This window comes from Jaculus jaculus, chromosome 5 (genome assembly GCF_020740685.1).
Source record: "Jaculus jaculus isolate mJacJac1 chromosome 5, mJacJac1.mat.Y.cur, whole genome shotgun sequence".
Classification (NCBI taxonomy): Eukaryota; Metazoa; Chordata; class Mammalia; order Rodentia; family Dipodidae; genus Jaculus; species Jaculus jaculus.
The window spans coordinates 113,774,692-113,846,780 of NC_059106.1; the positions used below are offsets into that span (position 1 = coordinate 113,774,692).

The following is a 72,089-nucleotide window of genomic DNA, read 5'->3' on the forward strand; positions in this document are numbered from 1 at the left end:
CTTTATTCCCCCCCACCCCAAATTAACAAATTTGGTGGCCCACATGGTGCTGTGGGAGTATAACAAATGCAGGAAAGGGAGAGTCATGAATTAGCAACACTGTTTTTTTGGAAATGGCCACTGGGTGACATGAGGCAGGGTTGCTGGAGTCCCTGTGCAAAGAACTGATGGAGCTATGAGGATGAACCAAGAGTTGCAATGGAGATTTACTATTACTGCGATGCCAGGACTGTGGGAAGGCTGCTACGGAGAGCTGCTGGCTTGAGATGAATTGTTCCCTAGGCTACAAGAACCCCATCTGGAGGAGTGGAACTAGAATACCAGACACTTTGTCACTGGTTACAGATGTTAGACTTGGAGCTACAAGATTTGGTGTTTACCCTATTTGTTGTAGATCTGTCATTGTTTCAGTATTTCCTTGCTATACCCAATGCTACCTTTTGTGGTGTTAATGTTTACTCTGTGCCATTATGTGTTTTTAGTTTTACAGCCTTACAGTTAAGAGACCTTAGACTTTGAAAATGTTTGAACAGTGTTGATTTGATAAAAACTATGGGGACTTATTTATTTGCAAGCAGACAGAGAGAAAGGATGGGTACACTAGGACTTCTTGCAACTACAAACACACTCCAGATACATATGCCACTTTGTGCATTTGGCTTTATGTAGACACTGGGGATTGAACATTGGTCAACCCAGGCCAGCATGCTTTGCAAGCAAGCACCTTTAACCACTGAGCCACCTGGTGTTTAGAGGTGCCTTGGGGAGGTGACTCAGACCCAATAAGGTCATCAGAATAGAGCTACCATGATTTAATTACTGGTAGCTTCATAACAGGTGGGCAAAAGACCAAAAGATATATATACACATGTGCATATACATATACATACACATGCATGTGGGCTCCCACCTCTTTTTATTATCTTTTATTTTTTGATAATTGCATACATGTATATAATGTATTTTGATCATGCTCACTTCCTTCCCACTCCTGATGAACTCCTTCTCCTTCCCAACTGGCTCCCATTCTACTTTGATGTCTTTTATTTTTCTTGTGAATCACTGAGTTTAATACAAGTTCTCATATAAATATGGGTAGGGGGTAATTTACCAGAGCATGGGTGACTTACCAGTGGCTACACCATTAAAGAGAATGTCTCCGCCTCTCCCAGAAATTGTTGACTGCCAAAAGTTCCTAAGGAGTTCACAAGCCCCTCCCCTGTCTCTTGCCACATGATACTCTGTACCCCATTGGGGCTCTGCCATCTAGATAGCCATCACCAGATACAGCTCTTGACTTTGGACCTTCAGAACAAAGTGCCCTTTTTTCTTTGTAATTTGCCTATGGTATTATGTTATCAGCAACAGAAAATATATTAAGATAACTACTCATCTCAGTTTTAAAAGGTCGAGGGAAGGGAAGGCTGGTCCTGGGAATGACATTTATCCAAGTCCTGCTTGAAGTATCATCACCAACTCCTAAAGTCCCAAGGGCCCAGAGAAGCAGCCACCACCTATGACAAATGAAGAGACTTTTTCCCTCTAAATGTCATGTTTCTTTTCAAGAAAAAAATAACAGAGGGCTGGAGAGGTGGCTGAACAGTTAAGGTGCTTGCCTATGAAGCCTAAAGACTCATGTTCGACTCTCCAGGTCCCATGTAAGCCAAACACACAGTGACACAAGCATGCAAGGTCACACATGAGCACAAGCAGGCACATGTGTCTGGAATTTGATTGCAGTGGCTGGAGGCCCTGACGTGCCAGTTCTCTCTCCCTTAGGAGGGAACCATGAGCATTGTTTCATTAGGGTCTGAATCTATTCTTGATGGCCCCTAAACTGGCTTTTAGCTCCCCAGTTCCTAGACCACCAAAATCTGATGGGCTCATCCACCACCTCCAGGAAGCAAGCTCATATCTCCTCAGCTCAGTCCCTACCTCCTTAAACTCATATGGCCTTTTGACTCCTGGCTAGTGAATGAGGGGTCTGATAAATCATAGAGGATTTGAAAAGGGTGAACCAGAGCTCAACTCAGAGAGCCTTCCCAGACATCTGTTTCCACCTCAAGCTCTAAAATCAGGTCCCCTGCTCCAAATACAGGAAGTGATTGACTGACTTCTCATTTGACCACTGACCACCAGAGTGCAACCTCCCCACCTCATCATGTCACAAACCCCACAGTTTGTCCCAGATTCCTCAGAACTTGGAGTCTGGCACAGCTGAGTTGGTTCAGAAGTCAATCTCAAAGTCACTTGGGTAAAAAATAGAAAAAAACTATTAAAGTGTATTAGGAACAACCAAGCATCCCATCAGTAACTGGCCCTCTCTAAAACACTGCCCAGATCCTATTAAGGTCAAGAATTACCAAAAAGTCAAGTTTAAGGACAGTTTTCTGAAAAACTTGAAATTGTGGCAGCGGTAAGTAAAAGTAATTGGCCTAAGAATGTACTAGAAGTGATGGATAGAGCAGGGCCTCTGTCTGTGAGCCTTGATTTTCATTCTACCCATGCTACAGCAGATGGACCAATGCAATAAGGTGCCTGTGATGACAGAGGAAGAGATATCCACCTCCTGCCCCACTGTTCCAGCTTTCACTCGCAGCTCCTCACAGAGTCTATGAACTTGGATTGCTTTCATTGCCAGCTATGGATGACAGGATAAACCATGGGCAAGAGGATCTGTGGTCTAGCCACTGCTGTTTTGTGTCTCCTCTGTCCCCCTCCACCACCACCCACCAAGATCATGCCAGCCATTTGAGATGCTCTTGGTTTTCTGCTGAGGATGTCACCAGTTTGCCACTATGCCATGGAATGGGGTCAGATCTTATCAGCCTGTGAGGAAGTTCTTAGCTTGATGAGTCTGGTTTGCACTTTTCCCCTTGAGCTGTTTATACATTCATGGCATCTTGACTTTACTTCTGCTTTCAGATTTGGCAAGTAACCAACTATATACTCTAAATTCTACCATTACCCATAACATTGAAACTTTAAACAATTTTTCCTTGGCACAGCTAAACTCACCTCAGAGAACCCAGGCCAACTAACTTAAGTTCATATTATCTTGTGCATTTAGTCTGAGTCTCCATTTGGCCCATAATTCAAGGTTTTTTGGAGGAAATTTGTAGTCACAAGATTACACAATCTAAAGGAAGGTCTTCCTATTTAGAATCTGCCTGGGTGTGTGACCAAATATCTGAGTATTCCATATTTGGCCATTACTGAAGAGTGTATATTTTACAAGTGATTTTTTTTTTTTAGCGCTTATATAAATAATACTTTCGTACTGTCAGAGGCTCATTTAAAATGTCTACCATTAAAATGATAGATGCATTCTTGCAAACCCCCTTTGAGGTGCCTCTGGAAGGTTTTAATTATTTATCTAAATGTCCAACAAGCTCTGAAATAAAATGGACTCAATCATTAACAAGAACTTGCTTCTTGTAACATTTTTTCTTACCTTTTCAGGATTGAAGATGAGAGAAAACTCAAATGAATGTTGGAGAACAGAGATAACACCAGTCATAAAAACTTAGGACCTACTTCTGTGGCCTTCAGAGCTACATTTTCAGATGGGTGATTTCTCAAATGAAAAAGATGGGTTAGGTGTATCAAGCTTCCAACTAAGAATCTAAACATTCACCTGTCTTCCCCTAACACAGTGTCACCAGCTGAGCACACTCAGCCATCCAGGTGACCCTGTGGATGTGGCCTCATGCCTGGCAAAGCATATTTGCTGCCTGTACATCACTGACTTCCCCAGGAACCTTGTTGGGCTGAGCACATTGTGCACTTTTTCTAGAGGTGAAGCACAGAGAAGGCCTACTCTCCATTGGCATTGTCAATGCCCAAAATTTGGCCTTAATAGAGAACTTTTTTAGGATGAGGGCATAGCTCAGTGATACAGAATGTATCACTTAGCATGAGCTCTGGATTCAGTTATCAGCACTACAGAATAATAATAGAACAATGACAACAAGAATAATTTATCAAAAGAGAACTTTGCTAATTTCTCTGGACTTAAGAATCCTCCACATAGACCATACATTCTTTAATTCATCTTCCCATCATTTTCCACAGTAGCTATGCCAAACCTTAGTCATTACCTCTTAGAAGTTGGTGCTTCCTAAATTTCTACCCTTTCCTTAATTAATGTATTCATTCAACTACTAGGTACTGAGGTCTTAGTACATGCCAAGCTCTGTACTGAGTATCGGGCACACTTGGTAAAAAAGTAGATAAGGCCCCTGACCTTGTCATGGAGCTCATGACCTAGCTCACAGTCAGTCTCCTTTCATATACTCGTCTAGACCATCTATCCCCTCTCCAAGGCTTCAGTTACTGTTGGCATCTCCCTCAGTCCTCAGCTGCTGTGAGAATATATACAATTGGACCCATGTCCTGTAGAAATCCTAATCTGTGTGGCAACAAGGGAACCAATCTCCATGTGAAGAGGGTGGCTGGAAAACGCATTCATGACTCTCGCCCCAAGGTATGTTCCTACTGGGGGCACTCACTCTGTTGCCAGGCAAAATCATGTGGTAGAAACCCTCAGGAATGCTGCTTCACACCCTCCTAGACATGGCTAATATTCTTCCCTTAAACCTCTACATCGTACTAAAGCCAGGCTAGGCTACTTCACAGAATTTTCTGATGGTTCAAGAGGATAAAAGAGAAATAATTATCCACCACTTATAATTTATAGTTCATTATTGAATATAGATTCTTCTGGAGTTCACTGGCTTGGATGGGCCTGGCCACTCGAGAAAAACAGAAATTGTCACCCCACCTGTATTAGTTACTTTTCTTGTCACTGTGACCAAGTACTTGACAAGAAGCAACTTAAAAGAGGAAAGATTTGTTTTGGCTCATGAATTGAGGGTGCTGTCCATCATGGTAGGGGAGGTTCAGTGGCAGAAATGCTCCCAGCTGTGGCAGAGGGGGCTTTCTTAAACATGGGCTGATCAGAAAGTATACAGACATGAACACTGGTGAATGCTGGTGCTCAGCTGACTTTTCCCCTTGTTTCCTTTTTATTCACTCTGGTAGACTAGTCCATGGTATGCTGTTGCTTACATTCAAGGGCACATCCTCCCCTTTCAGTTAATCATCTCAGGAAAAGCCATCACAAACATAACAAAAGGTATGCCTCACTAATGCCCTAGGTACTTCTTCGTCCAATCTCACTGACAGTCAAAATTATCCATCACCACTGACACTCACGTACCATTCAGCAGTTCCTTCCACATATCTAGAATGTGTTATTAGAAAGTAAAGGGAGGGCTGGAGAGATGGCTTAGCGGTTAAGCGCTTGCCTGTGAAGCCTAAGGACCCCAGTTCGAGGCTCGGTTCCCCAGGTCCCACGTTAGCCAGATGCACAAGGGGGTGCACGCGTCTGGAGTTCGTTTGCAGAGGCTGGAAGCCCTGGCGCGCCCATTCTCTCTCTCTCCCTCTATCTGTCTTTCTCTCTCTGTCTGTCGCCCTCAAATAAATAAATAAATAATTTTAAAAAATATTTTAAAAAAAAAGAAAGTAAAGGGAGTCCCCCTTACCTTTTTCCTTAAGGTCTGCTTTCCAAGACACAAATCCTACCCTAACTATGGTTTCTTCTTAGGATGGTTAATCTATTAAAGCACCCTCCCTTCAGCACACCTCCTGGCATGTATGTACCACATGTATCCCTTCTACTACATGTGGGCTGGATTCAGGTACTTGCTGCTAATAAACAGAATACAGCAAAAACAATGGAACATTATTTCTAAGATCAGGATATAAATGATTGTGCCTTCTATGTTGCCTGCACACCGTCTCTCTCTATCCTTTCTCTCCTGCATGCACTGATGAAACTAGCTACCTGTTTTGAGTTGCCCTCTGCAAGATTCACATAGCAAGGAATGGCTGGTGGCTTTAGCCAGTGAAACCTTGGATCTTACCAGCAGCCACATCAGTGGGCTTAAGAGCAGAGCTTCTCAGGGGAGACCTTGAGGTAAATCCAGCCCAGCCAACACTTGATTTCAAATTATGAGAAATCCTGAGCCATAACACCCAACTAAGTTTTGCCTGAATTCCTGAATTATAGAAACTGAGGCAATAAGTGGTCTTCAAGCCACCATGCTTTGGCATAATTTGCTGTTCAGTCATAGATATTAATATAAGAATTTAAAATAACAAAGACAGAGGGCTTAGAATAACACCCAGTGCACAGCCAGTCAATCCTGGCTAGTTCTGCCATCACCGTTACTGCGTGTTTAGTCATACCACGAGACTGAAAACTGCTGGGGGATGGAGGAATTTTCTACTGCACCCCAAGTTCCTGGCATAGTTCTTATCCCAAAGTCTTTCAGCTAACAAATATCTGTTGACTAAAAGAATAATCAGGGAAAGAATGAACTTGGCCCTCTAGTCTCTTACATCCTACATTCTAGGCTAGAAAGGGGGTAGCTTAAAATTGGGGGAGCAGACTGAATGCCTAACGTTTCCCTCCCTCTATCCAGAAGGTGGACCAATAAATGTGATAAGGACCCCAGAAGCTGGGGCACAAGGTGTCCTTGTGGTCTCACAGCTTCTGTGAGCCCAAGGCGCGATTCCCAATGGCACAGTTAGTTGTCTTGCCCTTGTATCTGTACCACATTTCTGGAAGGCACCAAGAAAACAATAAAGCTGCCATTAGCCACCTTCTCTCCTGGGGCTGCCAGACTGATGCACCCTGTTGTGTCGGTGTGAAAGAAGGGTATAGGCTGTTTTGCTTGGCTGGGTAACATCATTTTTCTCTGTTGAAGAAATATATGCCAGAGGGATTAAGCATAGAAAGTAATTCTCACCCAAGAGGCCATGCTCTACAGTAACAAAAAGAAACTGCACACATCATCAGTGTGTTTAATGGCCCAGTTGCCCATCCTCCTGCCCTCACCCCCAAGATTTCTTCCATCTACACATCACCTACTTTTACTTAATGCTCAGCTCAAATGCTTCCTCCTCCATGACACCTTCCCTAATGTGCTAGGCAAATGATGATGCCTCTACCCTGGACTCCTGTCCACTCCTTAAGTGGTGCCTGCATCAGAGCATGCTAGGTCCTGGCACAGTGAGTGAATTTCTTCCATTGCCTGAGCATGAAGCTGTAACCTAGCTCCTGAAGGGCATGGATAGGGTCTTATTGCTTCTATATCCCCCATAGTACCACAGGTAACAACTAGGTGTGATGAGGAATGGATTGTGAGAACTATTTATTCCATACTCTCTGGAGTAAGAAAGTTCCACAGGGCACAACATCTGCTTTAATATGGAAGCCATCTTCCCACTCCCTACATTGACAAGGTCATTCTTATGTTCTAAGTCACTCATTCTCAAACTGTGGTCTCCATATCAGTTGTATAGTATCATTAAGGACCTGTGGTAGTTTCAATCAGATGCCTGTCTCCCAGAAATTCATGTGTTCTGAATGCTTGGTCCCCAGCTGATGACAACTTGGGTGGTAGCCCTTACTGGGGGAGGTGTGTTGTTGGGGTGGGCTTAGGAGTGTTCCATAGCCAGCTCCACCTCGCTAGTGTTTGTCTCACTCTCCCGGTGCTGTTTTCACCTGCTGTGGCAGAGGTGGTGTCCAGCCTCTGTCCATACCATGCTTTCCCTGCCATCACGAAGCTTCCCCTTGAGGCTGTATGCCAAAACAAATACTTTCCTCTCATCTGCTACTTTGGGTTGGGTACTTTGTCACAATAAGGAAGTAAATACAAAAGGACCTTATGAGAACTTACAGTTGTCAAACCCCAACTCAGACCTACTAGATCAGAAATTCTGGAACTCTCACTACAGTCCATGTTTAAGATAGCACTCTGGAAGATTCCCATCACATTTAAGTTTTTTAAAAAGAATTGAAGTCTACTAAAACACGTGACAAAGGCCTCAGCGACTCAATCCAGATTAATCTAAGATTAAGGTTTAAAGAGAAACCAAAACCATGTCCCTTGCTGTAAAATGCCAAGGATCAATGAAACTCCCTACTATTTTCCACAAAACAATTCAACAGGCCGTTAAATGAACTCAGCACATTTATTTTAAATGTGCAAAATGAATTTTCATATCTTAAGAGTAACACCAGATGTTTTACCTCTTCTTCCTAATTGATTTTCCAGCCTACAGCAATTCGTCTTTATATTTTCCAGTTGGATCGTAATGCAGCAAAAAGAGTGTGTTCTGGTAGGACTATTAATGGCATGTATTTTAAAAGAAGCATAACTTGGGCCGCCATGCATCATTTGGGTGTTGGTTGCCTCAAAATATGAAAAATAGCTTTAGGTATCGTCAGATTTGGATTGGCAGGAAACCCAGAGCAAGACTTTGCAGGAGGTCTGGTCTCCTGGTTCTGGGCAGGCTGGCTATAGAGCTGAGTCCTGGGCATTTAGCCCAAGCCCAAGCTCTTCCCTAGCAGAGTCCTGCAGTTCCCTGGTACCAAATGAATGATTGGCTAGACCTGGAAGCTGCAAGTAAACACTCGTTTTCAATGGGCAGATTTCTTTCTCAAATGGAAAAGAAATAGGCTGCAGGATGAAGGTGAGTGGAGCTAAGGGGTGAGGAGGTGCCTGCTCCAAGTAGCCATGAGCCTGGATGGACCCAGCCTCTGAGCTCTTGAGGGAACTCAAACAATCCCAGCTCTGTTAACTAATGGGCCCTGACCAGCCCAGCAGAGCTGGAGGCCCTGTTCTTGCATGCTTAAGTGGGTGAAAGGTCACCACAGACCAGGTTTTCCTCCCTCACAAAAGCTCCTCAGAGCAGGGGAAGACAAGGGAAACAATCCTCAGCTTTGAAGCACACTTCAAAGGAGACCTTCCCAGCCTAGGCCCTGGGCAGAGGAGCAGGGCAGAGGGTGGCAAAAAGTCCTGGAAACCCAGAACTCACTCTTGATCACAAAACACAAAACGCACTTCTTAGGTGAGAGAAGCTGGCACCCTTCCCTAGCAGCCTCTGAGAGCTGGCAGGTTTGAGCCCTCCTGTCTGGAGCAGGATTTTCATGTGGGCTCCAACTATAAATCAGTCTGTCTAGCTTTGGTACCACTGCAGAAGGCAGCATGTCTGAAATTAGAACCTCACCACTGAATCTCAAAACTGGTGCTCCAGCTTTAAATAACTACCAAACACCCAGAGTTCTGTGGGCATGGCCCATCCCCATCATTAGAATAAAGCATTCTGAGCTCCTTCTGGAAACACATCTGTGTGGATGGAATCTGTTATGAAAGAATCAGTTCCTTAATTCAACTCCCTCCCCACTCACTCAAGAGCTTCCACCACAGCCCCTACCCCCACCCAAAAGATACCAGCCTACCTTATCTTGGAGCCTTGTCTAACCTCTAAATCTGAAGCGACCAGCCTGGCTCACAAAAGTTATTAACCAAAAAAACTCATCTATATTTACCGTGTACAAATGACAACTTCTCTCATTCTCAAAGAATGAGACAAAGCCCCAGAATTCAAGATGACATTTTAATGCATGTAGATGAAGTAAAACCAAGACCCTTGTCCTCAACTAATAGGTCTGACTACATACTAATTAGGTCCAAGTTCTTGACTCTGAGTGTCTAAACACTCGTCTTCCTCTGGGAATGACAGAAACAACCTGGTCTCCCTAGGTCACCCAACCCTTGCCCCCCAAAGGAATGCCATTCTCCTCCATAGGGAACATGGAGTTACTGTCAGAAAGGTTATCTACAAGAATTCCTCCCTTGTCCAAAATTCAGACTTATAAAAAATACATTAAACCACAGGAGCCATTTATAAATGTCATCATAGTCTTTTAATATTTTACATAAAAAACTGTATACACAGCTTATAGAACTTTTATGTAAACATCATAAGCTCACCACTTTGTCATTTGTCAGTTTATTTAAAAAATAAAATAAAATTAAAAACAAAACAATTTAGTAGAAGTACCACCAGCCTGGGAAGGGGGAAAAGGAAATAGTCGGGGAGGCTTATTCTCTGTGCAAAGATGCAGAGAAAAGTTCACAGAGCTGTAGAGGATGCCATGTGGGGGAAAAGTTTTAAACAGACCCCAATATTTGTTGCCTTCCTTTATCAAAACAGTGTGCAAAGCAAAAAAATAATAATAGTAGTAAGAAAGAAAGAAATCACCCAAGAATGCTGCCACTTTCTTTCAAGAAAACAAAGCGAAATTAGTGGGTGGTTTTTCCCAATCTGATTTTAAGAGTCATCGCTGTTTTAAAAAAACATGAGTAGATGAGGTTACAGCATACGGTGTGGTCAGAATGCTGCCCTAGGCAAATGACAAGTGCATATTGAGTATCAAACAATGAAACAACTGTGCAAAGAATTCTTCCAACAAAAGTTTTAGCCTTTAAATAAATCCAATGACAACAGTTTCTTGGACCGAACAATTTTCACGTGTAGGACAGGCACAAAGTTCGCTTATGGCAAAAAGACCCCACAGCACACCCTCCCTTCCTCTGGCCGGTAGCTGGTGAAGGATTCGTTGGAGGCTGGCCACAGGAGACGCTGTAGTCTGGAAGCTGCTTCCTCTCAGTCAGTTGCAAATGTCTTCCCCCGGGTTTAGAAAGATGGCCAAGTCCAGTTCATGCTTGGGTGGGTGGGCACCTGATCCAGCCTTGGAAGAGGCTGTTCTAGAGCCCTGATCACTCACCACCACTATTAAATAACACCATCTTAACCTCGGAAAATAAAATTATATCTATATTTATATAACACCTCCCATCCTCCCCAGCCCTCCCCTCCCTTAGTTCCAGGGGGTCTATGTTACAGACAAGGGACAGCACAGGCTTGCTGGTTAAGGGCGAACATCTGATGGGGCGCGACCACACTCCGGAGCTCTGCGTGCCCGTGGAGGAAAACTAGAGGCGGAGGTGGGGCAAGAATGGGTCGGAGGGGAGTCGTACATACACACAGCCACACTCTTGAGGCCTGGCTCCTTAGCAAAGGATGCTCAGGGACCCCTTGGCACTCAGCAGGGCACCCAGGCCTATGTCACACAGCTTGACGCACATAGACACTGGGAAGGGGGGCGTGCCCGGTGCCCACCCACGCCAATTCCAGGCGTGACCGCCAGCAGACATCAAGCAGTCCAGTGGGGCCCTTGGGGGCGTGGGTCTCCCCTTCTCCCAGCTCGTGGGGGACCGTCAGGGAGGGGGGAGCCACGCTGGCAGGGGCGAAAAGGGCGGGCACGGTCCTCATAGCACCTTGCAGCAGTTGATGCAGCCGTTCTGGGAGCCGTAGCGCTTCTGCAGCGCGGCGCGCGTGGCCGTCTCGAAGACCTCGCGCACGCCCTCCTTGGTCTTGGCCGAGCACTCGAGGTAGTCGTAGGCTTGGATGCGCACGGCCATGGCGCGGCCGTCATCCGTGCGCACCGGCTCCTGCTTCATGCGGGCCAGCTCTGTGCGGACGTGCTCGTCGCTGCGCAGGTCTTTCTTGTTGGCTACCAGGATGATGGGCACGTTGGGACAGAAGTGCTTCACCTCGGGCACCCACTTCTCGGGGATGTTCTCCAGCGAGTCCGGGCTGTCCACCGAGAAACACATGAGGATGACGTCGGTGTCCGGGTAGGAGAGAGGCCGCAAGCGGTCGTAGTCCTCCTGGCCCGCCGTGTCCCACAGCGCCAGCTCCACCTGCTTGCCGTCCACCTCGATGTCGGCCACATAGTTCTCGAAGACGGTGGGCACGTACACCTCGGGGAACTCGTCCTTACTGAACACGATCAGCAGGCACGTCTTGCCGCACGCGCCGTCGCCCACCACCACCAGCTTCTTGCGGATGGCCGCCATGAGCGGGCCGGGCCCGGGCAGCAGGAGTGGGCCCGCGGACGCCTCGCCGCCGTCCCGCTCGCCGCTCACAGCTCACCGCGGGCTGCGCGCCGGGATGAGGGGCGCTCGCTGCACCGCGGCCCCGCGTTCTCTCTGGGCGCTCCGGCGGCCGCGGCGGGGGCACGGGGGCATAGGGCGCCCCAAGCAGACGTCTCTCGCCGCGCTGGCTGTATGGAGGCGGGGCGCCGGCAGCTCTGCTCGGCCCGCCCCGGCCCGGGCGGCTTTGTGTAGCAGTGGCTAGAGCTGCGGGCTCGGCCTAGCTTCCTCCTCGGCTCTCCCCAGGCCTAGGGTACTAAAGTCTCCGACGGACAAGGCCAGACTGCGGTGGCAGATGCGGGCTGCGGCCCTAGCGCCAGCTATTTAAAGAGTCCGGCCACTTTCTTAATATAGCCGTCCAATGGGAAGCGAGCCGGCTGAGCTCATCTCTGCGCAGCTTGGCTCTCATTGGCCGCCCGCTGCAGCCGGAAGGCGGAGCAGGACGGGCTTGATTGACGGCCCCGGCCGCGGGGCTGGGAGAGGCGGTGACTGAGGAGTCTGCGCGGCGGTCGGCCCTGCGGGGCTTTCTGTGGCCGCTGGGTCCCCGCCTTCGCCGGGCTTCTTCCAGATCCCTGGAGCTGGCCGCCTGCATGGAGCCAGTGAGGTCTGGACGAGCAGTTCGGAGACTTTGTAAGGCGTTGGTGACTCTCTCAGATTCAGATTGCCCGGCTTCCAGGCAAACTCCCCGCGAGTGAGCAAACCTGGCGGGGGGAGGGGCGGCTCCTTTAACGAGGTTTTGTTTTGAAATAAACAACCACATTTTTGTTTCCCCGCCAGAGGGTTTTTGTTTTGTTTCCCCCTTTCCTTTGGAAACAGCCCGTTCTGTGCTGTCTGTTCCTACCGTGACACTCGCCCTGTGGCAGCATTGGTTTAGTGAAAGGTTGATTGTAAATTGAGCCTGGGTGGAGCCTCCTTCAAGTCCGAGCTCGATTCTAGAGTCTCCAGGTGAAAATCAAAAGACCATGGAAAGGGCAGGTACAGGCCCCTCACAGAAAGTCATCCCCTGCTGAGGCAACCTCCGACCAGCTCTGCGAAACTACTTCTGACTGTGGTCCTTAGGCCAGAAAACTGAGTACAGAGTAACAGGAAATCCTCCCATTTCATACACCATTGAACAGTGGGCCGGTGTAGAGGCCCCTTGCAGGTGGGGACACAGCAGGTTAGGGTGTGGTGGGTGCTAGAACTTGTCTCCCGATGTATACCCAGGATTTAATTCATCCACCATCACCACCCTACCCCGCAGGAGGTGACACCCACCTCCTGTCTTGAAGGACCTATGTCAGCCCATTGTAAAGGACAGAAGGGGTGGGAAGCAGTCAGGGGGAATTAGGCAGGGCATCCCAAAGAGAAGAAACTGAACAAAGCAAAAAGGAGAAGTCAATGACTTATGCCCTTACAAAGACTGTTGAAACTCAAGAGCCCATCATGGAGTGTTAGAGGAGATGGGCTACTTTCTGGTTTTCCAGCGGAGATAAGACCCACCATGTCATGATTGGTTGTTGCCTCCATTTCTGTGTCTCCCTCCCTGGACTGGGAGTAGTCTTTGGGCCAGACTTTTTGTCTCATCTCAGCATCCGCCCGGCGGTGGGTGCCTAGTCCCCACCACGCAGAAGGCTAAGGCAACCATCCCTCAAGCCCAGGATTTTGAGGTCAGCTTGGGCAACATGGTGAAACCTCATTTGAACAGGCCAGGGGAAGGGAGGGAGGGAGAGAGGGGAAGAGAGATCGAGGACTTACTTGGAACTGAGGTTTTTAACATCAATTTAACAATCTGGCCAAACCCATATAGCCAGCCAGTGTTTTCACATATAAATAGACTTCTGTGTGGCTCTACAGATATAATCAGATCAAATACATTAGTGCCACAAATCCATGGAGTTCATTCTGGAGGGGACATCTTATTCAAAGACCAGGAGAGTTCTGCATGGTAGCATATGACTTGTCATCCCAAGGATCAAGAATTCATGATCAGCCGGGCGTGGTGGCGCACGCCTTTAATCCCAGCACTTGGGAGGCAGAGGTAGGAGGATCGCTGTGAGTTCAAGGCCACCCTGAGACTACATAGTGAATTCCAGGTCAGCCTGGGCTAGAGTGAGACCCTACCTCAAAAAAACCAAAAAAAAAAAAGAATTCATAATCATCCCCAGCCCGGCTAATTCAAGACCAATCTGGGATACTTAAAATGCAATTGCAAAAAAGCAAAACAAAGTGCTAGGTGTGGTGGTGCATGACTTTAATCCCAGCACTTGGGAGGAAGAAGTAGGAGGATCACTGTAAGTAGGAGGCCAGCCTGGACCTGGGGGTCAAGGGGAGAACACTCACTCTGGTTTAAAAGGTCCAGCCTTTTGTTTTGCTTTTGTTTTTCAAACCTCAAGAACTGTCTGTAGTCAAATGGTCTTGTTGGTCATTGGTTTAGGGCTTCAACCTGGGTATTTTTTCCTCTATTAGAAAAAAAATTCTACACATACTTTTCTTTTAGTCAAAACATTTTATGGCTGTATTGTTAACACTGTTTTCCTTTGTCTTAATATAGCTTGGGAATCTTGACTATGTTCTTAAGTTTCAGATATTAAGAAAATGTGAAACAAAGCTTTGTACTATGTGGGTATTTTTTTTAAGTTAAATACAAAGAATCAGGAAAGGGATTAGGTTCACTCATTTCCTGATCTCCAGACATATTATATGAGGTATTCCAAGCTCAAATCTTTGTATTGAAAGGGTTGCTAAAAATACAAAAGGCAAATATGCCAAAGTAAACAAGCAGAAAGATCTTTTCCTTCAGCAGAAACTTCTTTTCATGGTATTCATGTTTGCACCCAGGATACTCTAGCCCTGCAGGGACTGGGCAATTCAAAGTCCACATGTCTCACATGATAAGCTTTTCAAACTAGATAATACCTTACGCAGTCTCCTCCCTGCCCCTGAAGCTTCATATTGCACCCCTGCTTCAAGGCAATGACAAAATTTAATTCCTTCCTCTATAAGACATCATTTTTATAATTTGATTAGCATATAGATTTATTGTATTGCAGATAACACATCCAGATATCTAGTGAGAGAAGGAAATTATCTTTCAGACAAAAGATGATTAATCGATTTCTAATCTTCAGCCTAATTTATTTGGCCTTTGTTTTTCTGTGTGTGTTTTGCCCAATGTCTTCTGTAAATCACACCCAATTCCTCAGGCCACACCAGAGACTGGAATTTTCACTAGATTTTAGTGCCACCTAGCGGCAATCTGTTATTTTTTTCTTAAAATTTTAAAAATAATTTTTAAAAACTTTTAAAAGCTGATATTTTGTGAATATTTTTATCTTAAAATCTTTCACTAGAAATAAAATTCTAAAGACTGTCTCATAAGTATATTCTTCATGTTTGCATTTATACAAATATAAACTTGCTATGTTACAAACCTATGATTTACACATTCCCCTAATTATAAATACATAAATGTACACCAATTTTAACCACAAAATAATTGATTTTCTTTACTTAAGAAAGGCAGGTATGGGTTGGAGAGATGGCTTAGTGGTTAAGGTGCTTGCCTGCAAAGCCAGAAGACCCAAGTTCGATTACCCAGTACCCCCATGTAAGCCAGATGCACAATATGGTGCATACATCTGAAGTTCATTTGCAGTGGCTGGAGGCCCTGGCATGCCTGTCTTCTCTGGCCCCCTGCCCATCTGCCTCTGTTTTTTGTCAAATAAATAAAAATAAACAAATAAATAAAATTTTAAGGCAGTTATGGTAGTATATACCTGTACTCCAACACTCAGTGAGGGCTGAAGCAGAATGATAGAGAGTTCAAGGTTAGCCTGAGCTACATAGCAAAATTCTGTTTCCAAAAAATGATAAGAAGGAGGAAGGAAGACAGGAAAGGAGGGAGGGAGGAAGGAAGGTGGGAGGCTGTTAATACTGTCCTATAGTTAGAAATAATTTAGCCAGCATGCACTTACTGGGAACCAGAAGTGCCTTAGGCATTTGTTCTTGACAGTCACTGAATTTATATTTATGTGTGTGTATGTATGTATGTATATATATGTGTGTATATATATTATATATATATATATATTATATTATATGTTATATAATATATAATATAATAGTACATATTATATATATAATTATATCTATATTTTATATATATATATGGAGAGAGAGAGAGAGCAGTAGCTAAAGTCTCTGAGAAAAAATTCAACATTCTGCCTCTCCTCAGTGGGCTTTCTCAGTGGCAAGTACTTCTAGAATTAACTAAGTATTTTACTATAGAGGAACCTAGGCAGTCCTGAGTAGTCCATCTGGAACCCATGCATCCATGAGCTACATAGCTGAGGAGTCCTTGCTGGACTATTTTCTGGGAGCTTCAGTTAGAGCAATAGCAGCTAAAATATCCTTAGCTCAAGACCTAGTGTGACTCAGGGCTGAGAAGGAGAATGCTGGGTTCACAGGAAAACCACAATAGCTAGACTTCCAAGCTTAGGAATTCAACTCTGTCCCACCCAGAGCCAGGCCAAGTGACTAGACAGAGAAGCAGCTACTGCTCTAAAACTGCACTGTGACCAGCAAACATGAGCCTCAGATGGCTGTGGAGTACTTGAACTGCCACTAATGCCACCAAGGAATTGAACTTCTAATATTTCACTTTAATTAAATTTAAGAGAGCCAGGTGTGGCAGAGCACATCTTCAATCCCAGCACTCGGGCAGAGAGGCAGATGTAGGAGGATTGCTGTGAGTTCGAGGCCACCTTAAGACTACAGAGTGAATTTCAGGTCAGCTTGAGCTAGAGACCCTACTTTAGGAAAAAAAAAAAAAACTAAGACTGATACTTGACTCAGTTATTGAGAAGCCCCGGTATGTTTGCAACAACTTTGGATAGGTATGACTGCTTTTCTTATCTACGTTTTATTTGAATATGTGCACGCGTTCAGGTGCACATGTGTGGTCAGGTGTACATGCACTTGTGTGGGTGTAGCCCTGAGGCCAACCTCAAGTCACATACTCAGACTCACCATCTACCTCCTTTGAAACAGCGTCTCTCATTGGTCTGGAACTCACTAACTAGGTGGCCAGTGAACCCCAGGAATCCTCCCCAGTACTAGGATTACAGGCAACACTACCACATCTGGAGATAAAACTCAGGTTCTCATGCGTATAATGTGACTTTACCCGCTGAGACATCTTTACTGCCTGAATCTGCTTCTCTTGTTAAAAAAATATTTGTGGGCTGGAGAGATGGCTCAGTGTTTAAGCGCTTGCCTGTGAAACCTAAGGACTCCAGTTCGAGGCTTGATTCCCCAGTACCCACGTAAACCAGATGCACAAGGTGGCACACGCATCTGGAGTTCACTTGCAGCGGCTGGAAGCCCTGATGCACCCATTCTCTCTCTCTGCCTCTTTCTGTCTGTCTGTTGCTCTCAAAAAATAAATAAAAATAAATAAAAAATTATTTATTTATTTGCAAGAGAAGAGAGAAAGAAAAGAGAGAGAATAGGTACCTCAGGGCCTCTTACCACTGCAAATGAACTCCAGATGCATGAGCCACTTTGTGCATCTGACTTTATGTGGGTACTGGAGAACTGAACCGTGGGGCTAGCAGGCTTTGTAAACAAGTCTTTAAACTTGGAGCCATCTCTCAAGTTCTTCTACTTTTCAATTAGAATGTGTGTGTGTGTGTGTGTGTGTGTGTGTGTGTGTGTGTGTGTGTGTGTGTAGAGTAGGTGTGTGATGTAATGTGTCTGATGAGAAGTGTATGCACATGTGTGTGCAAATGTGCATGCCCCATGTATGTGCATATGAGGGCCAGAGGAGAATAACAGGTGTCCTCCATCTATGTATTTCCTTGAGGTGGGGTCTCTCCCTCTACCCAGAGCTGCTGTCTGTCAGCAAGCCTCAGGAATTCCTTGGTCTTTGCTCCTGCAGACTGGGGTTATGGATGTGCATGGTCATAACCTAGCTTTTTATTTGGGTTCTGGGGAGTCAAATTTGGTGCCCTGCAGTGCAAGAGACCCTCATGCATAAGCACTAGGTGCTCTTAACCACTGAACCATATCCTCAGCCCTCATTTGGAAATTTTTATGAAATATTAATGTAGGTGATTTTTGATAAAATTTAGCAAGTAAATAGAGATGTGCTATAACTATAAACACTAGCTTCTGAACACTTAAGTGGAAAACAGGTAAAAATTGCACATTAGCAATTTTATATTAATTACATGTTAGAATAGTAATACTTTGGATAGAGTAGGTATAGTCTGAAATACAGGAGACTCTTAAAATCAGGTTCACATTGCTGGCAAAAATCACCCGAACAAGAGCAGCTTGTGGGGGGAAAAGGTTTATTTTGGCTTACAGACTAGAGGGGAAGCTCCACGATGGCCAGGGAAAACGATGGAACAAGCAGAGAGTGCACATCAACCTCTGGCCAACATAAGGTGGCTATAATACCCATAAGCCTGCCCCTAACAATACACTGCCTGCAAGAGGTGTTAATTCCCAAATCTCCATTAGCTGCAAACCTAGCATTCAGAACACTTAAGTTTATGAGGGACACCTGAATCAAACTACCACAAAGACTTAATGTAAAATATATTTGAAATATGATGCAAATTATTTTCTTCACATTTTTTTTTGTTTGTTTTTGGTGTTTGGTGTTTGGTGTTTGGTTTTTCAAGCTAGGATCTCCCTCTAGCCCAGGCTGACCTGGAATTCACTCTGTAGTCCCAGGCTGCCCTCAAACTCACAGGGATCCTCCTACCTCTGCCTCCCAAGTGCTGGGATCAAAGGCATGTGCCACCACACCTGGTCCTTCTCACATTTAAAAATTTTTTTGTTTATTTTTATTTATTTATTTGAGAGTGACAGACAAAGAGAGAGAAAGAGGCAGAGAGAGAGAGAAGGGCCACGCCAGGGCTTCCAAACACTGCAAACGAACTCCAGACAAGTGTGACCCTTGTGCATCTGGCTAACGTGGGTTCTGGAGAATCAAGCCTCAAACCGGGGTTCTTAGGTTTCACAGGCAAGCGCTTAACCACTAAGCCATCTCTCCAGTACCCTTTTCACATTTTTTTTTTTTTTTTTTTTTTTTTTTTTTGGTTTTTCGAGGTAGGGTCTCACTCTGGTCCAGGCTGACCTGGAATTAACTCTGTCATCTCAGGGTGGCCTTGAACTCATGGCAATCCTCCTACCTCTGCCTCCTGAGTGCTGGGCTTAAAGGCATGCACCACCACGCCCGACTCCTTTTCACTTTTTTTGGTTTTTCGAGGTAGGGTCTCACTCTGGCCCAGGCTGACCTGGAATTCACTATGGACTCTCAGGGTGGCCTTGAACTCACAGCAATCCTCCTACCTCTGCCTCCCAAGTGCTGGGATTAAAGGCATGCGCCACCACGCCTGGCTCCTTTTCACATTTTTAATGTAAGGACTAGATATGTAAATATGAACATGAAGTTTGCATTCTATTCCTATTTGGCACATTGCTCCACAATGTCTGAAAGTTCATATGGCACCCTGGATTTTTCAGAGACCAGTATTTTGTGTGTTCCCTCTGCAATCAATTTGTTTTCCTGCCCTTACCTGTAGGATTTGCCATCATTGTCCCAAACTCACTGCTGAATTTCAGAGGGCTCAGACACCTACAGAAACACTGAGATCTGGGGCAATTTGGTGCCTCCGTCCCATGTTTAGCCACTGCTTTCTCAGCCTCCTGTATCTCCCTAGTCCTTGTTTGCTTTTGTTTTGTTTTGTCTTTGTAATTTTACTTATTTAAGAGAGAGAGAGAAAGAGAATGGGTACCAGGTACTAGAAACAAACTCCAGACATGTGCTACCATGTGCATCTGGCTTATATGGGTACTAGAGAATTGAACCTGAGTCCTTTGGCTTTGAAGACAAGTGCCTTAACCACTAAGCAATCTCTCCAGCCACCACCACCCCTTTTTTTTGAGGTAGGCTCTGCGCTAGCCATGGCTGACCTGAATTTACTATGTAGTCTCAGGGTGACCTTAAACTTATGGTGATCTTATCTCTGCCCTCTGTGTGCTGGGATTAAAGGTGAGCACGACCATGCCTGGCTCCCTAGTCCTTTTAATGTGTATTTTTATATGTAATATATATTTATATTGAGACAGAGATGTTTGTTTTGAGACAGGGTCTCATGTAGCCCAGGCTGACCTTGAACTCCTGTGATTATAGGCATGCACCACCACACCCAGTTTATGCAGTGCTAGAGATAGAATTCAGGGCTTCATTCATGATAGGCAAGCACTGTACCAACTGAGCTACATTCCCAGCCCATGACAGGCTGGCCTCAAACTCAACATCCTCCTGCCTCAGCTCCCAAGTAGCTGGGATAACAGGCATACCAACTTTCTCGCAGTCCTTTTAGTTTCTCTTCCAAACACCCTCCTCACAATGTCTGACTCTCATGTCCAACACTACACAGTGTTCTCCTGGACAGTAGAGGCTGTTTGGATATTTTGATCTATATTCCTCTCAACAAAAAAGAGGATGAAAAGACCATGTCTTTGTCATCTTCATCTAAATTTCCTGTATCCCCACCTCCCTCTGTCCCTTGGGAAAAGTTTATAGGCATCTTCTCTGGGTTGCTCAGGCATCAACTGTTGTTTACTCTATGCTCAGAAAATAAATTTGTGTGATTTTTTTTTCCTACTGAGCTGTGTGTTGTCCATGCATTTTTGGCGAAAGTTCAGAGGATGAGGGAAGCTTTCCTTTCATCCTTCACACAGTAACGTAGTTTCTTTTCATAGACTAGAATCAAAGTCTAGTTCTTATCAGCTTGGGTAGAAAAACAGTGGATGTAGGTTGTTCTCAGGAAATCTCAAGGAACCTCAGGCCTTGCAATTCAATCCAGCAAACACAGACTGAAAGGAAAGAGAGCACAAGGGGAGATAGAAACATAAATGATAACTTAGGCATCAGTAAATGGAAACACACACCATGATAAGTGACTTTACAAATATGTAAATGAAGGACAGACACAGCTTTGTATCAGATACAACGTTTGATCCTGGCCTTGAGTGGGATCTTTTCCTACTAGAAAGAAAAGCCCAACTGGATCATCTGAAACATTTACTGTATGGATTCTGAGAGAAAGGTTGCAATCAGGACCATTTATTAGGAAGGGAGAGACAGCCCTATGCTGAAGGAGAAAAATGCAGATTCTCCTTGCCCTCGGGAGGTTCTGACGGTGGGAGTGGGAGTTTTTTATTGCCTGGAGGAATGGGAGGGCAGAGGGGAGAAGGGAAGGTCAAGGACTTGTGAAGGTGCTATCATGACTGCATGCACCCCAGCTAACACCTGGTTGGTCCAGTGGCATATGCTGAAATTGCACATAGGTTTATTAATTCAGCAAAAACACAGGAAAATGACATGAACAGAAGGGAAAGAGCCTTGTGCCAGAGGCCAAGAGCCACTTCTTAAACCTTCTACTTCCTAGGTCTACAGCTCTGAGCAACACATTCTTTTTAGGTCTTCCTTACTTTCACCAGTTGTAAACTGAGAAGTAGAACTCAGGAGTCCTGCAGGCATGTAACTGTGCTGTGTGTAAGATAGTAGGTACTAGTAGCAATGAGCAACTAACTGTCAGGGACTATGCTATGGAACTACTAGGCTATGGAACTCAGAATTTAAAAATAAACCCTCAGCCTGAGGCCTATGGTAGAGATTTCCCCACTTTGCTATAACCCACCTATGTGATGGTCAGCCAATATATTTGAAAAGTGCCTTGATTTATGACTTTATTTTGTCCTTTAACTATTAAAACCTTCACAAAATTGTTAACACATTGGAACATGGAATTTGAGGTAACCTAAATTTGTGTTCCCAGGCCACGGTCACTCATATTGGCTCCAGAATAAACTATCTCTTGTCCCCTTTAAAAAAAAAAAAAAAAAGGCAGAGTAGGCTAATTTCAGCCAACAGAACTAGTGTGTGGCCCCTAAGTTGGCAAAATTCACTTAAAAGGATCAAGAGTGAGTTCATCTGTTAAAAATAATACTTCCAGTCTTTTCATAAAGTGGAAAAGAAACCATTTTAGGAAACAAACAAACAAAACACTTTTTTAGTCTTATCATCCAACACTTTCTTTTAACTGAGTTGCTTAAACTGAGATCAAAGGATGGATATTTGAAGGACAGTGTTCTAAGGAGAAGATGGAACATAATTCAGTAGTACAGCACTTACCTAGTGTATGTGAGGCCCTCGGTTCCTTTCCCAGTACCACAAAAAAAAAAAAGTTCGGCAACCTTACCCACAGAGGGGAACAGAAGAGAACATCAAGTTTTTCTCTTCCCTTTTTAAGGTCCTAAAAAGTAAATGATCTAATCAAAGCATCTACACAAGAATGATTCACTGTGTTCTCTAATGTCAGAGTTTTGCAATAGGGAGGAGCCGAAAGTTCACAATGAATTTCCACACTCCATTGTGCTACCACTGAAGATGTGTGTGAGGCTATTTATAAAATGAGACAGAGACTATATTAGGAACATCTCCTCACAAACCCAGGAATCTGGGGATCAAAAAATGCATTTGTGGGGCACACCCCTTGCTTCTCTGCTCTAGCTAGCAAGACCACAGAACATGGCTTAGCAAGGGAAACTTTCCAAGAAACCAGTCAGTCAAATAAATAAATAAAAATATTTATTTGCAAGGAGAGAGAGGGAAAGAGAGATAATGGCCACCCCAGGGCCTCCAGCCACTGCAAATGGACTCTAGGTGCATGCACCACCTTGTGCATTTGGCTTATGTGGGTAAGAGGGAATTGAACCTGGTCCTTAGGCTTTTCAGGCAAGTGTCTTCACCAGTAAGGAATCTCTCCAGTCCAGTAAAATATTTTCTTAAAAAGTAAGAAAGAAGCCAGGTATGGTGGTGCATGCCTTTAATCCCAGCACTCAGGAGGCAGAGGTAGGAGGATCGCCATGAGTTGGAGGCCACCCTAAGACTACATAGTGAATTGCAGAATTCCAGGTCAAACCTGGTAAGACCCTACCTCAAAAAAAAAAAAAAAAGAAAGAAAGAAAGAAAGAAAGAAGTTGAAGTATTTATAGCCTGGAGATCTGTTATCATCATGAACATTCACCATTCATTCACTTATTCATTTATTCATTTCACTAATAATTATTCTTTGCTTCTTGTCTGCTGAAGATCTGTATATGGGACTTCACTGCCTTGAAGAATATGCCATATAGGGCTGGAGAGATGGCTTAGAGGTTAAGGCGCTTGCCTGCAAAGCCAAAGGATCCAGGTTTGACTCTCCAGGACCTACGTAAGCCAGATGCACAGGGGGAGCATGCACCTAGAGTTCGTTTGCAGTGGCTGGAGATACTGGCAAGCCCATTCTCTCCCTCTCTCTGTTTTTTTTTCTCTCTCTCTCAAACAAATAAATAAAATATATTTAAAAAATTAAAAGAACAACAACAACAAAAAAAAAGAATATGGCATGTAATATAACTTGTATCTCAGAGCTACTGAACTTCCAAATTCTAAATGAAGTAGGAAGGAGGCTCAAACCCGACAAACAGGAAAGAATTGTGATGGTGTCTGCTCTCATTCCATCATTTGTCCTTCAAAGCATATGCTGGATGTGAATGGGATACAAGGAGGAAGGAGAGACCATCTTTACCCACAGAGGAATTCCACCCAGCAAAGTGCTTAGAGTTGAGATGACGCTTCTGCCCTAATGTGGTAAATTCTATGATGGGAAGACTCAGGGGAAAGGTCCTAGGGATGTCTGAAAATTTCTTGAACTAACAAACTAATGCACTTTGGTGGTTCCCAGTGAACTACACTACACCCTTGTGTGCTTCCTTCCCATGATGATTCTGAGCTTGGCCGTGGCACTGGCTTGCTTCAGTGGGATATCAGCATGAATGTTGCAAGCTGCAGCTTGATAACTTCTTGCACATTGGGACATGTCCTTTTAAAATAGTTTTTTCCTGGAAACTAGCAGTCACACATAGGAAAATCAGCCAGCCACATAGAGATGATCATACGGAAGATAACTATGCCTTTAGCCAATAGCCTCACTAAGCTAACAGCTGGTGCTGGCACCTGTATAGGTGGGGCCACTAGAACCTTCCGCCCTAAACTCCTAGACAACCTCATGGGAAATAGAAGAACTGTCTGACTCAACAACCCACAAAATCATGAGAAATAATGAGCTGTTGCTTTCTTAAACCAGTGTTTAGGGATGGCTTGTTCCACAGCACAGGGTAACAAAACAGCTAAGACTTAATAATTTCCTGGCAGTTAGCCAGGCTAAGTGAAGAAGAGAAAGGCATTTGAAACAAGGAGGCTTAAGATGGCGTAGCAGATTCAGTACTGGATAGCTGAATAATGGGGAGTGTGGGGTATAAGGTAAGAGAAAGGCAGTTACTGGAACTGGAAACTAGCTAGGATTAGATCAGAACATCTGAAGGTAAGTAGGAGTCCTCAAGGCCGCCCCTAGTTTTGATATCCACTGATAAGACTGGTAAGGCTCTATAGCTGTGATTTATTGCCACAAACAAATACAAAACAGTGTCCGCAAAGGGGAGAGGAGCAAAGTCTGGGCAGGAAGGAGACAGTTCATGAGACTCCTGGATGAGAACCTTCTCCCACTAGAGGGCAGGGACATGATTCCACAGCAGTGAGCAGCAGCACCTGCAAATGCTGCTCACAACCAAGAAGCTCATCACAGACTTGGTACTCAGGGTTCTAACTGCAGACAGCGATAGATCAGTTTATATGTCCATTTTGCTAGGCTATGGTACCCAGATGTTTAGTCAAACATCAGTCTAAATTTTGCTGTGAGAGCATACTTCTTTTTTTAAGTTTCTTTTTTAATCGACAACTTCCATGATTATAGACAATAACCTATGGTAATTTCCTATCTCCCCCCCACACCACATTTCCCTTTGTAACTCCACTCCCCATCACAGTGTGTAGCCTAGGCTGGCCTTGAACTCTTGATCGTCCTGTCTCTACCTCTTCAGCAATTTCCTACCAGTGTGCACCACCACAACCAGCTCTTTTTTCTTAAAGATAAGGTTCACTTGTGAATCAATAGTCTCTCAGAATTAAGTAGGTTGGCCTCAGTATTGTGGGTATGCCTCAACTAACTAGCTAAAGGTCTTAACTGTCATGACTGAGGTTCTCCTGGAAAGAAAAAGAGATTCCCATAGAACATAGTTTAGACTGAAACTGCAAAATCAACAGAATTTCCAACCTTCTGTCATACAGATTCTGACCTTGCTAGCCACTTAAATATTTCTAATATCTCTCTTCATCTATCACCTATCTATTTTGTTCATTCTGTTTCTGTGGAAAACATTGACTATCTCAAGGCTGATCACATAGTTACTCTCTACCAGGCATGTACTCAGATTCCAAACTTCAGAAGGAACTCTGAAGTTCAATGTGTGTGTGAGTGTGTGGGTGTCTGTGATATATCTATGTGTGTTGGCATTACATGTGAGACAAGTAGAGGATGGCAGTACAGAAAGGCTGGAATGGAGTCACCATCTGGAGTCATGATGCTCCCACAGGGCCAGGCCCTTCTCCTTCATCCTTCCCTCTTATCACAGTCCATATAAGGCTTAAGCTCTCCAGTGGGGTGTCCATGGGACTCAAAAGCACACAAGGATCCTTTTTTCTGGAAGGTATGCAGTAGGACCTAATCATCTGCTACTCAAATCTCTGGACAAGCTCCATTGGCATATTCTGTAAACTTGCTAGACATGCAAGGTCTCAAACCTCTTCCTAGCTCAGTTCAGACCTTACACAAATGGAATGTGCATTTAACACGATCTCTAGGTGATTCATCTGAATGTTAAAGTCAGCCTGCAATGCTCTCTGATCAGAAAAAGATTGAAAGGGGAACTTTGATTTTTTTTTTTAATCCTATGACTTATGTGTAAAAAAAAAAAAAAAAAAAGGAAAACAGTATCTGTTACCAAGTTATATAAGCTTTGGATTTTTTTTTTTTTTCTGTACTTACCGGAAGTCATTGAGGTACCTAAGGAGCTTCTATATAGTCCTTCTCAATCCCTTCCCCAGCCTCCCTCCTTTGAATATGTTGTTTGACACTGGACAAACAGCTACTAATATGAGTGCATCCTAAGTAATGCTTGCTGGTGTTTTGTGATTTTAACTTTTACATTAACAGGATCATACTTTGTGTAGCTTTTGCAACCAAACCTTTGTTTCTACATGATAAGTCAGTCATGATGGCTTATGGCCATAATCCCAATACTAAGCAGGTTGAGGCAAGTGGATTGCCGTGAGTTCAGGCCAACCCGGTCGATTCAGTGAGCAAAGGACAAGTTGCACTACAAAGTGAGACCCTGTCTCTCAAAAAAAAAAAAAAAAGAAAAAGAAAAGAAAGAATGGAAGGAAAGAAGGAGGAAAACCTCTACTCAAATAAATCATTTCAAAATTTAACTATGTAGTTCTTGGATATCATTTGACCAGGATGGTAACCCATCTTAGAAATACTTATCCATTCTCCTGCTATAGAATTTGGGCCACAGATATAGAACCTTGATGTGAGCCGTTAATTCTGTCCATCTTCTCCTTTGGATCTACAATTGGAAACAGTGATAATTTGGAAGATTCTGATTATTCATGCTCAGTGTGGCACTGAGGGAATGAGGAAGGAGGGGATGACTATTTAAAGAAGGGGAAATGGATGGGTCAAAGTCATCATTCCTTTCTGAGTAACAAACCACCCAACAGAGATTTATTCTCCCAAATTCTGCGAGCTTCTCTGATGGTCTTCCTTGGGGTCTCTTGTATGACCAGTTTTAGCTGGGGTTGACCAGGGCTGGAAGGAGCAGGAACATTTCATACCTGTGTCTCAAAGTTGGTGCTGGTTGTTGGCTAAGTCAGCTTGATCACCCTCTCTGTGGCTTTTCTTTCACAAACAGGCTGACTCAATAGACTTACTTGGTGGTCATGTTGCAGTATTCCAAGGAAGACCACATACAAACTCTTAAGTGCAGGGGACAGGTCTCCCATGGCCACTTCTACTGAATTCTGGTGGATAAAACAAGGTGACAAGAACAGTCTGGAATTTAGGAGAAAATAACTGGACACCTTTTGTTAGAATGAGAATTAAAAGTTGCAAAAGCCAGTTACAGAGGAGCATGAAATATATTTTTAAAGATTTATTGAACAAAAGGTAGAAAGGAAAAAGCCCCAAAGTGTCAGGACAGATATACTTAGGATTTCAGCCCATATCCAAAAAGAAGAAAGAAAGAAAGAAGAAAGAAAGAAAGAAAGAAAGAAAGAAAGAAAGAAAGAAAGAAAGAAAGAGAGAAAGAAAGAGAAATCAAGCTGTGCCACTTGGGAGACAGAGGTAGGAGGATCACTGTGAGTTCAAGGCCATCCTGAGACTAGTGAATTCCAGGTTAGCCTGGGCTAGAGTGAGACCCTACCTCAAAAAACTGAAAGAAAAAGAAATGAAAGACAGAAGGAAGGAAGGAAAATAGGGAAGGAGAGAGGGAGGGAAGGAGGAAGGAAGGAAGGAAGGAAGGAAGGAAGGAAGGAAGGAAGGAAGGAAGGAAGGAAGGAAGGAAGGAAGGAAGGAGGGAGGGAAGGAAGGAAGGAAGGAAGGGTTATCTTTCTTGAGTTAGAACTCAGAAAATCAGGCAGAGTCCACAGTGAGTATCTGCAAGTAACTGCCAGCTGTGTTTTTTTTTTAATTAATTAATTTACTTATTTGCACACAGAGAAAGACAGGAAAGAGAGAGAATGGGTGCACCAGGGCCTCTAGCCACTGTAAACAAATGCCAGATGCATGTGCCACTATGAGCATCTGGCTTTACATATGTACTGAGGAATTGAACCCAGGTTGTTAGGCTTTTCAGGTAAGCACCTTAACACTGAACCATCTCTCCAGCCCTGCCTTTTTTTAATTAATTTTTTTAGGTTAGCTACAAAGTAAGGAGTTTCATCATAGTATCTTCATATATGTGTATCATTATACTTCATTCTCATTTATTCCCCTCTTCTATGGCCTTCCCCTTCCCCCTCCCTCTAGCTGATTCCCCTTCTTCCCCCAGTCAGGTTCACCTCCTGGTTTTCTATTGCATGTATTTATTACCTTTTGGCCTATGCACACACATATAGATGCCCACACGTATAGATGCAAACATATATAATTTTGAACATGGGTTTCACATATGAGAGGAAACATGTAGTATCTGTCTTTATGAGTCTGGCTTGTTTTGCCTAACATTATGAGTTATGAGTTCCAGTAAGATTTCATTGCAAGGGTGCCAGAGTTCCAGAGGAGAAGGGAAACACAGAGAAAAATCTAAACATGGGCTCTGACCTAAATTTGTGTTGAGAGATGTTTACTGAGCAAATTAAATTTTGAGGAACAAGTAGGCATTATGCATACTAAGGGAGTGGAGGAGGGGATAAAAGGGGTTATTTCAGGTGGAAGAAACAGTATGTACTGAGAATGAAGAAGCTTGTAGTTTGAGGAACTAAGACATAACGGAAGGAAGGGGGAAGTTGATTAGATGAAATTAGAGAACTGGCAAAAGCCAGATCCCAGATCCCACAGGGCTGTGTAAGAGCCTCAAGGATTCTTCCTATCCTGAGAGTAATAGATATGTATAGGTATATGTTATGGATTAAACTATGTCTTCTCAAAATCTATAGATTGAAACTCTATCCTTTGAAGTGACCTACCTGTAGTACCTTAAGGGGGTATTCAAGGCTAAATGAAGTCACAGGTGGAGCCCTAGCTCAATAAACCAAGAAAGCAATACCACAAAGTACATATACAGAGAAGAGGCCACTGTGAGAAGGTGCCTGACTACAAGCAAGGAAAAGAAACTATGGCAGAAACCGACCATGAGGACACCTTGGTCTTGGACTTGTAACCTCCAGAGCTATAAGAAAATACAAGTCTGTTGTTTCAGCCATTTGGGTCTGTGTGCTTTGATCAGTTGCCCTGGAAACTAATATAGCATGTGGAATATCAGGTTCCCAAGAAACTATTCTGTTTACCACATGAAGGAACAAACACTATGACAAATACAGACTGGAAGGCTGTGCCAGTATTATACAGCACGCTGGTGGCCATGGGGCTACAAAGAGGAGGACAAGATTCAGTAAGGGCAGGCAGAGCACTGGAGAAGGAGGAGCAGGTATGGAGGCATGATGGAAGAAAGGGCTAGGGAGGGAAGAAATGGCAACAGTCACAGTCAGTGCTCTTAATTTTGGCTGGAAAGAGAAAATAGACAGGGAACCTACAGTCAAGCTTGTTTTCCTATCAGATGAATGAGATACGAATATTTCAAAGACTGATGTAAAGGAACACTAGAGAGACTTGAATAAAAGTGTCAAGTCCAGGACAGGGGAGATGGCTCAATGGGTAAAATGTAATGCTTGTTGTACAAGCATGAGAACCCAAGTTCGGCTTCACAACAACTATGTAAAATGCTAGGTGTGGTGGCACACTTTGTAATCCCAGCTCTGATGTCAGCAGTCACCAGAAGGTAGACACAAGACAAGTCCCAGGATGTGCTGGCTGGCTTCTCTAGTCAAATCAGGGAGTTCTGGGTTCAGTGAGAGACCCTATCTCATAAAATTAAGGCATCTGATGTTGACTGCTGGCCTCCACATGCACATGCCCACATGCATATGAACACACACACACACACACACACACACACACACACACACACAGTAAAGAGGGAGAAGTGCCAGGTCCCGTTCAAGAAGGCAGAAAGGGAGGATCAGATCCAAGTCACAGGTGCTTTACATTTTCCCAGCTATGTTCAACCAGCAGAGAGGCCACACCCAGTCCAAAATGGCTATGAATGCAGCCCAACACAGAAGCATAAATTTCTTTAAACATTATGAGATTTTTCTCAGTTTTTTTGTGTGTGACACCATAGCATGGTTCTCAAATATGAGCTCCATAGATGGCAACCTCATGTCTCAGTATCAAATGTTGGAGATGCCTGCAATCCATGCTGCCATTTGGTGGCTGTGGCACAGCTATAATCCATCTTGGTGGTACCCCAGTGCCAAATGAGCCTATTAGGAAAGCAGCTGGAGCTCTCTGTCCTCCTTTAGCTGCTGGTTCCAATTCTGTACACAACCATGGGCATGGGCTGAGGAAGGTGGTGCAGAGGGGGTGCACGAGTCACCTTGGGCCTTGATCCTGCTCCTGCCCAGTCCAGATGGGCCTCTTTCATCTTGTCACATGTGGTTCCTGGACCTGCTCTTCTTCATGAATTAGTGGTTCTGACAGGGCTCAGTCCATGAAGGGTAGTTTCAATTACATGGTCACTTTGTATCCCATGCTCAGATATTCAGAGGCATGCTAGGAATTACTTTTCTTTTTTTATAGATTATTATTTTTATTGACAACTTCCCTAATTATAGACAATAACCCATTGTAATTCCCTTCCTCCCCCCCGCCAACTTTCCCCTTTGAAACTCCACTCTCCATCATACATTTTCCCCTCTCAATCAGTCTGTCTTTTATTTTGATGTCATCATCGTGTGTAGGTAGTGTCAGGCACTGTGAGTTCCTGGATATCCAGGCCATTTTGTGTCTGGAGAAGCATGTTGTAAGCAGCCCTACCCTTCTTTTGGCTCTTAACATTCTTTCTGACACTTCTTCCGCAATGGACCCTGAGCCTTGGAAGATGTGATAGAGATGTTTTAGTGCTAAGCACTCCTCTGTCACTTCTTCTCAGCACCATGATGCCTTCTGAGTCATCCCAAGATCACTGCCATCTAAAAAGAGAAGGTTCTCTAACCAAAAATGAGAATAGCATTAATACATAGGTATGAACATTAAGAGAAGTGCTTACTGGGCAGTTTGGTGAGCAGCAGGAGATGTTACACCCCTAAGGCTCATGACTTCCACTATTGTATGTTTTCAGCATCAGGGATGTATTCCCTCCCATGGAGCAGTCCTCCAGTCTAATTAGAGAGCAGTTGGTTTTCCCCCAAAACAGACTTGCCACTATTGTACCCATTGGCTCATTTGGCTTGGCTGGCCAAATTTAAGGCTTTCAGTTCCACTGTTGATATCTCCACTGGTGATTTCCCTCTCTCCCATTGGACTGCATGCTGCTTAGCTTTTTCCAGCTTTCTGTCAGCTGGTCTACACAGAGGAGGTTTTCAGCTCAGCTCCAGCAGGATTTCTCAATGACTTTGCAGCCCTAGTGTGTGGAGTCTTCAGCAATAGGGTCTTACCATCCATTCCTGGTCAGAAAACAAGAGCTTTGGCAATGGTCTGTAATGTTGTGAAGTCATCAGGGACCTCCCTGGCCAACAACTCACTGGGAGGTATCCCATCCCTGGCACTGATAATTTTCAAATAACAATCTATGGTTTCTGGTTGTTCCATTGTCTTAAAAAGTAGGTTTCTATATGACTTATTTATGCCTCTTAGACTTTTATTATTTTTCAAAAGCCTTTTAGTTCTTCACTGCATAGCACACAGCCTCATCACACAACCCAAAGCGTCTGCATTGGAACCACCCCACTGGGCTGGCTGCACTCCCCACACACACCCTTTCCCACCACAGGTACATCTATCACCATAGGGTCTCCTGGATCATATGACCCAAGTGACAGAAGTGCCTGAGGCTGCAGCCACAACCTGCTATACCTGCTGGCTAGACCTCATGTCCAAAAGGTTCCATAGCCTCCTAAAACAACATCACCAGCTAGAGACAGAACCTGTGGGGGGGGGGGCAGACATTTCACATTTAAGCCACCAGTTCTTTATCTTGCAGATGAGGAAACTGAGGCCCAGAGAGATGAAAAGACTTATTTTTTTTTAAAAAAAGTTCCACAATGTGAGATAGAACAGCAAGAATATCAGGTTTCTCAGACAAAATATTTTATAAATAGGATAAGAGGCATAGGATGAAGTAGGTCGTGAGGATGGATGTCCCAATGGATGAAAGTCATCCCAGGCTAGGGAGATTACTTAGAGGGTAAGAGCCATTGCCACAAGCATGAGGGACAGAGGGGCCTGAGACTGCCTGAGCTCAATTCCTCAGCACCTATGTAAATAGCTGGGCAGGGCCATGCACATTTGTAACTCCAGTTCTGTGGGAAGTCAAGACTGGAGAATCATTGGAGCTTGTGGAAAAGCATCACGCTCAGAGAGAGGATCCATCTCAAGGAAATACATGAATGAACCATAAGAGGAGACTCTCCTCTGGCCTTTGCATGCATAAGCATGAACATCTGTTCATACATGCACACATACCCCACACAACCACAACCACCACACATACTACACATACAAAAAGAGAAAGGTCATTTGCAACCTAGATGACTAGAGGAAGGTCTCAGTTTCCCAGAGCTCTGTGACTACATCAAGGCAGGCCCATAATACATGAGAGTGCATGGTATCACCTGTAAAACCCTGGAAGCTTTGTCTACCCTCATCTGTCTCCCACTTCCATGCCAACCAAGCCCAAGCTCTTTAGAAAAGCAGACAAGGGTGTAGCTCAATACTAGATTACTTTCCTAGAGGACAAAATACTTGAGACTCACTTAGAGACTCAGCAAACCAAATTAGATAGTCAAGAATTGAAATGACAGCTCAATAGCAGATGAAGGAACTCAATCTAGGGCTTCATGCTCAATGCCATTTTCAACTTCTAGCAAGGAGTGGAGTCACCCTCATAATGCTTTAAAACTCAAATTTGCTCTCAAATTCAGAGCTTATGAGCCTATAGATCTTGGTAGGACATAATAAAAAGAACATTTGTCATAAGGACCAGGGTACTGTGTTAGGGTTCTTCAGATAAATGGAACCAATTGTGTGTATGTGTGTGTGTTACTTTACTAGTTGTTGCAACAAAATACCTCACAAAAACAACTGAAGGAAGGATTTTCTTTGGCTCATAAACCAAAGGTATGGTCCATCCTCATGCAGCAGGCATGGCAGCAGGAGAATGAAACAGCTGATCACATTGCATCTGTGGTCAGAAAGCACAGGGCAGTGAATGCTGGTGCTCAGCTCGCTTTATCCTTTGTCCAGGGACCCCAACCTATGCATTTAGGGTGGTTCTTCCCTGTTCAGTTAAACCTTATACCCAGAAGTGTGTTTCCATGGTGATTCTAAATCTCACCATTGAAAACTAAAGTCTGTGTTGTAGAGAATTGGCTCAGGGAGCTGGAGAGATGACTTAGCCATTAAAGGTGTTTCCTTATAAAGCCTGACAGGCCTAGTTCAATTCTCCAGGACCCACACAAAGCCAGATGCACAAAGTGGCATATGTGTCTGGAGTCCATTTGCAATGGCTGCAGGCCTTGGGATGCCCATATTCCTTCTCTGTCTGTCTCTTCATCTTTTTCTGGCAGCATTTCACTCTAGCCTGGGCTGACCTGGAATTCACTCAGTAGCCCAGGCTGACCTTGAACTCACCAGTGACCCTCCAATCGCTGCCTCCCAAATGGTAAAATTAAAGACATGTACCATCACACCTAGCTGAATATTCTTTCTTTTATTGTTTTAGTTTTTGCTACACTTGGCAATCTTAACCTCTTTCTCTGTGAAACAGGGTGTAACCAACATCAAAGCCATAGGAACAGGCAGCCTGTGTCAACGGGGCAGGCCACTGCTTTCTCAAAAACTGCTTTAGGAAAGACAACTTCCAGAAGCTGAGATAAGCACTGCCTTCCTGGGGAAGCCAGCCTTCTAAGCAGACCCAGCTGAGCCCATGACTGTGCCTGAGGTGAGGGTGGGAGAAGCCAGGGCTCACATGAGCCACAGCAGGGTAGCCCTCTCAGCCCAGGGCAGACAGCAACAGGAAGCAGGAAATCCCTGACAGCTACTGCTTCCTGCTCTTCTTGCCAGAGTTCAGAACATCCTGCAGGAGGATTCAGGGGGAACAGTTGGCATCTGGCAGCCTCAAGATGGATTGCCAGCTGCCCATGAAGCTGAACCTCAGGTTTTCAGCCCCTGCCCCAGAGGTGTTTCCTACTCCCACTGTGGTTGGTAGATAGACAGATAGCAAGCTTAGTGGTAGAGAGCTGCCTGTATGCACCAAGGCTCCGAGTTCCATCCCCTGCAAAAGAAAATGTAGACCCAGGTTGCATATTTGAGTTATGGGGGTGAGGAATGTGGCAAACACTAATCCAGGAGAAAGACTAAAAGTCAGAGTAAGAGAAATGATGAGTTAAGAGAATGTGGTTATATCATCACTTTCTACATACCAAAAAAGATGGTCCTTTTCGCTTTGCTTGTAATATAATAAGATAGAAACGACAAGATGCTTGTGATGAACAGGGACCTAGTGTAAGCAGCTGCTAAAAAAAGGAGAAATGTACTTACGATGGTGAATTTTAGGGGTCAATTTATCCAGATTAAGAAGTACCTAGAAACTTGGAAAAGCTTCATTTTGGTTTATGTCTGTGAGCATGTTGCTAAAGAATTTCAGCATGTGTGTCTGAAGGGACTAGATGAGGGGCTAGCGAGATGGCTCAGTGGTTAAGTGTGCTTCCTGAGCAAGCATGAGGGCCTTAGGGAGCCTGAGGCTGCCAGATTTCAAATATCCAGGTCCCATGTAAATCAGCTGGGCATGGCCTTGTGTGCCTGTAACCACAGACTCACAGGGGAGCAGAGACCTGAGAATTGATACAGCCTCACAAGCTCTGGAAATAGTAAAAAGAGATTCCACCTCAAAATAAGACCAGGCAGAGGGCAATGGAATGGGACACCTAACATTCCACTCCAGCCACCACAGGCAAGTGGACCCTCGCTCTCCCGCTGCTATGGAGGACCACAAAGGCACACCTCGCATGCATACACACACACACACACACACACACCACTACATTAAATATACATATAGACATGCAAAACTTTTTAAATATATGATTTATTTGGGAGAGAGAAATAAGAGGCAGAGAGAATGTGTGTGCCAGGGCCTCAAACCACCGTAAACGAACTCCAGACACACACACCACCTGTGCATCTGGCTTACATGGGTACTGGGGAATTGAACCTGGGTCTTTAGGCTTTGCAGGCAAACATTTTAACCACTAAGAGATAGCTATCTCTCCAGCCCCCTAAATTTTTAATTTTTATTTTTTTATTTATTTGTAAGCAGAGAGAGATACAGAAAAAAAAACATACAGAAAGAATGGGTGCACCAAGGCCTTCAGCTGTTGTAAGTGAACTCCAGATGCATGCACCTCTTTGTGCATCTGGCTTTACGTGGGTACTGGGGAATCAAACCTGGGTTGTTAGGCTTTGCAGACAAGCACCTTAACCACTGAGCAATCTATCCAGCCTGCAAATTTTTTAAATTAAAAACTAAATGAAGGGCTGCAGGGATGGCTTAGTGGTTAAGGCGCTTTCCTGCAAAGCCAAAGGACCCAGGTTTGATTCCCCAGGACCCACATAGGCCAGATGCCCAAGGTGAGACATGCATCAGCCTTATGTATGATAGTCACATGAGTCACACTAAATTGCACCCACTTCAGATTCCACTGGCAAATTCCCAGGCTTTGGGTCTTTGGCCAAATGAACTATAATTCAGGAGTTCTCCTAACTCTATTTCTATATGATGATTTTCTATAATGGCTCACAAAACCTAGGAAGACACTTATTTATGTTTACCAGTTTATTGGAAAGGATACAAATGAACAGTGCAGATGTCCTTTGGTAGAGGAGGGAGGGACATGAGCTTCTAGGTCCTCTCCAAGTAGATTTCTCTTCTAGTGCCTCATGACATCACCAGTCCAGAAGCTCTCCAATACCCTCATAGGGTTTACATGGAATTTCCATTATCTAGGCTGGCTTGATTAAATCATTGGCCACAGATGACTGACGTCAACTTCCTGAGGTATGGGGCTGTGCCTAAACAATCCAATCATCTAGTCACATGATTGGTCCCTGTGGTGATTAATCCTAATTTCCAACTTGACTGGCTCTAAAACCACCTAGGAGACAAATGACATATGTGTGAGGGAGTTTCTAGATTAGGTTAGTTGAAGTGGGAAGACCCGCCCTAATAGTGGCCAGCAGCATTCCATAGGGCTGGGGTCCCTGACTGAACAAGAAGGAAGAAGCTGATTGAGCTTCAGCATTCATCAGGTGTCTCTCAAGCCTTATTGTTAATGCCACGTGACCAGCTGGGCTTCAGTCTCCCGCCACTCCATGCATTGCCTGCCATGATGAACTATAACCCCGAACTTTAAACAAAAATAAACCCTGCCTACCATAAGTTGCTTTGTTTTGTTTTGAGGCAGATTCTCACTCTAGCCCAGGATGACCTTGAACTGACAATAATGCCTATGCATAATTGGGTGTACAAATGGTTAAAATCAGACACATCATTGGGAAGGATACACAGTAGAGAAAAGTTTACATAATCCAAGTTGGTCAATCAAAACAGAAAACCAGGCTGGAGAGATGGCTCAGCGTTAAGGTGTTTGCCTGAAAAGCCTAAGGACCCAGGTTTGATTCCCCAGTACACATGTAAGCCAGATACATAAAGTGGCACATGCATCTGGAGTTTGTTTCCAGTGGCTGGGGGCCCTGGTGTGCTCTCTCTCTCTCTCTCTCTCTCTCTCTCTCTCTCTCTCTCTCTCTCTCTCCTCTCATAAAATAAAATTTAAAAGATTGAAAGAAAAAATACAAAAACAGGTGGGTATGATGGTACACGCCTTTAATCCCAGCAGTCAGAGGTAGGAGGACCACTGTGAGTTCAAAGACATCCTGAGACTACCTAGTGAATTGCAGGTTAGCCTGGACCAGAGTGAAACCCGGCTTCGGTAAAAAATAAAATAAAATAAATGGATGGACCTGGAAAGGATTATACTAAGTGAGGTAACCCAGGCCCAGAAAGCCAAGCACCACATGTTCTCTCTCATATGTGGATCCTAGCTACAGATGACTGGGCTTCTGCGTGAGAATGAAAATACTTAGTAGCAGAGGCCAGTAAGTTAAAAAGGAGATATAAAGGGAAGAGAAAGGAAGGGAGGAGGGTACTTAACAGGTTGATATTGTATATATGTAAGTACAATGATTGAGATGGGGAGGTACTATGATGGAGAATGGAATTTCAAAGGGGAAAGGGGGGGGGGAATTACCAAGGGATATTGTTTTATAATCATGGAAAATGCTAATAAAAATTTTTTAAAAAGAAAAATAAAATAAAAAACAGAGAACCATCCAAACTCTGCCCCTCAGTAATCAGCTCCTCCTCCTAAATCCCACGGAAAGAAGCCACACAGTCTTCCACTGCTCTCGGGAAATCTACCTCAAGAAGCCTGCGGCTGTCTTGCATGGATCTCCCCCTTGCCCTGCTTAGTACTTTCACTTTACCCTCAAACAAAATTTCTTGGTACTTTTCTATCTGTGTGTGCCTGTTTCAAAAAGTCTTTGAATAAGGTTCCAGGAACCTGGAAACACCAAAAAAGAGACCAACATTGGTAATAACAATATGCTCAGAAGGCATCCTAAAAATAGAAGGAGATAGGTCCTAGTGATTGCTCTGTAGAGAACACAGAGCCCGGTCTGGGAAAGGAGGTGTGAAGGAATATGGCTAGTCTAATAAGAGGTAGAACCGATCAGGTCAGGATTTCCCCTATGAGCAGAATAGCAGTGGACTCTCCACTATGGTTTACTTGTCTGTATATAGGAATTTTCTAGAAGGAGGTAAGGATTCTAAGTGTTCCTAAAATGAAAAATGTAGAGGAATTTTGACATTTAACTTTATATCCTTTTGTAATGCTTGAAGTTTTAATTATAACATTAATTTGTGTAAATTGATCTGTGAAACCCATATCCCATATTCTCATTAAATAGTAGATGATGGTATAAATGGCCAAAATAATTAGGATTTTTAAGGACTGAAGTAACCAGACTTCCACCCCAAAGAGAAACATCCAGATGCTGATGGGCCAGGCTCAAGGTGAAAGAAAAGCCAAGCCAAGATACATCCTGGTGCTCATCACTTCCTTTGAAGGCACAAGACACCTGGTCCTTATCCCCACGACTCACAAAAGGTTTTTTTCCATCATGAAGGCTGTAACAATGATGCTTCCTATTTCACCTCTGTTTTTATATAAGACAAATAAATAATATGGAGACTATGACATTGACTCAAAGCTAGAAAACTCTATGCACCAATTCACTGAAAATACTCATTTCCCACAATTGGCAACTTTGTGAAGTGGGATGGCAGTTCAGGGAAGGTGTGCTGGGCAACAGCTAGGGTTAAAGAGCTGCTATGAGCTGAAGTCCCCTCAAAATCCACATCTGTGTTGAATATTACACAGACTGTACCTCCTTGTAGATAATTTGAATGTTGCAGGTAGAGAGCCAAAATTATCTTAGGCTACCTATCTTTAGTCTCCCTGATAGCCATTTATCACCAATTTCTGCATCTAACTTAATATCCTTTTGAGTATCAAGTAAAAACACTTTTGGGATGTGTTAACAGACCTCTAGTTTCCATCAACCTCAAAGCTAAGACCATTATAAGGCATCACATGAATTCTATGGCAGAGGCTTCCCCACTTTAGTATGCCTCTTTGATGTTCTGTTCAATGTATTTGGTAAGTGTATTGATATGACTTTCTTCTGTTCTGTGACTACAAAAGTTAATAAACCTCTTTCACAGTATAGCAAACTCAGAGCAACCAGAATGTGTGTTCCTGAGTCATGGTCACTCATATTTGTCTCAGAATAAACTACTTATTCCTATGGAATAAAAGTTGTACTTACATCACACTGCTCTTTCAGAACCTACTTGGGGGACTTGTCTCTACTAGCATGCAACTGTCCTAGAAGAAAGGAAGATATTCTAAAGAGACATCTTCTCCTCTCATGGCTTTCAGACTATTGAGACATGAATTCCAAGAAATTTGAATTTCCCCAGGAGTCTCATGCTGGGAGAAGGAAAAGTCTTGGGTCCTGGTGACAATCAAAAGGGGAGACTTCATACAGTTCTGACAAGTTGTCAGACCACCTTGCAGAAGAAACTAGAGTCAACACAATGACAGGTCAGTGATAGGCCAATGGGGAGAACCACACCTTAAGGGGAATTACTTACTTGTATCTCTTGCCTTTTATTTCAACCTAAACCTTATGTCAGGACCCCAAAGATGGACCTTGGGGAAAGGAGGTTACTGAACCTCTTTGTTTATTCTTCTTCCCAATGTGGCCACATTGATTCCAACTCCTTTTTCTACTTTTTACTATGCTTGTCTGTTTAATTGGTCTACTGAGAACCAGTGGATAAGCCCAGCTTCTTAGGTCTGCCAAGGACCAGGCTTTAACCCTACCAACCCTACTAATAATCATAATGGGACAAGGAGCCAAAATGCAGCCTGTTCTGGGGAACAATGGAGGAAATAAATCACAAAACAAGAGCCCATTTCATTGGGTCCAGGAGGCACAGCAAAGCCTGGTCCTGGTTCAGCTGCCCACTCTGCTTTTCATCAGTGGCAAAACGTCCACTACTGCTGGGGGAGTGCTGTTCAAACTTGAAGAGTCCCTAGAACTAGCCTAGGGGCTAGGAGCTGTGGAGAAGACGGATATGGGTGTACATCTTTAAGTAGATCAATGTACTTCTCTTCCTTATCATGAACAAATATTTTATTACTTTTTGGCATGTGGGAGGGGATGTCCATGAGTATATGCATGTTCATATGTGGGTAGGTCCACATATGTGTGTGGATGTTCATACACATGTGTATAGGTGCATGTGGAGGCCAAATTACATTGGGTGTCCTCCTTAGTCAGTCTTCATCTATTTTTTTGGAGACAAAGTCTCTTGCTGAACCTAGAGCTCATGATTCTGATAGTTTGCTACTGTGGTAGTTTGCATGCATATCCCCTAAAGATTCAGGTGTCTTATGAAAACTTGTCTCCAGCTACCTGGATGAAAGAGGTATCACTGGAGGCAAAACTTGAGATCCAGCCCTAAGGTGTGCTGGAGGTGGATCTAAATTCCAGCAAGAAGGTATGCAGAAAGGTCTGAACTCTGCCTGGGTCTCTGGTCTTGCTGTGAGTTTTGTGTTCATTGTTTTTGGTGTTTGCTGGCTGGTGTTAATTTCTCTCTGCTTGAATGTGTGGAAGCAGCTTCTTCCACCACTGATGGAACTTCCCCCTGGATCTGTAAGCTTGAAATAAATCCCTTCCTCTCCTAAAATGTGTCTGGGTTAGATGTTCATCCCAGCATCATGGAGCTGACTACAATAGCTACTCAATAAGTCTTAGGGATCCACCTGTCTCTACCTCCCTAACACTGAGATTACAGATGTACACCACTGTTCCTGGCATTTGACATGGGTGCTGGGGATCCAAACAGCAAGCACCTTATCCATTGAGACATCTCCCTAGTTCCATATTTCATTATTTGGCTTCACTAAACATTACTGATCAGTAAGAAGCCCAGGACCATGTTGGGAATGAACAAAAGAGACCTCTTCCTTCACCAAACCCATAGCTCAAAGCTTTCCTGGCAAGCTTTCAGGTGAATCCACAGCTTCCTTGGATAAAAAGCTGGACACGACCAGCAACTCTTATAATTTTCTCTTCTCTGAAACAGGCTGTTCAGTGGGGAGGAGAAAAGGGAGAAGAGATATGTCCTAGGGAGCAGGTCTACTCAATAATTCACAACTCAAAATGGTGGTAGAACAGAAAATAAGTGTGTGTGTGTGTGTGTGTGTGTGTGTGTTTCCAGTTGCTGGTGCAGAGTCTCTAAAACCTTTGGAATGTCTGAAGTAATGAGATGACTTATAAGTTTGGGGAATATTCTCCGTCTTTATGCTCAAGTAGAGGAGACAGCTAGTGGTAGTTCCAAAGGTGATCCAGAATAAGAAGCTGTAAGGAAAAGTCTAGATGAGGCCCTCTCCTGGCTGCATCCAGAGCAAATGTTCAAAGAAAAGGAAGAGTGTGTGGGTTTCTTAAGTAGAAGATTCTGGTAGACTCTCAAGGAAGCCTGAGCTTGCTGCAGAAACCAGCCTACTCGAAGTAGAGCCTCCATCCCAACCTGCATGTGTCCTTAGGGTTGGTGACATAATGTGTGGACAGCTAAGCACCCCAGCAAACCCTTGCCTCTGCCCTCCCCTGTGTCTGTAGTTGAGTAGCCAGATTCACAGGGGGGCTCACATGTCTGGAGTTTGTTTACAGTGGCTGGAGGCCCGGATGTGCTTTCTCCCTCCCTCTCTCTCTCTCTCTCTCTCTCTCTTTTTCTCCCTCTTTCTGTGTCCAATAAATAAATAAAAATATTTTAAAAAGAAAAAAAAAACTCCATCTAAATGGGAAGGCACGGTCCACAACAAACCATTTCTTGAGGTGGCATCAAGACTGGGAAATGTCAGGTCCTAATTGGGATGAATCATCTTTGGATTCTCTGTGTTCTGGGACAGACTCAGTCACATTCCTTAGTCTCCACCTGAAGACCCCCCCCCCCCACTCTCCATACCCACAATGGACTTGATTTTATTCTCATCATATAATGATTTCATTCTTTCTCATGGGAAAGAGATGAAAATTTTAAAAAGCATGTCTGTTTATTGTTCTTAAGAGTATCACACCAAGCACTACATGTCCTGTTCCAAATTAATTAGAGAACAGAGGAAGGGAACATTCAATGCCTGAAAAATTGTAAGAACTCTCCCTCTCTCTCTCTCCACCCAGACATTATGCTCGCCTGCTACATTAAGGATCTACCTATCAACTCTCTTAAAAATGAACTCAGAAAATTACAAATGGATATCACTATAGTCCCATGATTGCTATCTTGAGGGAAGTATTAACAAGTTATAATGTCTTCTCATTTTGATGCAATCACTCATTATGCCTAAACAGGTTGGTATGGGTCTACACTGAGTTCTTTAAAATCATGTTGGGCCACATTCCAGAATACAAACCCAGATTAAAAAATGAAAAACTCATACCATGCCCAAAGGCTCTATGTAGTATTTACAATGCCTACCTGTCCTTTGAATATTACCTTACTAGAAGAATAAAGGAATAAGAAATAACTGAGATAGACAACACTTGACTTTGGTTACTTCTTGGTGAAACATCTGTTATGTTGGATTTAAAGAAACAGAGCAAAAGAGAAGAGAACCACATTTAATTTTGGAAACTTGACTGGGAGAGAATGGCTGAAATGTAGAAGTCTTTGTGAGGACCCTGAGGCTGAGCTCCCACAGTGTGTACACACATGCTTATATACGCATGTGCACTTGAGCAAGTGCCTACATGAAGCTCAAGAAACATATGTACATGTGTGTGTGTGATTACAGTTTAAATACGAAATGTTTCCCACATACTGATATGTGCTTGAACACCTGGTTGTGCTATTTTGTGAAGTTATGGAGCCTGTGGGAGGTGAACCCTCACTGGTGGAAGTGAGTCTCTGGAAGATGGACCTTGAGGTCTATAGCGCTGCCCAGATTCCTGTACTCTCTCTGCTGAGATGTGAGCAAGCAGCTATGCACTCCTGCCATCACAGCCACTAGTCACTCCCACTGTCATGCCTTCCCTGCCATAATTGATGATACACCCAAGCAGTGAGCCAAAATAAAGCCTTCCTCCTTTAAGTTGATTCTTATCAGGTATTTAATTTCATTGATGAGAAAATTAACAAATATACATACACATGTGTGCATGTCTTCATGGGAGCTCTAAAAGAACACACACATTATATATGCATTGTGTACATTTGTGAGATTGTGTGTGTGTGTGTGTGTGTGTGTGTGTGTGTGTGTGTAGCTGTATAGATGTCTAGAGGATAGATGTGTATCCTGAGAAAGTCTCACTTGCCTCAAGAACTTCACAATGGTTCTGAAGTTTCCAGGTACAACCAGGACCAAAGCCACGGCTGTGGTGAATATGAGCTTGAGCTGGTGTAAGGTGATGCACATGAATCATAAATAGCAGTTGGGGCTTGAAAGAAAAGGCAGGTGTAATAGAGGCTTCAGGGACACATAGAAGGCATTCTCTCCTCTGCCAAACATGCCCTAAACACCAGTGTGCCAAACTTAACACTCTCTAGTACCACAGCCTCAGCATAGGTCTTCATGGTCACCTTAGATTATTGGATAAGGCTGTATTACTGTCCTCCACATATTTAGTCTCCTGTCTACCTCTGTAGCAGGAATATCATTTTGATGTGGGCCAGGCTGTGTTGCATGTTCATCTAGTGAAATGTGAGCAGGAAGGACAAGCGAAGGTTCTAAATGTGCTTGCATGGTTTGCTTTGGTGTTTCAAACTCCTGACTCTTGCATTAGGCAAATCACAAATCACACCACAGGAGCTACTCTGCTGCCTACACTGGGTCCCTTAGGTAGGAACAGACTCAGTCCAGAGTAATAAAGACCCAAAGAGGGCCACAAATGACACAAGGAGCAGCAATTAAATGTTGCAAGCCACTAATGTATGGGGTTGTCTGCTATTCAACATTATTATTATTACAGTAAAAGCTAAGAGAGGACTGGAGAGATGGCTCAGCAGTTAAGGCACTTGTCTGCAATGCCTAATGACCTGGGCTCAATTTCCCAGTATCCACATAAAGTGAAATGCAAAAAGTAAAGCATGCATCTGGAGTTCATTTGTAGTGGCTGAAGGCCCTGGTGTAACCATTCTCACATTCTCTCTCTCTCTCTCTTTCTCTCAGATTTTAGAAAAAGTTAAGAGAGACAGAGTCTCTGGGGAATGAGGCTGTTGTGTGCCTCTGAGTCTTCTCTCCATGGCCTCTCTACTTTAGCTATGCACAAATATTCATTCATAGTTGTGTGTGTGTCTGTGTGTGCACATGCACTTATGTACGTATGTATATCTGTACATGTGTGCATGCATATGTGTGGGTGGAAGCCAGAGGTCAATATCAAGTATCTTCCTCAGTCATTCTCCACCTTAGTTTTTGAGGTAGAGTCTCTCACTAAACCAAACAAGCTAACCAGCAAACCCCTGCATCCCCCTATCTCCCCAGCCCAGGATTAGAAATCACCACACTAGGCTTTTACCTCAGTGCTAGGGATCTGAACTTAGGTTCCTCAGACTTGTGTGGCAAGCACCTTACTAACTAAATCATCTCCCCAGACCTATATACAAATATTCTCATTACTTCCACCCTCCACACTGTGGGGCCAGTGCCATAATTGACCTGAAATTTGGACACAAAGAGATTGGGGTTAAAACTGAGAGGTATGGAATGTTCGTGGCCCATTCTCAGAATGAAAAAGTGGTCTTGGATTAAATGCAAGATTCAGGCAAGAGAATACATTGTTGGCAGGACTTTTAGCATGCCTCTTGCAGTCCCCACCACCTTCCCTGGCCCCAGACACCGTCTCTCACCACGTGGCCCTCTCTTGCTGCTGCATAGCACATGAGGCTACCAGTGAAGAATGTCCCATTGACAGTACCAAATGTTGACAATGCGATCACTAAGATCACCAGGTCCAGGACCATAAAACCTTGTTCCTAAGATAATTGATGAAAAATCAAGGGAAAGAACTCCAGTAGCAACCTGGAAGGGAGCCATGGCATCTTACTCAAAAACAGAGCAAGCAGTTGGACATGGTGGCACACACCATGAGTCCCAGTACTTGGGAGGCAGAGGTAGGAGGATCACTGTGAAGCTGAGGCCAGCCTGATATTACATAGTGAATTCCAGGTCAGCCTGGACAAGAGCAAGACACTACCTTAAAAAAAAAAAAAAAAAAACAAGTCAAGTTCAAATCTACTCAAACCACCATCCTTCCCCATGCTGGAATGTCTGTACAGCAACCAAGGGACATACAATGTGACTTGCTCACCTCAGGTCACAGCCTTGGCATCAGAGGAGAGGATCTCATGGGGTGAAAGCACCAGCAGATAACTGATGTTAACCAGGACATACAGGCTGGTGACCAGAGGGACAGTAATCATCAGTGACAATACCAGGTTCTAATGTTGGGTCAGGGAGAAAGAAGAGGTGCATGTTAGCCAATGGACACTTTCTAGGCCTCTAGAAGAAGCTCAGCGCTGTGCTAGCTAACCACAGGGCACTGAGCCAGGCCCTGGAAGCTCTAGGTTCTTCTTCCATGAGATCACAATGCCCACAGCAGGGACATACAATCAGGAAACCAGGCTGGAAGGCCTTGGGTGGCACTAGTCAGAATCAGAGCAGAGGAGTTACAGAGGGATGATGGAGTAGGGAGGAGAGAGGAACTGTCACCAAAACTGTGACAATGTCAGAGTCCTAAGTGGTGCCATGGACAGGTTTCTGCCCAATATTGTTAGAAGAACAGTGAGATTTTCTGATTTTAATCTTGTAACCTTAGTCTTTCATTCAAATCCCATGAAATCTGGACATAAAGACACCTCTGATATGACAAAAGTTTTATAGTTTGGGTGGGAGAAGGTACAAAAGAAACAGATTCCTCCTAGTGTCAAAATCTCAAGTATTGGTATTCTAAACACTAGCATAGATTTTACTTTGAAACCCATGTTCATCAAAATGCTCTGGATGCCAGGTATGGTGGTACATGCCTTTAATCCCAGCATTTGGAAGGCAGAAGTAGGAGGATTGCTGTGACTGTGAGGCCAGCCAGACTACATAATGAGTTCCAGGTCAGCCTAAGCTAGAGCAAGGTCCTAAGAACAACAAAATTCTCTAGATGGGCTGGAGAGAAGCAGTTAAAAGTGCTTGCTTACAAAGCCTATTAGCCAAGGTTCAATTACCCATATAAGCAAGATGCCTAAAGTAGGATATACCTCTGAGTTCATTTGCAGTAGCAGGAGACCCTGGTATGCCCCTACTCTTTCTCTTTCTCTTGCTCTTGCTCTCTCTCTCTCTCTCTCTCTCTCTCTCTCTCTCTCTCTCTCTCTTTCTCTCTCTCTGCCTGCCTCTTTCTTTCTGTCTCTCTGCTTCTCTCAAATAAATAATAAAAATATTTCTTGAAATGCTCTGGATATGGCAGGAATCAGCAAACACTACCCAAGGCCAATTCCATCCTACTACCTAATTTTGTCAATAAAGTTTTATTGTCACACAGCCACACTCCTTTGTTTATGGAAGTTTTCATGGTACCACAAGACTACTGAGTAGTTGTGACAGGACCTAAGTCTTAATTCTTGGATCCTTCTTAGAAATGCTTGCTGATCCCCACTGCATGTATGGAAGCTTGTCTCATTCAACTTTAGACTTCCTCCTCTTTCCCCAACCCAGCTAGGAGCTCAGGATCTAAACTGGCCAAGGAGACTTTATTGCTATGGAAGAGGCCTGTACCTCTGCTGTGGAGCTCCAGCACATGCTGTGGACAACCTGAGTATATGCTACCCATTCATTTGAAAGTTACCCAAGCTGTTTGCCAATTGTGCTTATACCATAGAAATCTCAAAGTCCTGTGAGGTGGGCAGAGCAGCTACTGCCATGGCCCCATTTTATAGACAAAAAATAATGAAGAAAATAAATTATATACAAAAAGTAAAATCGAGGCTTCAGTGTAATATTATGAAAAATATTTTCTTTAATTTTTTAATGTTTATTATTATTAACAAGATGTTTCAAAAGAAAGATTTTTTAATTTTTTGTTTATTTTTATTTTATTTGTTTGAGAGCAACAGAGAAAGAGGCAGATAGAGAGAGAGAGAGAATGGATATGCCAGGGCCTCCAGACACTGCAAACGAACTCCAGACATGTGCACCCCTTGTGCATCTGGCTAACGTGGGTCCTGGGGAATCGAGCCTCGAACCTTAGGCTTAGGGGTTCTTAGGCTTCATAGGCAAGCACTTAACCACTAAGCCATCTCTCCAGCCCAAGAAAGATTTTTTTTTAAGACAGGTTCACTTAAGAGAAACAGAGACCCATTTGTTTTGGAGGGAAAAAGGCTTATTAGGGACTTAGTACACTAAGAAAGAGCATGGTAGGGTCCCAAAGGCAGAAAGAGAGGCAAGGTGTCCCTGTTACTACTGGGGGTAGGCAGGACAGAGACTACAGAAGAGAAGTCACCAGAAGCAATGGGCAGAGAATGGGAGATTTTCTTTTTAAAGGCCACTGTTCCTTTAAGATGAGAGAAGCTATTCTCCTGCTCCTGGCAGGGTTGGAGCTGGGGGATATGCTTCAGGAAGACACTAGATAAGACAGTAAAGTTATATTTTAAGGTTGCCTAGGCCTGTATAGAATGATGTCTTAAAGCAACCACATCTGTGTTCTAACACCCAAGTGTCTGTCTCTTCCTCCCTCTCTCCCTCCTTTCCTCTTGGACTTCAGTCTCCTAGCTGCTGTTCTCTCAAACTGCCCCCCCCCATAACCTCTGTCAAAATTCTGAAAGCTGTAATGACCCCAAGTCATTTCAGTGAGAACAAAAGATGCAGTTATCATCCTGTGAATTTGAAACTTCTGCAAAGGAAAAAGAGAACAAAAAGTAAAACAAAGACTATCCCAGCAAATACATTTATATCAAATTGTTAGTATCCATAGATACTACTGGCCAAAGATCCAAATGCCGCCAAACGAGCCCCAAGTGGCCCTACAGACCTATTAGCACATTGACTAGTCAGCAGACTCACAGGTGGAGTAAATGGGCAGCACTGGCTTGTTCCCAAAGTATGCTATGTCCTTAAGTGGCTGACAGAGGCCAGCAACTCTGGATTATGTAACTACTACAATATTCGGAAAGGAGCAATTCCAGGAGACCTCTAAAGAGGCATCAAGCGTGACCTCTTCCTAACAGTTTGAATTCTGAATAATTCTTCAACTTTCCCAAGTGAAAAATGAGGCAATGCTACCTACCTCACAGAACAGGAAGAGGAGACCCTAGGTGTGAGTTTCAAATTGTCTGCTTTCTTGAAAAGTCATTATTACAATTACATAAACATATGGACTGGCATACAAGCTCCATGCTTGTACGAAGGAAACACATGTCCCCAAGTGGATTGCTCATGATTTCAGGCACCCCAAATTTGGGTAACTAGACTTGCACTAACTAGAGGTGCATCATGGACTCACCCTGTGATTCTTGAGCTCTTTCACCATACAGTTGATGTTCCAGCTGTCATAGGACCACAGCCTCTGGTAGAAAGTCAGGCCTGGGCTGGAGAGATGGCTTAGCAGCTAGGCGCTTGCCTGTGAAGGCTAAGGACTCCTGTTCCATGCTTGATTCCCTAGGACCTACTTTAGCCAGATGCACAAGGGGGCGCACGTGTCTGGAGTTCGTTTGCAGTGCCTGGAAGCCCTGGCGTGCCCATTCTCTCGCTCTCTGCCTTTCTGCCCCTCAATCTCTCTCTCTCTCTCTCTCTCTCTCTCTCTCTCTCTCTCTCTCTCTCTCTCTCTCTCTCTCAAATAAATAAACTAAAATGAAACAAAAAATATTAAAAAAAAAAAAGCAAGAAAGTCAGGCCAGCGTGCCCTGCCTGCTGTGCTGTGTTGTGGAAGGCAAACAGCAGGGCTCCTTTGTGCCATGTCCCTGGCCCAGTACCACAGCCACACTCACCGTGACGACCAACAATGAGAAGACTTTGGGAGCTGTACAAAAGTCCATCAGCATAGTGGATAGTCATAAGCTCTAGAAGTTGACCAGCATCCACAGCAGGTTGCAAGAAGCAGCCACACTCAACCACAACCTGGGACAGTGAGGTGCAGCCAGGATAAAAGGGAGCCAGTGTAAACTCAGGAAATCTCAGAGAGACACCAGTGATGACAGCTGGTCTACCTACCAGCATGAATATATAGATGACCAGGAGAGTAGGCAAGGAGCCCAAGGTTCACAAAATGTAAGCATACTCTCCCCCAGATTCAGTAACCAGGGCACCCACTTCTCATAGCACAGGGCACCCAGCATGGTCAGGAGGCCACACAGGGCCCAAACAATAAGACTGGCCCAAGGGCCACCTGTGTAGACCAAGACCCCCTGTGGTGACATAAAGATGCCAGAACTGATCATACAGCCAGCACACAAAGACACAGCAGTCCACAGACCCACCTCCCTCTTCATGGTTACCCCGGCACCCCACTGCCCAGTTCTTGTCCTGCCATCCCATGACTGCATCACTCTCCTTGGGACTAGCAGAGAAAAGATCTCATAGGAATTGTTGCTGCTGACTGGGATGTGGCTCAGTGGTAGAATGTTGCCTAGTGTGTATAGGAACTTAAGTTTGATTTCTAGCACTGCACATGGAAAGGAATTCTTTTTTAAAGGAGCATGAGTTTATTTGGGCTACAGTTTGAGGGGACACAGCCCAATATGGCAGAAAAGGCATGGCGCAGAAGTGTGAGGAGAGTGGCACATTGTGTCTGCAGTCAGAAAGCAGGAAAAGATGAATATGGTGCTCAGCTTGCTTTCTCCTTTTTATTCAGTTGAAGACTCCAGACCATGGGATGGTGCTATACACATTCAGGGTGGGTCTTCTCTTCACAGTTAAAGCTTTCTGGAAACATCCACATACCCAAATAATTTTCATGGTGATTCTAAATCCAGTCAAAATGACTCTCTCAAATAAATAAAGTTTATATAAAGAGCAGATGTTAATGCAGAGATATATAGCTGGCAAAGATACCAAGATCAAACGATAAAGTGTGTGCTTAGCCCTAAATATGACATATAAACCATCTCCCTCCCAGGTTCAGGGAACCTTAGGAAAGATGGATTAGAAAGAATGTGAGAGCAGAAGTATGGGAAAGGGGGGCTAACGGAATGCTGTCTTCTGGACACAGCATTGGCATTACACTCATGAACTCACAGGGAATGTTGTCTCCTGCACAATAATGAACCTGTCAATAGTTCATCATGGATGGGGGAGGGGCTCACGAGACTCCACACTTCCCAGAGTAGCTAGTGCCAACTGATAATTGCTAGGTGACAGGGAGTCGTGTCTTATAGTAGTGTAGCCACTGATAGGTTGCTCATTCTCCAGTAAAATAACCTCCCACCCATGATCATGCAAGTGAATCTAATGTAACTTGGTGAGTCAAAAAAGAAATCTGGGGCTAGAGAGATGGCTTAGCAGTTAAGGCACATGCCTGTGAAGCCTAAGGACCCTGGTTCAATTCTCCAGGTCCCACGTTAGCCAGATGCACAAGGGAGTGCATGCGTCTGGAGTTCATTTGCAGTGGCTAGAGGCTCTGGTGCACCCATTCTCACTTTCTCTTTCTCTCTCTCCTTTCTTCTCTCTGTCTCTAATAAATAAATAAAAAGTAAAATCTTTAAAAAAAAGAATTCCAAAGACATAAAAATAGGATGGAGATTTTATAATCATGGAAGTTGTTAATAAAAAAATGAAAAGAAAAAATAGGATGGAGAATGCATGGGAAGAAAAAGAGTTCTAGTGGGAGAGGGATGAGAGGATAACTGAGGAAAAGTAGGATCAAAATGAATGACATGCATGCATGAAAGTATCAAAAAATAAAAATGGCCGAAGAGATTGCTTAGTGGTTAAGGTTCTTGCCCTGCAAAGCCAAAGGACCCAGGTGCAATTCCCCAGGACCCACAGAAGACAAATGCAAAAGGTGGCACATGCATCTGGAGTTCATTGGCAGTGGCTAGAAGCCCTAGTGCTTGCTTACTCTCTCTGTCTCTCAAAATAAATAAAAACTAAAATATTTTTGAAATAAGTAAATAAAAAGAAAAGCCAGGTGTGGTGGTGCACACCTTTAATCCCAGCACTTGGGAGGCTGAGGTAGGACGACCACAGGTCATCCTGGGCTAGAGTGAGACCCTACCTCAAAAAAAAAAAAAAAAAAAGAAAGAAAGAAAGAAAGGAAAAAGGAAAAACTACAAAACTCTTGTAAAAAAAACACATTGTAAATCACCATGACTTTAAATTAAACACTAGTTCTTTTTTAAAATGCCACCAAAACACACAAACATCAACTAAGAAAAAGATAGATCAGACTTTACCAAAAATTAAAACCTTCCATAAATCAAAGGACAATATCAATAAAATGAAGACACAGAAATGAATGTACTTGCAAATCATCTGAGAAGGATCCAGAGTTAAGAATATATAAGGAACTGCTTTTTTAAAAAAATTTATTTATTTTGTTATTATTTATATATTGCAAACAGAGAGAATGAGCACACCAGGGCCTCTAGCCACTGTAAATGAACTGCAGATATATGTGCCACTTTGTGCCTCTGGCTTTACATGGGTACTGGGGAATCGAACTCGGATCATTAGGTTTTACAGATAAGCACCTTAATTGCTAAGCCATCTCTCCTGTGCCGTGAACTCCTTTTTAATTTTATTATTATTATTATTATTATTATTATTATTATTATTATTATTATTTGTGTGTGGGCATATGTATACCATGGCACACAAGTAGAGGTCAGAGGACAACTTTCAGTCTCATCATTCCTGTCCACCTTATTTGAGGCACGTTTTCTCCTCTGGAGTCTCGCCCTACTGTGTTCACCTTGCTCAAAATTCTCGGAAATTTTCCTGTCTCCTCTCCCCTTATTGCCATCAGCATCAGTATGCTGAGACTCCAGACACTGACCATAGTTTACAGCTTGTGCCAGGAGTCTGGGGATGGAACTCAGGTACTCAAGCTTGAGCAGTGAGCACTTTTTCCACTGACCCCACCCTCCAAACCTCTACCAAAGGAGATCTTACAGTACAATGACAAAGAGACAAACATCCCAGTGTTTAAAGTGAGAGAAGTTGAATAGATATTGCTCCAAAGAAGCTATTTAAAGGACTATTAAATACATGAAAAGATGTCATTAGACATTCAGAAAATGCAAATCAGAATCACAATGTTCATAAGAGCACAGAGAAACTTAAACCCTCATACATTTCTGGGAGCAAGATAAAGTGGTGAAAGCATTATGAAAAATATTATAATAGCTCCTCAAAAATATGAACATAAGCCAGGCATTGTGGCACACACCTTTAATCCCAGCAATTGGGAGGCAGAAGTAGGAGTATTGCTGTGAGTTCGAGGCCAGCCTGAGACTACATAGTTAGTGAATTCCAGGTGAGCCTGGGCTAAAGGGTGAGACTCTACCGGGGGAAAAAAAAATGTAAACATTAAGTTAACCATGTAACTCAATGTATAAGTCAGCTTTCCATTATTGTACTAACTACCTAATATAAATCAGCTTCATAAATATAAGTCACAGTTTTGGAGGTTTCACACCATAGTCAAGTGGACCCATTGCTTTGGGGCTTGTGGTGAGTCACTATGTCATAACAGAAAGCTCAGAGAAGCACACTGTTTATGTTGCGGAGGCCGTAAAGCACAGAACAAAGAGGAGGAGGAGGAGGGCCTGAGGGTTCAAGAATCCCTTGTAAGGCACACCCACAATGACCTAACTTCCTCCCACAAGGATCTCAACTCCTAAAGGTTCCACCACACCTCCCAATATGCTAAGCCAGAGAACAAGACCTTAATTCAGGGGCTCTTGTGGGTGGGGCCGGGGGGGGGGCGGTGGAATTCAAATCCAAATGAGACTATTCAGCAATTTGACTCATGGGAAAATGAGTTGGCATTTGTTATTTTGCTTTTGTTTTGTTTTTTGTTTCTGTTTTTGTTTTTGTTTTTGTTTTTGTTTTTGTTTTTGAGGTAGGTTCTTACTACCAGGCTGACCAGAAATTCACTATGTAGTCTCAGGCTAGCCGCGAACTCATAGTGAACCACCTACCTCTGCCTCCCAAGAGCTGGGATTAAAGACTTGCACCTCTACGCCCAGCGAGTTGAAGTTGGCACACACAGCAACTTCAGGTGAATTTTCCTAGTAGCACTAGTCTTTTTTGTTGTGGTTTTGCTTTGGTTTGATTTGGTCCAAGAAAGGATCTTACTAAGTATTCCAGGCTAGCGTCAAAGTTACAATCCTCTTGCCTCCGACTCCCTAGTGTTGCAATTACAGGCCTGTGATACCATGACAGCATAACAGCGCTATTTTGTGGAAATAAGTCAATTTTCTATCAACCAATAAATGGATAAATACAATGTGGTACAATATACACTTGAATATTTTAAGGCATGTAAAGAGCAAAGTACTGATAGATGTAACCTAATGGAAAAACTTTGAAGACATCCTGAGTGAAAAAAAGTGAGACACAAAAGGCTACACAGTATGTAACTCTTTATAAAAAGTGCTTAGGTTCGATAAGTCCAGTGGAACAGAATATCGATCAGTGGTTCCCGGGAAAGGAGAGAGGCAGGCATCTTCTTTGTGGGGGTGGAGGGTGATAAAAATCTTCTGACATTAAATACTACTACTGGTTACAAAACATTATGAATATGATTTTTTAAAAACACTGAAGTTGCTCCTCTTTCCTTCTCCTAATCTAATGAAGTCTCTCTAGACCTTACTCTCTGGTCTATTTATTTTAATTCTTTAAATTCATAAGACACGAATCCAGGGTATCTTGAATTTTTGGTGTCTTGGCATATTGATAATATTGACAAAGAACCCAAAAATTCTCATTTCACATTGGAGTGATTGGCCTGAAAACTGGGAGGATGTCTTCTCTAGAACTTTCTTCCTCTTGGGCACTGGATACTATTGTGGTTTCTCTTTCTACCTGCTTTCTAAATGCTACTTTTCAATGCTAGTCTAAAAGAAATTTACATTCCTGCTTGGACTGTTGTGCTGGCTTTTGGAACTCGTCTCAAATCTTCAACCATCACTATGGACTCAGAAAAATGGTCTCAAGCTATCCAACATTCTGTTTCCAGCCTTCCCTGGGTAATTGGTATGTTTTCAAACACAGATGCCAAAGATTTTGTGCTATCTTGTCTTTTCCTGATATACAATTTCTAAGTCAAATCAACTGGTTTATATTTGCCATGATACTTATAGCTGTTAGGTTCTTAAAAGGATAAAACATGCCTGCTTTCTACATTTCAGATATGGCCTACACTGTCACAGGACAACTAAACCTAGATGTTAGATAGAATGACTTTAGGCTTTTATGCCATTCTTTAACACATTTCAAGATTGGTGTAACTGCCTTTCTTATTGCTTTAATAACCATATGTAGAAGCCAAAACTAACGGGAGTCAGCAGGGCTAAAAAGCCCAACATTTTGGCCACTGCTCCCAGGTCAAAAGGCCACAGGAGGTGATAGGACACGGCTAATGTATTTTACACTGGCCCTCTGATAAGTCACCTGTGTTCCTGATCAAGAAGACACCAAAAAAAAAAAAAAAAAGTGGTGTACAATCTGCAACAGGAGAGGCACAACAGAGGAAAATTGGTCCTTCGGGTTTACCAAAAGAGGGTAGACCACTTGTTCAGCATGGCCCTGATTCGTCCTAACAGGTAACACCAGTACTGGAGAAGCCATAGTGCTCCTCCCAGGTCCCTAGAGGCTCCCTTGAAGAGCCATTAGTGATCTCCAAAACTACATCTTTATTAAATTTTGGCTACCTGCTTAGTATTAAACACTAAGAGAGAAATGTATAACCAGGAAATAAAGGGATGCTATACGTGTTATATGGATGGCCTATTAAGTTTACCAAAAATAAACAAGGACACAAAAAGAGCTTTCCAAAAGGGGAAAACTTTAAAAACTAAATATTCATGCTAAAAATGCTTAATTTTAAGCATTTCTGCTTGGAATGTTTCTCTGTAAATGTCCAGTGATAGTAGGATGGCTAAGTCTTTGATACTGAACTATACCAATGAGCTTGCCTCTCTGTCAATTTATAATGGGATGAGTCAGTTAGGTGTGGTTTCTCTTAACAGCCCTATAAGAAAGATGGTTAACACCCATGCCTAAATTAAAGTGTTCTCATCTGTTTACATGCTCTTAAAGATGCATTAAATTTATCATATAAGGACATAGACTTAATCTTAATTCATCTTAAATTAGACACAGATAAAATCCTGTCTTTTGTGCCATAAGGTCATAAGCACAGGTGTAATTCATATTCTGTGGAAAAAGTCTAACCAGGTTAGACACAGGTGAGACTCTGTCTCCTTATGTATCACACATGGATAAGATTTTCACTCACTGTAAATTCTCTAGGTAAAAACAAATAGGCAATCTCAAAATAGGACATGGAGTGTCAGGATGGTTAGCTCTTTGTTATTTCCTCTTATTCTTGCTTATGTCAATGAATGATATAAAATCTACAGGTGTATGTTGGTATAGGATAAGTCTGGTTGCCACCTTAGCTAAATTACATTTATAGAGAGTTTTTGGTGACATATATAGTAAAAGAGGAAGCCAACAAAATTCTAGGGTATGTTTACCCCCTCTCCAATAGTTAGAGCTCCACATTAAGGGAAAACGATCATAGATATCATGATGGTTATTTCCAAATCTGGTGTACATATATGTGGATGATTCTAACCAAAGTTCACTTAAATAAAAAGGTTCCCTTTTACCATAGACCAGAACATCATTATCCTCCAACCATCACAGTGGTTTGCTACTGAATGGGTCCTAAGGCTAGAAATACATTGGGCAGCCCCTAATGGCACCCAGTGGCTCTTTGGTACTACCCTTTGACCCTGGCTACCCCCACGATATTTTTGCTAAGTGAATTCTGGGATTTCTTTGGATACAAGGTATCTTAGTCAACTTCACATTGCTGGGATGAACTTCGAAACCAGGCACAGTTTATGGGTGGAACAGGATTTATTGAAGCTTACGGATCCCAGGGGGAGTTCCATAATGCCAGAAGAAGCTTGTCCCCCTTTCAAAGGTCCATGCAGACAGAAATACAATCACCAGTACCATAAGCAACCACACTCCAAGAGCCCAGCAGAACTCAGAGTGCTCTTGCATACCTTAGGCTATAATTCCAGATCTGCCCCCCAAACACAACTTAGGGCTAGACCTAAGGATCCACCCACAGTGACACCTCCTTCAGCCAAGCTTGAGATCTATGTTACAAGCTTTCATAAGCTCCTGAATCTATTGGGGAACATCCATTCAGACAACTATTGAAGGGCAACACATTAAAAACCTTACAGTGCCTAGCCAATTTACCTGTATTAAAACACTGTGGTGGTTTGATTTAGGTGTCCCCCCCCCCATGAACTCATGTGTTCTGAATGCTAGGTCCATTGCTGGTAGCAACTTGGGAATTGGAGGCTCCTGGAGGCAGTATGTTATTGGGAGTGGGCTGATGGGTGCTATAGCCAGCTTCTTCTTGCCAGTATTTGGCACACTCTCCTGTTGCTGTTGTGCACCTGACATTGGCGAGGAAGTGACATCCACCCTCTGCTCATGCCATCATTTTCTCCTGCCATCATGGAACTTCCCTTCAAGTCTGTAAGCCAAAATAACCCTTTCCTCCCACAACTGCTCTTGGTCAGGTCCTTTCTACCAGAAATGTGAAGCTCACTTCAATAAACGCCCAACAACCCCACTCAGCTTAAAGAAATCACATCTGTCTTCAGCCCAGTTCATTAAAGGCAGTTAGAGTTACTTCTTCAGAAAGGTCATTGAGGCAGCTTAGGGTGACTGAATCCCAAAAATAAAAAGCAGGAATGTCCTTCAGCTTGCCATAGCAGTCTCCACTTTGCTAGAGATCAAGAGAAAATTTGGGCTTCTCCTTATCTCTTACCTAAAGGAGTTCCTGAGATCCATTTTTCCATAAACAACCTGAGCCCATCCCTGGGAAAGAGTTCCTCTTTCCTACAATTAAGATTCCTGAAAGGTTTAAGTCTGATCCTCACATTGTGTTTGGTTAATCTCAGCCCCCAAACTTGGCATCATGGCTGGTTAGCTCAGCCTCCATTCAGAATCTATAAATGACCCCAATTTGGGTCACAGGACAGGCTTTCCCCATTCTCACCTCCCTCATGGTGGGAGCTGTCTGCACTTCCTCCTTTTTCCTTTTCTTAATCTAATAAAGTCACTCTAAACCTTAAAAATAAAACTGAGCCAGGCATGGTGACACCTTTAATCCCAGCACCCGGAAGGCAGAGGAAGGAGGATTGCCATGAGTTTGAGGCCACCCTGATACTACCTAGTTAATTCCAGGTCATTCTGGACCAGAGTAAGACCCTACCTCAAAAAAAAAAAAAAAAAAAAAATATGCCGGGCGTGGTGGCACACACCTTTAATCTCAGCACTCGGGAGGCAGAGGTAGGAGGATCGCTGTGAGTTCAAGGCCACCCTGAGACTTCAGAGTGAATTTCAGTTCAGCCTGGACCACAGTGAGACCCTACCTCGAAAAACAAAACAAAAAAACAAACAAACAAAAAAAAAAAACTGAAGTTGCAGCAAGGGAAATGGCTCAGTGGTTAGATGCTATGGTAGTTTGAATGGATATACCCCATAGGATTTCCAGACACCTGGCTGGAGAAGGTGTCACTGTGGGCTTATCCTGCATCCAGCCCTAAAGTGACACAGGGGGCAGATCTGAATTCCAGCCTAAGGAATGCAGAGTGCTTGGGTTCTGCCTGAGTTCTCTGCTGTTTGGCTACCTGTTTGGTTTTTGTTCTTGCTTTTGATGGTGGGTTTTCTCTTTTTCACCATTACAGAAATTCTCCTAGATTTACCTTCAGTAAATCCCTTCTTCCAATAAATTGTGCTTGGTTTGGAAGTTTATCCCAGCAACGTAAAGCTGACTGTGACAGATGTGTTTGCTTGCAAGCCTGTTGACCTAAGCATGATACTTTGCAGCACCCACATAAAAGTGGTCCACACACTTGTCTTTGATCCCAATGCACCTACAGTAATGGGGGAAAGAGCCAAGAAAATCTGGAAGTTCACAGGCCAGCTAAGCTGATGACTGCAACAGCGAAAACCACAGTTAAAGGACAGACACCTTGAGGTTGTCCTCTGACCTCTGTGTGCAAGCCATGGTGTGTGCCCATGTGCGCACACACACAGATGAATTATTATTTTAAAATATTTTAATTGTGGAAATCAGTGTGGAGGTTCCTAAAACAGCTAAAGATTAATCTACCATATGACCCAGCTATAGCACTCCTAGGCATATATCCAAAGGACTCATCTCATTTCCTTAGAAATACATGCTAAACCATGTTTATTGCTACTCAATTTATAATAGCTGGGAAATGGAACCAGCCTAGATGTCCCTCAACTGAGGAATGGATATTGAAGATGTGGCACATTTATACAATGGAGTTCTACTCAACAGTAAAGAAAAATGAAGTTATGAAATTTGCAGAAAAATGGATGGACCTGGAAAGAATTATACTAAGTGAGGTAACCCAGGCCCAGAAAGCCAAGCACCACATGTTCTCTCTCATATGTGGATCCTAGCTACAGATGATTGGGCTTCTGCGTGAGACTGAAAATACTTAGTAGCAGAGGCCAGTAAATTAAAAAGGAGACATAAAGGGAAGAGAAAGGAAGGGAGGAGGGTACTTAATAGGTTGATATTGTATATATGTAAGTACAATGATTGTGAAGGGGAGGTAATATGATGCAGAATGGAATTTCAAAGGGGAAAGTGTGGGGGGTGGGGAGGGTGGGAATTACCATGGGATTTTTTTTATAATCATGGAAAATGCTAATAAAAATTTTAAAAAATTTTAAAAATAAAATATTTTATTTTATTTATTTATTTGAAAGAGGAAGAGAGAGGCAGAAAGGGAGAGAATATGGGTGTATCAGGGTCTCCAGCCTCTGCAACTGAACTCCAGATACATGCCCCATCTTGCCCATATGGTTTATGTTGGTTCTGGGTAATCAATCCTGAGTCCTTTGGCTTCACAGGTAAGTGCCTTAACTGCTAAGCCATCTCTTCAGCCCATGATTTTATTTTTATTTTATTTATCTATTTATTTGACAGAGGGGGGAAAGGGAAGGAGAGAATGGGCACACCAGGGCCTCCAGCCACTGCAAATGAAGGAATGCCAGACACTTGTGCCCACTTGTGCACCTGGCTAACGTGAGTTCTGGGTTTTCAAACCTCAGTGCTTTGGCTTTGCAGGCAAATGGTTTAACTGCTAAGCATCCTTCCAGCCCCCACGAATTTTTAAGTGGTGAGTTTATCTTTCTTACATCTCCCTAGTCAGAGGTCAGCATCCAACATCCTTTCTAGGAGGACGTCTTGTTACATTACACCCCTTTCTTCCCTGGGCAGCAAGCCTTGTGGGGCTGGATAAAAGGAAAACCTTGAGGACACTCCTCCCTGGAGCTGCCTGTGGGTGGTGCAGTCTGCTCTACAGATGCAGCTTCAATGAGTGTTCACCTATGCTAAGTGGGCTTTTTGGTGATGCATCTGCCTTTGAGTCATCCGTGCTCCTGTAAGCAACCTCTCACCCTGCTCTATAAGTAACCCTAATAAGCTCATTGGTACACACACACACACACACACAGGAAATCCTTGCTCACTTGTAAGGGAACATCTGTAATCCATCCATCCAGCTTAACTCCAGAAGTGAGAGCCAGTGGTCATCCAAAGTGTAGAACTTGACAAAAACTTAAAGACATTTCACCACCACCCTTCTTAATACCACCGTCACCTGACAGAAACAAGCAGGCTCCTCAAGGCAATGACTCTGCTGTCTGCCCATTGTCTGAGAAGATGCTCATGCCTCTCTTCAGCACTCAGAAGGCTGAAGTAAGAGGATCACCATGAGTTCAAGGCCAGCCTGAGCTAGAATGAGACCCTTGCCTTTGAAAGGGTGGAGAGGAGAGCAAGAGAAAGGAAACAAAATGTAGCATCTGAGAAAAGATAAGCCAACTGCTGGCATAGTAACACTTCATCTATCTTGGTAAATTTAAATAAGAGAAAACAACTAAACTGAAGCAAACAAGAAAACAGAAGAGAACGTGGATAAAAAAACCATCCACAGAATTTTTGGAACCAGCTTTCATCACATTCTTGCTGGCTGTTACTCAAATGGGACCACTAGTGTGGCATGAGCTCAGTGTCTCTGGAAGTCCACAGGATGCCACTAGAACGAGTGACTAGCTACTAATGCCTCTGGATTCCTGGACCCTGCACCTTATTTCCTTGACAGGACCTGCTCTCAGAGCCCAAACGTGCTGGGGCGGCCGGGCAGGGATCACAGTGGTGAAGCTGACACGAATACCTGTGGGGTGGGGCATAGGGAGGCTGAAGTGGTAGAGTGCTTACTAGCAGGCACAATCCCCAGCTTTGCATAAATGGGGAAGCAGCTGGGTTTAGTCCCAGCAATGCACAAATTGCCATGGTAGCATAGGCCTGGAGGACAAGAGCAGAAGGTCATAGACTCAGATAGTGAGCTCAAGGCCAGTCTAGACTACATACATACAAAATATCCTGGATACAAATGACCTAGTCTCTATTTTGCAAGCTCTCTGGCTCTAGCCCCTCAGGAGAGAAGGGGGAAGTGAATGTCCATTCAGAATCTTTGAGTAGGCCCCAGCCTTCTCTGGGATAAGCCCCTCCTCACACATACCCTATTCCAATCTGTTGAAGCAGAGGTAGCTGGCCATTGTGTCTGCTTCAGAAGGCAGAGTAAAGAAGCAGCTCCTGTCCTCCTCCTAGACAGTCTTTCCCACCCCACAGGACTCCGTGAGGACTGGAGAAGCTTGGGAGAGGGGAGAGCCACAGAGCCTGAGGGTCATTTTGGCCTTGCTCTCCACAAGAGGGCACAAGCTAGGACTTGGGTAGATTCTGGTTCCCTCTGGTGGGGTGAGAAGAGATGAGATAGTAGACAAGGATTGAGGGGGTGAAGGCATCCAAGATCCAAGAAGGAAGAGACTTATGAAGGGAGATGGAAGGAGGACAACAGGAGAGATGGAGCGAAAAGCACCCCAACATCTTCAACCCATGGACCATGTGGTTTCTAACCTACAGCAGTCTTTCCAACCATGGTGTGCATCCATGCCTGAGAGTTCATTCAGGGTCAGCATGACCATGTTTCTCACTCATGTGGAACAAGCTCTGGCTGTGCTTGAAATCCACTCACACCCAACATACATGTCCCTAACACCTCCAACTTCGCATGTTCGAGATGGGACTCGACTTCTTTCTCAAGCCCTCTCTACACCTAGCATTCCTATGATGCTCACCATGTTGCATTGACATGGTAGACACTGGTGGGCCCCAGGGCTCAGAAGTACAGGGTTTATCCCCCTGACTGCGAGAAGCACGAGGGGAAGGCCTCAGCTGTCAATCTCCTTCTTGTAGTCCGTTGGCCGCAGACAGACACTTCACCTAAAGCTCCCTTCCCCACCTTCTGAAGGAGGTCCACATCCCATGACCAACTACAGTGGAGCACAAAGCCCCACCCATCCCCAAGTGTCATCTTGCTGTGTTTCCCCAATGTTGGCTTCCCCACTGCATAGTCAGGAATCTGCAGCATTACCAAGATGTCATCATACACTGCTCTCTCTTTAGCAGCTTGCTGAGGATCCTCTGGCGTCTTAAGTGAAGCTGTATTGCAGCTCATCTACTGTGTCTGCCCTAAACTGCTCTGGCCTTTCCCTTTCCTTGGCAGGTTGGTCACAAAAGAAGTGCCCATCAACCTTTAGCACACCAGTCTCGGTCAGAGATGGTTTCCCGGGGAATTCCTTCTGCAGCAGCTGCCCACAGGGTGCACAGCTTAGCCATCACTGACACTTTCTCCTCCTCGCCCATGTCTCAGATCCACCACTACTGCATGCTGCTGCTACTGCCCTAGGTCACCTTGCTCCCTGCCCTCTTCCTCCATCTTTTATTGCAGTCCCTGGATCCACATTCGTTTTCTTTTTTTTTTAATTTAATTTATTAGTTTTCTTTTCAGTAAATACAGGCAGTTTGGTACCATTGTTTAGGCTCATCTGTGATCTACCCACTCCCATTGGACCCTTCTTGTTGATGTAAATGGGTCGTGCATTGTGGAGTTAGCCCCCAGTTATTGGTATGATAAATGTCTCTGCAAATCATGACCCAACATGTGACTCTGACATTCTTTCCGCCCCCTCTTCTGCAAAATTTCCCTGAGCCATGTTGGGTTCATTTTTGGTCTGCTTCAGTGCTAAGGTGTTTGGGGCCTCTGAGGCTCTGGCTCTCTGATTTGGTAGGAGTTGATTTTTCTCTGTGTTGGTCTCCTTCCCCTTTGTGCTGGTATCCGGTTCACAGGAAAACATCACCCTTGCTTGTTTCGCCAGTTGTCCTTAGTTTCAGTTGGGCCCCTTTTGAGGTATGTTGGGGCAGCTCTCTTCTTAGGATCTGCATCTATCTGGAAAAGAGAAGCAGATTCTCCAATGGAGAGTAAGTTAGCACTGGGAAAATAGAGATAACACTTACTTTTTTGACAGACAGTATGATAGGTGTAGGCCCTCTTATACCCCGTGATTGATGGTAGCTTGATATTGTAGATTGGGCTTGTGTTTGGGTATGGTTCTGACTTGTTTCCTAGCTCCAGCTATGGGTCTAGTACCACTGAGTGGATCAGCTAGCCAAATCAAGAGCAATTGGTTCCTCACCATGGCTGTGTACCACTATTGCACTTGTGTGGGCATCACATCAGATTATTTGTTGCTAATTAGGTTACAGAATGAGTTGCTTGGACAGATCTTGGTCATTTCACCCAGTCGCCTATGTAGCACCTTCTGGCACTAGACACGCTGACTGTCTGGGGACTGACTCTCTCCTGGCTTCCAGCCATGTCATTCCATTTTATGCATCAGCTGCGTATGGAGTCTTCAGCAATAGGGTCTTACCACTGGCCTTTGGTGGGTCATCAAGTACTCTGACAGAAGTCTGTCATTGTTTTGGAAAACCTTGTAGGTTTCTCTGATCAAAAGCTCATTGTGGATGGTAGGCCCAAGCTGGAAGTGGGGGTTACATGTGAGTGCCCACTAAGAAATTGAGGAGAAACATATCTAATATTCAAGAGTTAGAGAGGAGAGAGATAGCAGGGAGAGAGGGAGAGGGAGGGAGGGAAGATGTAGAAGATTTAGGTTAGTCTCGATCCTACCCTCTCCAGCATCTTGTGGTTCAGGTGTTTCCTGTAAGGGTCTAGTGAAGGTTCAGCCATTTGGTCTGTCTTTTAGGAAGTAGAATTTTATGGTACCATTGCCGTTTGGGTCCGGATTACTGTTTTCCACCCTTCGATGCCCTCCCCACCCTCCCATCAATCTTATTGTCTAGTCCATGAGGTGCTTGCTGGGTATGTAAGGTATCTTGGGTAGATTCAGGTTAGGTGTTGTAGATGAGTGAGACTATGTATCAATTTTTTTTCTGTGATTGGGTAAGTTCGCTGAGAATGATCTGTTCCAGGTTCAACCATTTTTCCTCAAATTTCTTTATGTCGTTTTTTCTTACTGCTGTATAGAATTACATTGTGTAGATATACCACATCTTTGTTATCCATTCTTCTAATGATGGACATCTGGGTTGATTCCAGCTTTTAGCTATTACGAATTGAGCCACTACAAACATGGTTGAGCAAATATCTCTGGCTTTTGGTTTGAAGGTTTTAGGGTAGATGCCCAGTAATGGTATAACTGGGTCTCTTGGTATTTCTATAGTCAGCTTTTTCAGGAGTCTCCATATTGCTTTCCAAAGTGGTTGTACCATCCTGCATTCCCACCAACAGTGAATGAGTGTCCCTGCTTCTCCACATCCTCGCCAGCATTTAGTTTCATTTGACCTTTTGATGTTGGCTATCCTTATTGGGGTAAGGTGGAATCTCATAGTTGTTTTAATTTGCATTTCTCTGATGATTAGGGATGATGAACATTTTCTTAAGTGTGTGTTTGCCATTTGTATCTCTTCCTCTGTGAATTGCCTGTTTAACTCTGTGCCCCATGGAAACTAAAATTTGATCCACACATTTCACCATGCACTACACTCAAATCCAAATGGATCAAAGACCTCAACATAAGACCAGAAACTTGAAAACTACTGAAAGAAAATTTAGGAAGTACTTTCCATGATATAGGAATGGAAAAAGACTTCCTGAACAAAATCCCAGTGGCTCAAGTTCTTAAACAGTCACTCAACCATTGGGATCATATGAAGCTGAAGAGTTTCTTTACAGACAAGCATATAATAAGCAAAGCCAATAGAATACCCACAGAATGGGAGAAAATATTTGCAGGTTATCCAACTGATAGAGGCCTTATCTCTAGAATTTACAAAGAACTCAAAAGTCTAAACAATAAGAAGACAAATACCCCACATGCATTTTCTATAACAGCACTTTCCTCTCCAAAGCCGCCCTGGAACTCTCTTGCCTTACAATTCATCATGATTGCCTCAAGGACCTCCACTCTCTGAGTCAGCTGCCCCACAGCCTGCTCCTTGCTGTCTTTATCTGTTCTACAGCCAGACATCAGCAGACGTCCGGCAGGGACCCCTGGGGAGTGTACAGTGCTGGAGACTCAGGTCAAAGAGGCTGTGACCCTGACTTCAGAATTGGCCCCACTGTGGAGGCCACCTAGGTGGTACAGACAGAATCAAGGAAATAGGATGAGCTGCCTACACCAGGGACACAGGCAGTGAGTGACTCAGGCAGTGACTTCAGCCAGCCTCTATTATTCCTCACATAATCCTCTGGGCTGGCACAGAGCAAGCAGGAGTCCAGCGAGAAATGAGGATGAGCTCACTGGCGCTTTGCTGTCACGTGTCCAGTAGAAGCTAGGTTCTCTGCTCACAGCTAGACTTTCTTGTTTTATATTGCTAAACTCAATAGTCAAATGTAGTTGCATTGACCAGATGACATATTGATCCAGTTATCTCTTACATGAAATCAGACCTGTTGTAAAAGCTATTTACTCTTAGATTTAGAATTAGATTTATTTTCATATATTAGGGTACTTTTTTGTTTCTAGATTTTTTTTTTTTGAGGTAGGGTTTCACTCTAGCTCAGGCTGACCTGAAATTCATTTTGTAGTCTCAGGGTGACCTCAAACTCATGGCAGTCCCCCCACCTGTGCCTCCTGAGTGCTGGGATTAAAGGCATACACCAACCACCACACCTGGCTGTTTCGATTTTAAGGGTGCTTTGATTTCAACATTTGGAAACAATGCATTTGCTCTAGAAAGTTTTGAAATGGCATTTAGACAAAAAGTATGAAAGTCTGCCATTAAAAGCTGGTGAAAATAAATGTGTGTATATATAGACTAAAGGACTTATTAAAAAAAAACACATACAAAAATTAAGATGTTATAGTGCAAGCATTGGTAATACCAGCACACCTACAAGAAAAGAGGCAAAGACAAAACTGCCAGGAAGCCCAGAATCTCAAGGGCTAACGAGCCTGACCAATGGCTGAGGAAATAAAAGAAATCCTACCAACAAAAAGGTAAAGGACAAGCACAAACAGTTTTCCTCTGACCTTCACTTTTAGGCCATGGTACACATGAACCTCACTCATGCATATGACCACACACACACACACACACACACACACACACACGAGAAGGAGAAAATAAAGAAGGAGGAGGAGGAAAACGAGAAGAAGAAGAAGAAATGAACACTCATGGACAGACTTGATGTACTTATACTTAGTCTCTAAGAAGGAGATGAGCAATGTGTTTTCAGGCTCCAGGTGACTCTGATGCATAATAAGATCATTTGGGAACCAATGACCTGCAGTAAAACCAGGTATCTTTGCAAGCAGAACTGAATTGGGAGATCCTAGGAAATAAGTGGCAGAATTTAGACTACATCACTATGAGTTACATGGAAGAACTTTCCATTAATTTCACCCTCTTTTTCTGAGGCATTCCCTAGGAAATGCTTCCCAACTATACCTGCCTGATGGTATCTAGCAGCCCGAGCTCCTAGTCTAGTTATAGGCTAGACTAGAAAGGAAGATTTTAGGAAGAATGGTAGGGTGTCCCCAGGAAAAATGGACAGATTTGTACACCATATTTTGAAAATATTTATTTCCTTATTAATTTATCAGCAGAGTGAGATACAGGGCAGATAAACAGAGAGAGAGAGAGAGAGAGGGAGGGAGGGAGGGAGAGGGAGAGGGAGAGGGAGAGGGAGAGGGACAGGAGAGGGAGAGGGAGAGGGAGAGGGAGAGGGAGAGGGAGAGGGAGAGGGAGAGGGAGAGGGAGAGGGAGAGGGAGAGGGAGAGGGAGAGGGAGAGGGAGAGGGAGAGGGAGAGGGAGAGGGAGAGGGAGAGGGAGAGGGAGAGAATGGCACACAAGGGACTCCAACCACTGCAAAGAATCTCCAGATGCAGGCACCAGTGTGCATATGGCTTTACATGGGTATTGGGGATTTGAACTTGGGTTGTTTGGCTTTGCAGTCAAGTGCCTTGGCCGCAAGTTGTCTCTCCAGCCCTGTGTACTGTATTAGAATTTTTCTGAGTTTTGGACCGAATTTTCAGTGCTTCCATCAAATGGGAATATAAAGGATGTTGTATTGTTGAATGTGAAATGTCACCCCTAAGCTCATGTTTTGACATTTGGTTCCCAGCAGGTGGCGCTGTTAGGGAAGGCTGTGGAACTTTAAGGAGGTGCAACTTTGCTGGACAAAGGGGGCCACTGCCTGGGGGAGAGGGGTGGGGTTTTACAGCCTTACCCCACTTCCCATCTGATCTTTGCTTCCTGACTGTGCTTCAGTGTGGCCAGCTACCTCCTATTTTGTGAGTTTGGATTAAGTATAGCCCATAAACTCATGTGTTTTAAATGCTTCATTTAAGCTGATGGCAATTTGGAGGATGGAACCTTGCTGGAGTTGGTCTTTTGTTGGGGGCAGGCTTATGGGTGTTATAGCCAGTACCACTTCGATAGAGTCTGGCTCACTCTCCTACTGCTGCTGCCCACCTGATGTTGGCAAGGACATGATGTCCAGTCTCGGCTCTACCGTCTTTCTTCTATCTTCATGGAGCTTCCCTCAAGGCTGAAAGTCAAAATAAACAGCTTTCCTCCCATCTGTTACTATCAGTTGGGTGCTTTGTCCCAGGAACAAGAAGGCAACCACAATGCTCTCCTGCCACCATGTCTTCCCCACCATGATGGAAAGTATCCTCTGGAACTGTAAGCTAAAATAAACCCTTTCCTTCCTACAAAAAAATAAAAGTTTAATCCCAACACTCAGGAGGCAAAGGGAGGAGGATCACCATGAGTTCTAGGCCACCCTAAGATGACATAGTGAATTCCAGGTCAGCCCGGGCTAGAGTGAGACCCTACCTGGAAAAATCAAATTAAAAAAAAAGAAAGAAAGAAAGAAAGCCGGGCGTGGTGGTGCATGCCTTTAATCCCAGCACTCGGGAGGCAGAGGTAGGAGGATCACCGTGAGTTTGAGGCCACCCTGAGATGACATAGTGAATTCCAGGTCACCCTGAGCTAAAGCGAAACCCTACTTCATAAACCAAAAAAAAAAAAAAAAAAGAAAGAAAGAAATAAAGAAAAGAAAACAGTAAATGACCACTATGTTGTCTCTCTTAACTTCTCAACCCATATACAACCTGCTTTTGTAGACACACAGTTTTTATCATGATTTTGTTTAAAAACTGTAACTTCAATAAAAACCACATTCACTATGATACATTGTTTCAAAACAGCTATATTAATTCCTTTTTGTGTATCCATGTCCTCCTGGGGCCTTGTAGAATTCTGGTAAACTACTTCTTTGAAAATAAAAAAAAAATCAAATCCTGGTGCATTTGCCAATTTCAATGGCGTAAATACTCTCACCTTAGCTAACTGCAAGCTACTAGGAGCTTAATGGATGGTTTGCAATAAAAAAATGGATGGCTCAGTGGTTGAAGACATTTGGTGGCAAAGCCTGAGGGCCCGGGTTCAATTCCCCAGTACACCTACATAAAGCTACATAATGCCAGGTGCACGAAGTGATAAATGCCTCTGGAGTTTGTTTTCAGTAGCTAGAGGCCCTGGCATGCCCATTTCTCTCTTCCTGGCAATTGAACATTTGGATAACAAGTGCCCCTTCCCATACAAAGCCCAGTGTTTGGTCATCTGATCTTATGACAGTTCCTATGACAACAGCAATTCTGGATCAAGCAGAGACTTAAAAGTGCTTGCACTTTGAATCTCTTTGCCAGGCATGGTGGCACATGCCTTTAATCCCAGCACTTGGGAGGCAGAGATAGGAGTATCTCCTTGAGTTCAAAGCCACCCTGAGACTACATAGTGAATTACTGGTCAGCCTGGACTAGAATGAAACTCTACCTTGAAAAAAAAAAAAAGTCAAAAGTACTTGCACTTTGAATGTCTTTCCTTCTCAGATAGGAACTGACTATATAGCCCAAGCTGACTCTAAAATCATGATCCTCCCACCTCAACCTCCCAGTTCTGGGATCCAAGATGTGTGTCATAATATAATACAAGGCTGAATCTGAGCCTTTCTTGCTCTGCTTGGCTCCCTGGTATTGGCCATATGATTCAAGTGAGCAGTGAGAAACTCATAACCAACAGCTAAGAATGTGAGCCAGGCCACTAACCTAGGGGCTTCAGACACTGGACTAAGGCACTGAGGTTTGAGTCAGCCTGAAAAGAGACCAAAGGAACTGCCCACAAGGAGGAAGATCTTGATTCCCTACTTCAGGTCATTTTAAAAAATCCAAATGAGTTGTGAAGGGAAAGTGAGGAGGGAAGAAAATTATCATGGTTTATTGTCTATAATTATGGAAGTTGTCAGTATTAAAAAAAAAGATCCAAGTGGATTGTGAATGTCAAGGAAAGAAATAAGGTATAAAAGAAAGTGAGGTAACATACAGATGCATAAATGAGTCTATAGCGATACCATCCTGAATGCACCCAATCTTGTCTGATCTCAGAAGCTAAGCAAGGGTCATGCCTGGCTAGTACTTGGATGGGAGAAGCATAAATGAAATAAACTATCTTTAATCTATAAATTACATATTGTTTTTAACATATTCCCTTAAATACCACTTGAAAATATTTGCACTTAAAACAAATTAAATTCTGTCTTTCTTAGGAATTAGGCCATGACTTTCAAAACACTGATTACAAAAATAATACATGTGTGGCTGGAAGATGACTCAGTAGGTTAAATGCTTACCATACAAGCATGAGGACTTGAGTTCAGATTCCCCAGCTCTCATATAAAATGCTAGGAGTGTTGACATACACCTATAATCCCAACATTAGGGAGAGGAAGACAGGAGGGCCCCTGGGATTTGCTGGCTACCATGTCTAGCTGAACCAGTGAGAGACTCTAATAAAGAAAGTGGAGTGGGGAGGGAGGGTATTACCTTGGGATATGTTTTATAATCATGGAAGTTGTTAATAAAAATTTAGGAAAAAAAAGTGGAGGGGCATCTGGAGAGATGGCTTAACAGTTAAGGCACTTGCCTGCAAAGCCAATGCTGTTACAATTGCATTGGTGGACAAGAATAGCACAGGACACTCCTAAGTGATGTCAAGGGAAGAGAATGGGTAAAGGAAGTATGGGGAGAAGGTTAATCAAAGTTTAAGAGGTATGAATAAGACACATGGAAACCTACTTTTTTGCACAATGGCACATCCAGAAGCCTTAGATTGTTAGTAGAAACTTTTAAGTACCAGAGATGGGATACCTTCCAGTGAGTTGTTGGCCAGAGAGGTCCCTGATGCCCCCAAAACATTACAGGCCACTGTCAGGGCTCTTGGTTTCCCACCAGGAATAGATGGTAAGACCCTATTGGTAAAGATGCCACATACTTGGGCTGCAAGGTCACTGAGTAATCTTCCTGGAGCTGAGCTAAAAACCTCCTCCATGTAGACCAGCTGACAGAAACCTGGAAAAAGCTGCACTGCATGCAGCTCCAAGGGAGACAGAGAGAGAAGTCATCAGTGGAGGTAATCAAGAGTGGATACTGCAAGTCTTAAGTTGGGGCAGCCAGGCCAAATGAGCCAATGGATGTAATAGTGGTATGCCTGTTATGAGCAAAACCAACCACTCTCTAATTGGACTGGAGGACTGATACATGGGAGGGAATACATGTCTGATACTGAAAATGTGTCCAGTGAATCCAGAGGAAGAAGCAAGACCAAGAGGAGAGTTTACACACATGGTCAGGCTCCTTTATGTGGATCAAACATCCAGTTAAGTTGAGCCTCATCATCAGACTCAGGTATAAGGGAGACACCTGATTGGTTGAACTCAAGAGCTCACTTAGGATGGGCCAGCCCACAGGTGTGCTAAGCTGAGGAATAAGCAGGAACCACTATTGAGGAATTGTTGCTCAAAGCTATCTTGGATGAGACTGGATCAGACACAAATTCTAGACCTGCCAGAGCAGCCAACGTGACATCTCCTTAGGCCTCTGTCCCTGACTGAATGCCTATAAAAAGTTACTTTGCTCCTATTCTTCTTCAGGACATGTGCTTTCCTATATGAATACACATAAAATATCCACGATTTCTTTATTTGAAGAGAGCATTGCTTTGCAAATGACACTTTACAAGTTTCAACACATACTAATCCAAGTGTTCTTGCTTCTGAATCCTTTCTACTTATCCCATCTGCACTTAATACATTTTCTCAGTGGATATGCTTGCAAACTCTTAAAACACATATTTCTTTCTCTCAAAAGAGAGAAATATTTTTTAACCTGGAACAAAAGAGCAATTATGTACAATATGAAGAACCAGAACATTCAGATTTAGACTCCTTGGTGATTTATTGATTCCAATCCCCTCCCTACAAGACCCCCTTTCTAAAGTGACACAAAGCTATAGTAAATTAAAACAGGAAGTGCTTTAGACAGCTCTGCTGAGGCTTTCTGAGGTCCTTCCTCTGGTTAAATGGGCACAGAGCATGTTCCTTGCCTGTTCATTAAAGGGCTATGCCCTAATACCTGCAACCTAATATTTTTAAAAAGCTATGTTTAGAAGGACTCAATCAACCACATCACTCTCTAAAGTATGACTTTTTGACATTTTAGGTAGCTATCTTAAAATACTTTCTAAAGGAAATTTATATCTACATAGGAAATTTTCATTTAGATCTCCCTCCCTGCCAACTAACTCTCAAAATAAAAGAAATCTTGGGAGATGCTTAGCAATTAAAGAAGCTTGCTTGCAAAACCTGCCATCTTGGGTTCAATTCTCTAGTATCCAAATAAAACCAGTTGCAAAAAGAGTTGTATATGTGTCTGGAATCCATTGGTAGTAGCCAGAAGCACTAGGGCTTACACACACATATACACACTTATGCAAATAAATAAATATTTTCTTAAAAAAAGGAAATTTATGGATGGAGATATGGCTTAACAGTTAAGATGCTTGCCTGCAAAAGCTAAGGACCCAGGTTTGATTCCCTAGTACCCACATAAGCCATATGCACAAGGTGGCACATGCATCTGGAGTTGTCTGCAATAGCTAGAAGCCCCAGCATGCCCATTCTCTCTCCCTCTCCCCAGCTCTATCTGCCTTTATCTCTCTCAAATAAAAAATAAATAAAAAGAAACTTTTAAAGTAGGAAAATACATTATCTTAAATCTTCCAAGTAAGGGCTGACCATTTATTTTATGTTGGCTTTTACCCATATTCTTGGTCTTAGCAAATAGTAGTGTTTAGGGTATAGTTCAGTAAAATTTGTACCTTGTTTTGCTAAAGTGTCATACATACCTTTAAAGTGCAAAATTAAAGTTGCCTAGCTATGGAGATCATTTGGTATAAGAAAACAACATAAGCCGAGTGTGGTGATGCACGCCTTTAATCCCAGTACTAGGGAGGCAGAGGTAGGAGGATCACTGTGAGTTCGAGGCCACCCTGAGACGACATAGTGAATTCCACGTCAGCCTGGGCTAGAGTGAAACCCTACCTTGAAAAATAAAAAAAAAGAAAAGAAAAGAAAAAGAAAACAACATAAGCAAAAGATTGAGTACACTAAGGGAAAAGATCATTTAAAAGCTAGAAAGTGATAAATTTAAACAAAAGCTATATATTCTTGGTATTTGAATGTATATATGTACACATGTATGTTATATATACATATATTGTTAGGTCTATACATGTGCTTGTATCTTTTCTATATGGTACCGAACTAACTTAGAAATAAATGTATTTCCATAAATAAAACAAACTCACATGCTTTTTAAAGTTTATATGATTTGTGAAAATCTTAACATTATGTTGTACTAAATTAAGTGGTTTTTATTAGATATCCAGGTCACTTGCTAATATATCAATTATAGATAGACTTGATTTTTAAAGTTTTTATACCTTAATAATTTATGTGATTAAAGAAGAAGAAAAATACTTGGATCTATTTTTACATATAAAGATTGTATTATGAAAAAGTGGGTTTTGATCTTTTTTTCTTTTAAAAACGTTTTTCTTGAGGCAGGATCTCACTCTAGCCCAGGCTGACCTGGCACTCACTCTGTAGTTCAAGGCTGGCCTCAAATTCACAGCAATCCTCCAACCTCTGCTTCCCAAGTGCTGGGATTAAAAGTGTATGTCACCATGCCTGGCTCATTTTTAATTATTTAAT

At 43.5% G+C, this 72,089-nt stretch overlaps 1 protein-coding gene, 1 non-coding gene and 1 pseudogene across 2 annotated transcripts; all 3 read right to left on the reverse strand.

Annotated features, from left to right (window-relative positions):
• Nucleotides 1-9,762: 9,762 nt before the first annotated feature.
• Nucleotides 9,763-11,816, reverse strand: Rhob (ras homolog family member B). Its single transcript, XM_004663765.2, has one exon. It carries the CDS (start codon nt 11,778-11,780, stop codon nt 11,190-11,192), a length of 591 nt encoding a protein of 196 aa, XP_004663822.1. The 5' UTR covers nt 11,781-11,816; the 3' UTR covers nt 9,763-11,189.
• Nucleotides 11,817-12,238: 422 nt separating this feature from the next.
• On the reverse strand, nt 12,239-48,838 carry LOC101601043 (annotated as a pseudogene).
• A 12,137-nt stretch (nt 48,839-60,975) lies between these two features.
• Nucleotides 60,976-61,062, reverse strand: LOC123461275. The gene has a single exon (XR_006637562.1). It is a non-coding gene; the product is annotated as a small nucleolar RNA SNORD55/SNORD39 (small nucleolar RNA).
• Nucleotides 61,063-72,089: the final 11,027 nt, after the last annotated feature.

What these genes read in the sequence shown, in the direction of transcription:
- Rhob (XM_004663765.2), bottom strand. Translation starts at nt 11,780, where the DNA reads ATGGCGGCCATCCGCAAGAAGCTGGTGGTGGTGGGCGACGGCGCGTGC.